The sequence below is a fragment of the Mchenga conophoros genome, linkage group LG23 (genome assembly GCF_057382185.1).
Source record: "Mchenga conophoros isolate Kocher_MC1m ecotype Shallow Benthic linkage group LG23, M_conophoros_male_GT1.1, whole genome shotgun sequence".
Lineage (NCBI taxonomy): Eukaryota > Metazoa > Chordata > Actinopteri > Cichliformes > Cichlidae > Mchenga > Mchenga conophoros.
The window spans coordinates 28,610,638-28,669,404 of NC_140547.1; the positions used below are offsets into that span (position 1 = coordinate 28,610,638).

The following is a 58,767-nucleotide window of genomic DNA, read 5'->3' on the forward strand; positions in this document are numbered from 1 at the left end:
CGGGTAATCCTCAACCAGATTAAATGGATGTGCAGGGTCTATGTGCGTGCGCCTGTGTGGTCTGAATGAACGACACATAGATCTCTCAGAGATTACATGATCCCTGTCATCATCTCCCTGGGTGAAACTGACAAAAATCCAAATCCAATTTACTCTCCACTGACGTCCACTCGTACCAGGAATACGATCTGGCAGCTTGTAAAGCAGCTAAACCGAACCACTTAGGATTTTCTTCATGTCAGAGAGGATGCCATGTGCGTTGCCGTAGCCTAGTTTGATTACACTTTGATCTGTCAGCTGGCCTATTTCTAGCTGACACTGCAGCTGATTTGAATGTTTACTAATTACACAAGCATTTTGTTGTGGTGCAAACAGATTTCAGAAATTCTTTCATCTCTCTTGGCCTGCAAGGAACCAAGCTTCTGGTAAATGGTTGGTTGTAGAAACTGCTGTGGACGCCCTCTGTTTTATGCCTTATCTTCTCCTTTCATACACAATTTGACCTGGTTTTTGAATTTCCTCATTCAGGTGACTGACTTAACCATTGAAGAATATGCATCCATCAGAAGTCACATCATCAACACATCCCATAACATTGCTTCCACCATGTTTGATAGATGATGTGATATGCTTCTTGATCTTGTGTTGTTCTCTGCTTTTCTATATTTTTCTCTTTCCCTCATTCTTTATCTTGGTTTCATCTGTCCAAGCATCTTTTTCCCCCTTCTGGCTCTTTTAGAGGTTTAGGGTTTTCTGTATAAGCCATTCCTAGGCTCAGAAAATCCCCTCATTCATATAATCAACTTGATTCATTTCTTTCCATCTTGTTTTTGTCCTACTGGCTTCTTTGCCAGTCATGTTGATGTTATGTCATTCTTTGATATTGGTGACAAATGTGGTCTGACAAACTTCAACACCATCTTGGACTATATCTGGCAGCAATAATCCTTTTTGTGGTGTTCTTCTGGAGGCACTAGTTCTGCTGAGGGACTCCAACAAGAACCTGTAGGAGGTAGAGAACTGATCCAATGTAATAAATTAACTGAAAATGTCAAGTAGACCAAAGACTACCAGCTGCAGTTAGAGATGAAAGACTTACTAGAAAAAACTCTAGTTATTTATTTACTACTTACCAGGTAAACTATTCACAGAGGAGCACCTTATAAATAGTAGTGTTTAACATATGAATGGGAGCTGTGATGCATGGACAAAAATATTTAAAAAGTAAAATGTTGCCAACTAAAGTGATGGGATTAAAAAAAGATTAAGAAAACTACTTTGACTGTTTATTTGATTTTTAACGTTCTGATAAAGACTAAAAAAATTATTAAGGTGATGGGACCAAGTACAGTCCAGTTTTGAGTACTTATTAGTTTGCTAAAATGGCAGGCTTCTAATTTAAACAAAATCATATTTAGTACAACTAATTTAGGGCAAAGGTTGTTTTTTTTTTATAACAGTAGTCCTCTGTTTGATGACAGAAAACAAATATGCAGCATTTAGCTTCATATCCATATATTTTTTTCTGACCTCATTTGTTTTTTTTTTTCTATATTTGTATGAAGTGGAAACCAAGAGAGACAAAAAGTTGTTTTTTGTTTTTGTCCCTTTCATTCATGGCAGCCTCAACAAGAGTCTGTTTTCTCTTTTGTTGACCTTGGCACAGATATCCCAGCGTGTCCACAGAGTCTCTGACTTCTTCATCTGGAATTACTCTCTGCAAAGAAACATTTATGTCTGAGGCTATATAGCATGTTTCTGTGCTGTACTTAAATTTTTATTTTTTCTGTGAAAATTGGCCATTCTGTGTCTGTTTGATCAAAAGCAACCCAAAATTACTGCTAAAACTGAAACCTAAAAATGCACATGCTGAGCTAAATTCTAAACACCAAGAATAAATTACAGTCCTCCTTTTTTCAAGCTTTAGACAAACACCTAAGATGGAAATTTTGAGTATGTGTGTGAAGTCTCTTTTAGGAGTTATTAAGTCCTACTGGGAGTATGTCAGGCTGACTTAACATTATGAAGTTTTCTCTTAAATGCTGGCAAAGTAAAACTAATATTTTAATTCAACTTACTTTTACTCAATACTTTTCATTTTGACTCGGTGTACCACCCCAGTGGATTTTAATTCAAGCAATCACAATGTTAATAAAGTGCAGACTTTCAGCTTTAATTCAAAATATCTAACTTGCATTAACTGTTTATGAATTACAGACATGGTTTCTTTACTAGTCAACTGGCTAATAAGATGTTTCATGGCCAGGTGAGACTTATTGCCTATTCCAGAACCAGTTATACAGATGGTAAATGGCCTGCATTTGTAAAGCGCTTTACTCAGTCCCTAAGGACCCCAAAGTGCTTTACACTACATTCAGTCATTCACCCATTCACACATAGGCAATGGCAAGCTACCAGATACTGGTGGTGGTCAGAGGGCCCGGTGGCGCCTGTGTCCGGCAGCCTCGCCTCTGTCAGTGCGCCCCAGGGCAGCTGTGGCTACAATGTAGCTTGCTATCGCCAGTGTGTGAATGTGTGTGTGAATGGGTGGATGACTGAATGTAGTGTAAAGCGCTTTGGGGTCCTATGGACTAGAAAAGCGCTATACAAATGCAGGCCATTTACCATTACCATTTACATTGTAGCCACAGCTGCCCTGGGACGCACTGACAGAGGCGAGGCTGCCGGACACTGGCGCCACCGGGCCCTCTGACCAGCACCAGTATGCAAACATGGGGTTAGTATCTTGCCCAAGGATATTTGGCATGCAGCCAGGAGGTAGCCTGGGATCGAACCACCGACCTTCTGATTAGTGGCTACAGATAAAAGAGTTGGAATTGATTCCAAGCGTTGAAATTGCATTTGGTAGCTCTTCACTCCAAAGTGATGTAAGCGGAAGTGAAAGTGGCCAAATTCAACCTGCAACATCAAAAGGCCTTAAAGACCACAGAAGAAGTCTAGGAAGTGGATGATCACAGAAGTATTTCCATGGTGAAGAAAAACAACTTCACAACATCTGACAAAGTATCACTGTCAGGGTCTACAGGTTTGTCAAGGTTTACAACAAGGTGCACAGCGCTGATAAATGATATGACATGCAATCTATACTTTCTGCAAATCGATGATGACCCAAATCATACTGCAAAAGCAACCCAATGTTTTCTGAGGGCAAAGAAAGGGGATATTGTTCAATGGGCAACTCAGTCACCTGATCTGAACTCAACACAGCTGCTTTTCAGTTCCTTTAAACAAAACTAAATGCAGCAAGACCGGCAAACAAGCAGCAACTATGGGTGACTGTACAGCATCTCAAGAGAGGAACCATGATGTTTGTTGACAGCAAGGGAATAAAAACAATTCTTATATTTATGAAAATAGTTTGTGCAATTACTTTTAGGGCTCTGAAATAGTTTGGTTAAAACCCTTGAATTAAAGCTGAAAGCCTGCACTTTAGTCGCATGTTGATTGTGTTATTTGCAGTCCACCTTGATGTCATGTACAGAGACAAAATCATAAAAACTGTGTTATTACAACCTAACCTAAACCTAACAACATTATTCACCTGGCTGTCCCAATACAGTGTTCCCACCCTACCTTCTGGGAACCATTGGTATAATGTACTGAAGTCTGTAATCCAGCTGGGCTTTTTAGTATCTTTACTTGTCTTTGAAGTTCATGTTAAAAGCTCATTACAATTTTATAATATTGTTATAAAGGTACAGCCAGTTCTTATCTCTGGGGTGTCAGTTATTTCTGTTTGGTCAAGGCTCCTTTAGGTGCAACGTGTGCTTTGGTGGCGGTGCTCTGAAGTACTGAGTTATGGCATGAGTGAGACTCGGCTGTTACTTCCAGCTCATTTCTTCAGCAAGAAATATTTTAGCTTTTCTCACATTCAGTGTAAAGTTCTTATTTTTCAATGGTATTGGTAGCAGCTTGATTGGGTCTTGGTGATGTATATTGTGGTTGCTCTGTTTAGGCCTGAATGTTTTTATGATAGTATTTGTGTCATTTCCACAGTGTGTCTTTTTTTCCTGTCTCCCTCAACAGGCCGTGGCAGATGGCTGCCTGTCCCTGACCCAGAGGTTTCTTCCTGTTAAAAGGGAGTTTTTCCTTCCCACTTTTGCGTGCTTGCTCATTGGTGTTGTGTGGTTGTTCATGTTTTCTATCTATTTTCTTTATTATATCTCTTTTATTATTTTACAGTCTTTACCTTACAAAATAAAAGTTGGTGCAATAGCATCAGCAAACTCTTAATTATCTTACCTAAAACAATCTGATGCATTTAATGTCATTTTAAATCGTTTTTCACCTGGTCATCCATGTCACATCCTCTTTGTACTGCCCCACAGCTTGGGAACGACGGTTGGGAAAGACAAAGCATTGCCGATAATACTGATGCTATCACTTTTTTTCCCTTGGGAATTGAAGGCATTACTAGTCAGTGTTTTCATATTTGGGTACACTGCAGGGAGACGCTTCTGCACACATTACATGTTTTAACAGCCTTAAGCTCAGAGAAAATCTGTCATGTCATTATTATTTTTGCCCTGAAAAACATAACCAGGTAAGGAAAGATATTTGCCAATCAAAATTTGCATTATAAAAAAAATCATTAAAAAAATGTAAATATTTTTTAAAAAATTAATAAAAACTATATTTATTTTAAAATAACTGAAAGTAATAATTCTGATTCAAAAAATATTTAAAAGTCTAAATAATCTTTCAAAATAATACTTAATATAAGACCATGATACTCTAAGGACGATCTAAAAAAAATTGACTAACTCAAGCAATCAAAAACTGCATTTTGTTGGGTATCCACATGAGTAACCATATATTCACACGTTAAAATCCCTGACTGTGCAGAAGAAATAAACATTACTACATATAAATAAATAAAATTAATATACAGCTTTTCTTTGGTCTAAAATAAGCATGTCAACATTAGCTTTTAACAGCGTTGTCGGACCTATGATCCAAAATTTTTCAGTTGTCAACTGCGTTTTTCACAAACTTGTGATTGCTCATGTTGGTTATGTCCATATTTTATATACAGTTGGTGGTCTGCCCCCATCTTCATCATCATGAGATAATACAGATTCCCACAGAGTTTAAGTATCTCATGAATTTTGCTATGGCTTTGCTAGGTTTAAGGCCTTAACCTTTGATGCATAGAGAGTTAATTTGACTGCGAGCATGTTGTAGATGAACAAATATACATGATGATATGTGCTGTTACAGCACGAGGATTTACTGTCTCAGTGGGGTGGGAAACATGCTGTTCTTATCCCGTGGCTGTAATTTGGTTCAACTGTGGTTGCATTTTACATGTCTGTGCCTTTTTTCTCATCACTCCTCAAGTGAATGTTTTATATCAAATTAAAAATAAACTGCACAAAGTCACATTTATTTAATGGATATTTTTGATTCCAAGTATCTGTAGGCTTTGTGCTGTCTTGTACAAGACCTTGGGCGGGGGAAGGGGTCCTGAAGAAATCTTGAAGAAGCCTACAATAGGAATAAGATGTAGCAAACAAGTCACACATTTTGGCTGTAATCATATGATAGCTTCTCAAGTAAAGAACAGATGTATGTATATTTGTCAGGCATCTCTGGAGGAGTAGAAATGACAGCAAGGCAAATGTTCTCACATGTCAACATGGGTTTGACTGTTTGACTGTCACCCTCGCTGCAGGAGTGGCTATGAGGAGGACAAAGCACTAAAATCTAAATCTTAAGAATCACTGGTCTGTACGTGTACTGCACTTGAGTGTCCTTTTGCCATGATAAGTTATTCTGAAATTACGTTTTATAGTCCTTGCAGGTGGCAGCACGGTGGCACGGTGGTTAGCACTGTTGCTGCACAGCAAGAAGGTCCTGAGTTCAATTCCAACATCAGGCCGGGGTCTTTCTGTGTGGAGTTTGCATGTTCTCCCCGTGTTTGCGTGGGTTCCCTCCGGTTACTCCGGCTTCCTCCCACCGTCCAAAGACATGCAGCTTGTGGGGATAGGTTAATTGGATAATCCAAATTGTCACTAGGTGTGAATGAATGTGAGTGTGAATGGTTGTCTGGCCCTGCGACAGACTGGCCGCAGGGTGTACCCCACCTCTCGCCCCATGACAGCTGGGATAGGCTCCAGCACCCCCCGCGACCCTGAAAAGGATAAGCGGAAGCGAATGGATGGATAGTCCATGTAGGCAGTCAGTATGTTGGCACTACTATAGACGGCTTAATGTTAGCTTTCTTGCCCCAGTCAGGACTTTATAGCGCACTCACTTACATGTTGCATATCCAGGTTAAGTCTCAGTTTAGGGAACTTTGAGACCCTTTTGCTATATTTTCAAGGGTAGATTTTAGTGTGTATTCAAGCCCAGTGTTGAATCCCTCTGACATAAGAAATTCTTTAAATGCACAGTCCTGAATGCTTGCTTGATGGCAAGCATCTTTTGAAGGAAGTATTCCAACGCCATTTGAGAGATATAATCTCTCCAGTAAGTCCTGGGTCTTCCCTGGTGCTCTCCTGGGTAGACGCTTCACACCTCACTAGGAGAAGTTCAGGATGGATTGCAGTCAGATCACCAAACCACCTCAGTTGGCTCTTTCGAATGTGGGGAAACAGCAGCTCTGCTCTGAACCCCTCCTGGATTACCTCCTCACACTAGCCTAAGCCCAGTCACCCTTTGGAGGAAGCTCATTTCTGCTGATTGTGATGCTTTAAGCCAATACACCCAGGTGATGGTAGGAATCTGGAATGGCCAGTCTAAATTCTTGGCTCTCCTATTCACAAATCCTGAATAGTTACATTAATCGTTACATTGAAATGTTACATTACATAAAAATCTAGGGAAGTATTCCAGAGGCCATTGTCATTCTGAAAAATTATGCCATTGCCAATCAAATCCTTTCCAGATGGTGGTATTGCATGGCGAATGAAAGCCTGATGGTACTTTTCTGTGTTCATAATTCATTAGCTTTATCAAGATCTCCAACATCACTGACTGAAATACAGCCCAAACCATGACAGAGCCTCCACCATTGTTCATAGACTGTAGACACTCACTGTTGAACCTGTCTCCAGTCTGAACTAAAAATGTGAAATTTGGATTCATCACTCCATCAGACATATTCCCACTGATTTTCCAGTTCTTGTGGAATGTGGCATACTTAGGCCTTTTCTCACTGGTTTCAAAATGAGGGAAAAACTCTCCAAAGACAAATTTTGAAAGACCTCCAGCAAGCAAGCCTGGCTGCTTGGAAGTAAAATATAAAGAAATGAATGGTGGCTCAAGACGTTTACACAGTTCTGTACGTTGACCTGTTTCTCTACAACACTTTAAGAGGTTATATTTATGCATTTGCATGTACATTTTTGCACACACTTTTTTAAATTTCTGGACATGTGTCTTTACAGTTATGTGAATCTTCATCATGAATGCTTTATACCCATTGTACTGTATATTTTGCAAAGTTGGCTTCCGTTATAATCACTTTTCTTAAGCGTAAGTACAGCTGTTCACATTGCTGCTTTTTTTTAAATCTAGCACTTCAGTGTCTTTTAAATTGCTTGGACCCCGTGCCTCTGCTGCTGGTGTTTCCCCTAATAATATTCATGTTAACTCTCATGTAGTTGGTAGTACAGTAACGTTCTAAAGGCCATGTTTTACATTTTCAGCTCCCACGTTGTTTGTGTATGACAGAGGATTGTTTAGGGTTATACAAGAGCCTATAATGCCTTAATTGCAGAGCTAAAACCTACATTATCTCCATAAAATCTCTGAGGGAGCCACTTAGGCTCAATCATGGTTCACTGTTTTGGTTTTATTGATGCAAGAATTGCATAATTTCCGTGTGGGGGGTGAACATCCCAAAGACTCAAGCATCCACATGTACAAACTCTGCAAATGAAAGTCTAAACACTAATTTCCAATGTGTGTGCTCGTGTTTTTGGATAGAAGGTGTGATCATATGTCGTTAAGACAAAGTTATCTCTGGGTGTTGACATGACGGGCACATTTTGTTCATTAGCATCCCGATGACTTTCAGATCACTACACCACAAACCAATATCCTATCCTGGGTTTGACTGTACTGCGGTGAGCTACAGCTATTATGAGTTGATATGCAACAGTGTGTGAAAGCAGAAAAAGTCTCAAATGGTTTTTGGCTTTAGTTAATGTAAGGGAGTAGCAGGCAGCAAACCAAGGCATTCAGCATTTTATGTTAAACACGGTGGTTTAGCATAGTAAAAGGCATTGTAGAGCAGCCCTTTCTTAAAGTAATGCAACCTTGAAATGCATTGGACGATCTTTTTTTTTTTCATAAGGGAAGTTCAGAAAGCTTCAGGCTCACTGGATTACTTCCATTGCAATCCAAATTGTATCTGTGCTATGTGCACCAGTTTACTTCTCCTTTCACCTGCACCCTCACAAGATAAAAGTCCATTTTAAGCATCAAGTCCCTACTTTCAGCCATTGTTAATGAAGATTTGAGGAAATAAGTCACCTTCATAGCTGGATTCACTCCAGTGTTTCTCAACCTCAAGCGGGTGGAGACATCATAAACACATAAACGCTTCAGGTAAAATTAATGAGCAAGAAAATGTAAATTGTTTTCATAATGGCAGAATGAGGGGTGAAAGTCAAGTGGAAGACAGGAGGCAGTTTGTGCAACACATAGGGTTTGAGTGATCTTTAGCCCCCACATGGTCCTGCCCTGCCCAGCCACGGCTCCACCAGGTCAGGTATAAAGGTGTGCCAAACTGATGCCACCCATCGTCCCTGCTCTGGAGAGGGTGGAAGACAAGGGAGTGAAAGAGACAGTGCAGGTGTGAGAGAGAGAAGTGGAGGAGGCAAGTTTGACTTGTAAGGCAGGAAGATTGACTGCTGTTAGACTTGAAATACAATCATGGGATTTGGAGTAAGTACTGAAATTTTATCACAGATTTTGGCCTTTAAACTTACCTTAAGATTAGGTTCTGCATTTCTTTTCAGGTTTGAGCTCAGTCTAAATTTTGGTTATTTTGATAAAGAAATAGAATTTCTTTTGAGATAAAACAAAAATACTTCTTGTCTTTTCCAAATCATGAGGTTATTCTTGGGGCTAGGTTTGGAGTCACCATCAGAGATAACCTAGATCTCACAGGGCTCAATTTATCGTTTCGTGTTAATGTCAGTTCTCTTTTTTCTAACTTAAATTTATTTTTACAGCTTTGGCAGCATTATAAACCCAAGATTATCTGGATCAAGATTAAAGAATTTCGCTCTTCTAACAGTTATTAACACCGGTGTCAGAGCATGTTTGAACAGGACGGCTGACCTGACTTTCTGCTCTTATTTTTGCACAACAGAAGAGGAAGCTTCAGGGCAATTTCCCCCACATATGTTCAGTTTTATTAATGCCACATTTTGTGCCACTTTCTTCTCTCCAGAAAGGAAAGGATAACTACAAGCTGGCAGCAACGTCAGAAAATGGAGGACAGAAAAGCAAGAAGGCTAGAAAGAAGAAGGACATGGATGAGCTGAAGAAAGAAGTGGACCTGGTGAGTACTCAGCTCACGTGCAGCTGCTCTGTGATCATCTGTAACTTGACTGCCTTGATGTCATGTAAGAAAAGTGAGAATTTTAAGCATACAAAACTACTGATAAATAGTTTGACTGTGTCACAGAAAGAAAAAGGCATTGAATAAACGTTCGTGAACTTTAATGACAGTCACTCGATTGCTGCCAGTGGCCACAGCAATGATGCAGTCACGGCTGAGGCAAACCTCTGCTTTGGCCTCATTGCTGGCCTCATGAGATGTAGGTGTCTGAGCCATATTTCATGAAGATTGCTGCTTACATTGCTGGATGTACACTCCCATGTTATTAAGATGCTGTCAGCTATAATTACCTTCTAAGTCATGTTTATCTAGATTGGTTTTTAATGCTGAGTGAGTGAGAGGCTCTGTTGTTGTTGTATTGTGTGGTTCCTTAGATCACATCAACTCATCCTTCATGCGCAAACAGCAATTTTCTGCTGCTACATTCACATAATAAAACACATGTAATAAAATGCATGCCTGCCTGTGGGATTTTGGCTTGTTTTACTCAATGTTTCTCAATCTCTTTGTTTTTCCTCTCCTACTCTCAATAGGATGATCACAGGTTAACCTTGGAAGAACTTATCAGGAAATATGGAACTGACCTAACCAGGGTGAGCACTTCAGACGGGCTTGTGGGTGTCTAGTTTTTTAGAAGTGTGTTTTTTTAGAAGATAATCCCACAGGTCAAGGAGGATTTCATAGTCCAACATGAGGTTATAAGTAGAGGTGACACAAAACCACTTTTTAATGTCTGATACCAATACCAATATCATAAATTTGGATATCTGCAGAAACCGATATGAATCCTATACAGTCTATTTTATAATCAATAAAACTGTTTTTTTAAGTTCATGCTAACTTTAAAAACTGTAAAAAACAAAACACTAAAGCTATTCTATTACACCCAAAATATTTTGCAGTTCAGCAATACTAATCTTTTTATTTAAACTTTTAGCAGAACTTTAAATCGAAGTATTTAAAGTAATATTCAAAAATTAATTTAAAATGCAATTTTATGCAGATTTCAAAAATTCTTTGGTTCTGAAAAAAAGAATGGACCCTTTTATTCTTAAAGCTTAACATAAATAGACATCCAGAGTGGAAAGCAGTGCAAATGAATGCAAACACGGCTTCTCACAACACTCATCTTTTATCAAGATGGATGTCAGTGTAAGCTAATGAATTTTGTGTAATTTCCATACAAAACATGAGTATGAAAAAAGTGTTTTTCATATTTTGTTTTCGAACCACGAAACTGTTTAACCATGTGTCGTGCCAAAGTTGATATCCCTGACAAAATTTGTTTCCCCTGCATCAGGAGCACACGCAGGGCTCTCCAAATCACGGGCAAACACTATCCCACATTCTGGATTTGAAGCTCACAAACACTTCTAATAACGACTAAATACTGAAATTTTGGAGATGTTAGCTCCTTATACAGTGAAGTTATAGTGGGATACAAATAATATCAGGCTGATCCTGCCACAATATGTTCCCCCCCTGCCTAAATCATGGACAAAGAGTATCCCACATTCTTCATTTTTAGTTCACAAACGCTTATAATGACTAACTAGTCCTAAAACTTTGAAGGTTTTAGCTCTTTATACAGTAAAGTTACATCTATTTATCAGATAAAATGTCCTTTATTTGTTAAAATAATCCCATCCGATACCACATGAGAACAATAAATATGTAAGTTTCTGTTGTAACCCTCAAACTGAATGGTACTGTTACGACACTCATTTTTCACTTTTTCACAAAACTAAAACATCACTACTTCCACGTCTAATTGTCTGTAATGGAGGCAGAAAAAACTGGATCTGCACTCCGTGCCCAGCGAATGCTCGCAACGCAAGAGGTACGAATTTTGTCAGGGATACCTACCTTGGTACACCTGGTTTGGCAGCACATAGCGAGGCTCCAAATGCTTTTAGTGTGAACTCCAGACCGCCGACAGGTCTCGCACACAACAGTCACTCTATCATGTGACGCATGCTGCTCCGACGTGCTATTTCATTACGTGGGTTACGCCATGTTGCAAGTTTTGTGAGATGTTTTTGTGATATTTAATGGATCGGATTACTTTTTTTTTTCTCCCCGATATCCAGTAATTTAGATCAGGATCAGACTGATACAGATACTGTATATCGGATCAATCCTTCCCTAGTTATAAGCACATGACTCAGGACAGTCAACAGTTTAGTTTACTTTGTCAAATGGACTGGTACTTATATAGCAGTGTTTCCCAACCTTCTGGAGCCACGGCACATATATCACATTAGAAAAATCACACAGCACACCACCAAGCAAAAATGTCACAAAAAGCATATTGATCATTTTTCCCCGCACACCAGGTATAGCGGAATTGGCTCAGTTTGTCCCCAGTATAGTTTGCTTTCTTCTAACCACTACTCATGCTAGGGGCGTCGTCTGGGTTGGAATTTTCTCCAAGACCCAGGTCAGATTGAGTACTTTTCTGTTGCTATTACGCATTGCATTCTTTCACTCAGAGCATGACTATTATGTAATTTCTTCTTCTTCTTCTTCTGTTTTACTGGCAGTTGGCAACCCATTCAATTAGAGCAGGTAGTTGTACTGCCCTCTAGTGGAAGAGAATGTAATTGTTCTGCCCATTACTCACGCCGGACGCTTAGAGTACTAATCAGGTGGAACCAGGTAATATTCCACGACACACCTGATCATTGGTTGGGAAACACTGTTATCGAGCACCTTTCTACTTAATATGGGCATTCAAACTGCTTTCACCCAGTCACACACATATTAATACAGTGCTTCTATCTTTACTAAGCACTTTTATCTAACATGTCAACATGTTCGCACTCTGATAGGTACATCGGGGGTAAACTTGGGATTCTGTAACTTGCCCAACGACGCTTTGACACATGGACAGAAGGAGCCCGAGATTGAGTCATGGGCTATGTGGCACTTAGCTATTTGTTTCTTTAGCCTACTTGTAATTAGCTTCCTGCCTTCATTCATTCCAATAAAAGCTGGTAGAGGAATATTGTCTCTGTAAAGTAACATCCATCCATTCTTTTCTGTTTAACCAGTCGTCAGGAGACTGGAGCCTATCCCAGGCTTTGCTTCTTGACTCTTTTTAATGCCACATGTGGCACAAATAAAATACATTGTCTTTATAGTCCCAGATTACTTGTGGAAATGAAGAAGTTTTTTTTTTAAACAACTCAAGTGAACTTACAGGCAGTTACATTAACAGGTTAGACAGATGGTGAACTGGACCTTTAAAGTATCAATACATACCACACTACAAAAGGCAGACTTGGATACTATTCAATAGTAGCTCCATGTGATCTTCATCAAGCTACAGATAAACACACAGAATGCACTGTCACACACCAATACGGACCCACCTAATGATTGCTTGAGGCTGATTATCTCCTGGAATCTGACCTGTCTGAACAGTTTCACTCATATAGGGAAACGGGCTTTATTGACTCTGCCAACAAAGAAAATAGTAGTAAAAAAAAATTCCCCGTATTTCTTCAGAGGATTTCATAGAAACAGACACAACCTGATCACTTGGTAGTCTTCGCGCCCACTGTTAATTACAAGACTTGATTTCCCATAAACATGGATTTCTCTTGTTGTCTGTTCTTAAGGAGAAGAAGCTGTAATTTTAAGATTACTGAGGTATTTCGGCTTGTGGTTGTTTTTTCTTCTTGGTTTTCCATTAGGCCTTAATTCACCATTTCTTTGGATTTAAATGCTGTACGTATTAAACTGAAATGTTCTTCTTCTTCATTATGTTTGTCCTTAAGTCAGCAAAGATTAAAAACTTTTTAGGAACAAGGGAAAAACTGGAATCACACATTTTCATATCAGGTTTTACACTCATCCAGGCTGGAGAAACTGATCAGGAGGGCTAGCTCTGTGGTCGGCATGAAGCTGGACACTCTGGTGACAGTGGCAGAGAAAAGGACATTAAAGAAACTGCTGGACATTATGAACAATGCTGGGCATCCTCTGCACACGGCCATAAACAATCAGAAGAGTCTGTTCAGTGACAGGTTGCTTCTCCCCAAGACAAGAACTAACAGACTTAAAAACTCCTTTGTCCCACACGCCATCAAACTGTTTAACTCCTCTCTGGAGGGGAGAGGGAGGGGAAACAGGAGGACAAAGGAGGGGGGAACAACTAAGCTGTAGTGCCTCTTCACCTCACTGTACAATACCTTGTGCAATACTTTTTGTAAATAGTCAACAGTGCAATAGACTCAATACTTGAAATGTGCAATTCACTTGTATTTTTATTTTTTATTCCTATTTATTCTATTTATCCCCTTCGTATATTTTATTTATATTTGCCTCTGTATTTATATATGTGTGTGTGTGTGTGTGTGTGTGTGTGTGTGTGTGTGTGTGTGTGTGTGTGTGTGTGTGTATATATATATATATATATAACAATTCTGTAACTGTAACTTCGGTCGTTGCTGTGCTTTTTTTGGAAGTCGAATTTCCCAGAGGAACCCACCCGAGGGATTAATAAAGTTCTATCTTATCTTATCTTATCTTACACAGCTTAACCTTTCCTCTTACCTTTATCGTTCTTTTTAGGGTCTCTCCTCCTCCAGAGCAAAAGAGATCCTGGCCCGAGATGGCCCCAACGCCCTCACACCTCCTCCTACAACACCTGAATGGGTCAAGTTCTGCAAACAGGTAAGAGTCAAACATCCTCCCCTTGCAAACCGGACCTGTGGTGGAATATCCAAATAGTAGAAATGCAAATTAAGTCTGTGTCACTGTAAACCAGTACAACCAGCAAAGCCTGATTGTTATTTCCTCTTGTTTCCAGCTGTTTGGTGGTTTCTCCATGCTGCTGTGGATTGGTGCCATCCTCTGCTTCTTGGCTTATGGTATCCAGGCTGCCTCAGAAGATGAACCTGCAAATGATAACGTAAAAATAACATCTTCAACTAGATTGTTGTATGTTAAACAGTGTTGATAAGGTCACTTTTAAAAATGTATTCCACTACAGATTACAGAATACATGCCCCAAAATGTATTTTGTAACATATTCTGTTACGTTACTCAGTGAGAATAACGTATTCTGAATACTTTGGATTACTTAATATATTATCATGCTTTTTACAACTACATGAATGTAGTATTGCTCTGTGATTTATGACTATTACTTGGTTACCCGCCATACCAATACCAATATCAACTAGATTTTTGAATCTTAACATAAAATGAGTAACAGTAGGGTGGACATTATGTAAGGCTTCACTTTTTGCAGCGGTCTCGTATTGAAAACTATTCCGTGCTTATATAAAACAGGTCCGCGGCTCCAAATCGTAGTAAAGGGACCTCTGGCTAATACATTGGGCTCTGTGACTGGCTCATAGCCAAAAATTAGCTTTACTTTGTTGTTCCGGTCAGCTTTGCTAGCGAGAGACAGAGAGAGGCGTTGAAAGGCTGCTCCAACGGAACTTATTGTTTTGGAGGAAAACACGAACACGGTGTACAGTCGAGTCTTAATAGAAAATTTACAACTGGGCTAGTCAGGTACTCTTTTTTTGCTGCAGTGGTTATTATTATAGTTACATGCTTCCAACTCCCGTTTCTGGTCGGTGACAACTCGTACTTTTCCACTCTTCTTTTTCTCCCTCCTCGCGCTCACAGACACATAACAGGTATGGCAGTCCATTCTCCCTGCAGCACAGACTACACTGCCCATGAGGCTACATTCTTTAGAGCTATGTCTGTAACACTCTGCCTGTTGCCTTCATATTAAATAATTTTTTAAATAATTTAAAAAATATTTCTTTATGCTATTATGCGGGCCGCAAGTAGGGGTGACATGGGCTGCAAGATTGAGACACAGGCATTAGAGCCTCTTAATGCATGTTTTGTTTGGGTTTCCACCGGCGTGGAATTACCAAAAATAAAGAGGGCATAGACTAGCATATGAAACAGAAAAAGACCACCGTGTAATCCATTTATGTTAACAAAGTAACTGTATTCTGAATACCACTTTTTTTAACTGTAACTATAACGGAATACAGTTACTCATATTTTGTATTGTAAATACGTAACGCCGGTTCATGTATTCCGTTACTCCCCAACTCTGATGTTAAATAAATAATGTATAACACAAAAGATGACCTAACTGCGCCTTCTCTGTTAATGTAGTTGTACCTAGGTATTGTGCTTTCTGCTGTCGTCATCATCACCGGTTGCTTCTCCTACTACCAAGAGGCCAAGAGCTCCAAGATCATGGAGTCCTTCAAGAACTTGGTCCCACAGGTGAGACACAAAAAGAAAAGCTAATGTAACAGTTCATTTATACACACTGTTTTTGTATCATTTTGCTTGGTAGCCTCCCGGCGGTAACACCCAACAGTACTAGTTGCACAACTCTAAGGAGTAGCGTTTCTTCATCAGTATTACAACAATGATGATGCATTTTTACCATCACTCATCTGACTTTTTGTTGATGGGAAAAGAAAGAAAATACATATTCATGTGTCTTTTGACATATCTAGGTATGCTTGATGTGTTCCCTAAAAATTCCTAAAATATCTTTGATTTTTATAGCAAGCCCTGGTTATCCGTGATGGCGAGAAGAAGAGCATCAATGCTGAGGATGTAGTGCTCGGAGATTTAGTGGAGGTGAAAGGAGGAGATCGAATTCCTGCTGATCTCAGAGTTGTCTCTGCTCACGGCTGCAAGGTTCTTTAACTCAAATACTTGTGTTAATTACACCATACATTTTTCTAGAGTGGGGGTTTGACAGCTATGGTTTTATTTATATAAATCTTATTTTATGTGTTATAGTTTTTGAGTAATTTTTCATTCTTGAAGTGGCAAAATCAACCTCAGTCCTCCACCCTTGTGCATCACCTGATCATCACCACTGGTCAGCGATCACAGCTTATTGCTGACCCTGTTAACATGTTTGTTTCTTTTTTTTCATTCCTCAGGTGGACAACTCCTCCCTGACTGGTGAATCAGAGCCTCAGACTCGATCTCCAGAATTCTCCCATGAAAACCCACTGGAAACCAGGAACATTACTTTCTTCTCCACCAACTGTGTTGAAGGTACAGACACAAAAATTGATTTACTGTCTAATTAGAGAAAACATAAGCTTAATGATCTCAAGTAAAAGCTGATAGGTTTGTAGCTTGAACCTATTCGCTGGAACGTTGAAGACAATATAATTACACAGCAAGCAAGACACGAAGTAGGCAAAGTTCTTCTTGTTACTCATGCATGAGGGAGACCTGCCTGGAGCCAAGTGTCGTCCCACCACTTGACCTCCATCAGACTCTCAGCCAGGTTCCCCACAGCACTCCTTTTATTGTGGTTACATGACTATGCATAGGGTCATTAACATATAACATCTTACATAGGTATACATGTGAACAAAGAATACTCTGTGTGTGTGTGTGTGTGTGGGGGGGGGGGGGGGGGGGTCAGAGTGTGACCCCATAAATGACTTCCCTAAACCTGCTGGTCTGGAAGTCCAACAGTTCATCTAAACAAAAGGCACTTAGCCTAAAACAGATACAGCCACGTTTATCCTACCATAAAACAATAAAACAAGGTACGACCTCTTCTCATGCTCCCAGGATGTAGGTGTGCATTCCAGTGTGGAATACACACCAAGCCTTTGCAGCCTGTTAAAGATCACACATCCTATCACTACACAATTGATTATACACCTCTAAGCATATATGGTTAAATATTTCTAAGCATAAATGACAATCAACAATACAAAACCTAACAAAAGCCAAATGAAAAGTCAGTGGAATCAGTCTGTCTTCTCTTTTCAGGCACAGCCAGAGGAATCGTCATCAACACTGGTGATAATACCGTCATGGGCCGCATCGCCACCCTGGCTTCCAGTCTAGAGGGCGGAAAAACTCCCATTGCCATTGAGATCGAGCATTTCATCCACATCATCACTGGAGTGGCCGTTTTCCTGGGAGTAACTTTCTTCATCCTTTCTCTCATCCTTGGATATAACTGGCTGGAGGCTGTCATCTTCCTTATTGGTATCATCGTCGCCAACGTGCCAGAAGGTCTTTTGGCTACTGTCACTGTGAGTTTTGGTGTCTAATGGCATTCCTTTTAAATACCTTATATTTATTGATACAAAAAGACTGTGGTTCTTAAAACCTAAATTGTCTGTAGGTGTGTCTGACTCTGACTGCTAAGCGTATGGCCAAGAAGAACTGCCTGGTGAAGAACTTGGAAGCTGTCGAGACTCTGGGGTCCACCTCCACCATCTGTTCTGACAAGACCGGCACCCTGACCCAGAACAGAATGACTGTGGCCCACATGTGGTTTGACAACCAGATCCATGAGGCTGACACCACTGAGAACCAGAGTGGTACCTCTTTTGACAGGAGCTCTGCCACCTGGGCTAATCTGTCCAGAATCGCTGGACTCTGCAACCGTGCCGTTTTCCTGGCTGACCAGAGCAACGTTCCCATTCTGAAGGTGAGAAATTTTCATCTGTAAAACTGCTCTAGTTCATCCATCGTGAACATCAACAAAGACTCCAAATAATTTCCCATCCAAATAATCCATCTGAAGGAACAAATCAGAAACATTTGTTTTCCATGTAACAAGTTCTCATACCCTTGGTTGTACACAAAGACAATGCTTATTACCCCTCTTTCCTGAGTTTGATAGTATACCCAATGAATACTGGGAATCAGTGACTATGTGGGAAGTCCTGGCTTGGAACTTTTGGGATTCAACCAGATACAAATGCAGCCAAAAAGCACTACAAATCTTTATGAAACCACTCAAGATAATTAAAGTCTGTTTTAAATATACAGATGTATAATAGTCTTCGTCTAAGTCATGGTCTCCATAATCATCTATCCAATTTAGTAAATTACATCCACAACCATGTGATTGCCATATTTTTGATGTAATTCAGCAACAGATTACCTAAATACAGTTGTGTACACATCAATTCTCATTTACAAAATGTTGTTATAAAGAAGGCATGGAATGTGATGATAAACCTATTTTACTAACCCTGTTTTTTGCTTAAATCCACAGAGACATGTGGCTGGTGATGCCTCAGAAGCTGCCTTGCTAAAGTGTATTGAGCTGTGCTGTGGATCTGTTAACGAAATGAGAGAAAAATACTCCAAAATTGCTGAGATTCCCTTCAATTCCACAAACAAATACCAGGTATACCATCCACACAGTGTGATAAAGCCCTTAAATGTTTAGATCAAAAAAAGCACATCTATAGACAAAACACATACTATAAAGTTGCAGAAAGCCTTGTTTCAAAGTCTTAACTTTAGAATTAAGGCAATCCCAATCTTGATTTCCTTAAACTTGATTTGATCTGGGGGGATGCTGCACACTAATATAGTGCTAAGCTGTCAGTCTCAGGCTAGTTACCCTTTGCACTTTATTATCTATTTCACTATAAATGAGGGCTTGATTTACAAAAGAAATATCACATTGAATTAAATAACACTTAAACTAGAGATTTGGATGATAAACTATTGAGTATTTACTCGGGCTAGGGCTGTCAGTGTTAATCGCATTAAAATGACGTTAATGCCAAAACCACATTAACGCGGCTTATCTCCGTTAACGGGTTAATGTGGATCACCTTTTGTGTGGGGCTGGACGGCGTCAACGCGTTAGTGTGGGTAGCTCGATTAACGTGTTAGCGCCACGTTAATGCAGTTTTGCCGTTAACGTCATTGCAAAGCGATTAATGCTGACAGCCCTAGTATTTACTGAAGTTATAAATCAGAACAAAATGACTGTAATATCCTTTTACACTTCTGCAATCATACTACTTGTTTCAACCAGGGGAGTCGCCCCTGCTGGTGAGAGTACATTGCATGAACTTACTTTTCAGGGCCCTAAGCCATGTCTATATTTTACATATATTTTATTTCAGTCTAATTTTAACAACAGCATTTTTATCAATAAAACTTGCCTTACCTGAATCTATTAAATGTTTTTGATTAATCTAGTAAAAAGTCTTGTCAAACGGTTTAGAGTAAAGCTCTTTTAATTTTGCTTCACGTAAATCACTTAAACCTGCATTTAAATCCAGTCTCTCTGCTGTCCCACAGCTCTCCATCCATAAGAACAGCACTCCTGGGGAAACCAAGCATCTGCTGGTGATGAAAGGAGCTCCAGAGAGGATTTTGGACCGCTGTTCCTCCATTTTACTTCAGGGCAAAGAGCAGGCTCTGGATGATGAGATGAAAGACTCTTTCAATAACGCCTATGTTGAGTTGGGAGGTCTTGGAGAGAGAGTACTGGGTACAGCTAGCCTCCTTCGCTATCTGTATATTTCAATTTTAGCTAGCAAAGGGGAATCTTTCAAGTATTTTCTTTGTATCTTATTCAGGTTTCTGCCACTGTCACCTGCCTGATGACCAGTTCCCAGAGGGATTTGCTTTTGATACTGATGAAGTGAACTTCCCCACTGAGAACCTGTGCTTCGTCGGACTCATGGCCATGATTGACCCTCCTCGTGCTGCTGTGCCTGATGCTGTTGGTAAATGCAGGAGTGCTGGAATCAAGGTATGATAACTTTTTGGATGACCAGATGTTTGTTTTTTGTTTGCACAAAGTACTCCATTTTTTTCTCTTCTTCCTCAGGTCATCATGGTCACAGGTGACCATCCAATTACAGCCAAGGCTATTGCTAAAGGTGTGGGTATCATCTCAGAAGGCAATGAGACTGTTGAAGACATTGCCGCCCGCTTAAATATTCCAGTTTCAGAGGTCAACCCTAGGTTAGTTCTCTTTCAAAGATTTATTGAAGTAGCTTTGACAGTTTCTTGACCACAAGTGAGAACTGTTCAAAATGTTTCTCTCTTTAATGATACAGCTTTAAAGTTTGCTTGAAATTGCAAAAACTGCTAAATTAAATTAACTCTGTCTTTCAGAGGTCCTGACTGCTACACAGCCAAAGAGGCTTTTACCATTAATTTACATCTATTAAATCTTGGTGTGATGCTTAGCTGGTGGCTTTGCTTTTTATTCATCAACAAGTTATTGTGTGTGTGTGTGTGTGTGTGTGTGTGTGTGTGTGTGTGTGTGTGTGTGTGTGTGTGTGTGTGTGTGTGTGTGTGTGTGTGTGTGTGTGTGTGTGTTTGTGTGTTCACGTTAAAGCACACTAAAATTACTATCCTTCTTAGTGCTTTTGCAGGGTTAGGATTGTTAGGCTCTTTTAAACTCATATAAAACCTCTGTTTACAAAATATGACATAACATTCTGTTGGATTAACTAAATGCTAAAAACAAAAGGTTGGGATTCACTGTCTGCACTGAGGATTGATTATTTTATTAGGTGACAGTGTTATTGAGCACTTTTTTGCTGACAGTACCAAAGTTCACATAATTTACTTTTTGAAATGTCCTGATGTAATCTCCTGATGATACCCTACTGTTATACTAATGTGTTTGTAATTTCTTCAGGGATGCTAAGGCCTGTGTTGTCCATGGTGGTGAACTTAAAGACATGACCCCAGAACACCTTGATGATTTGCTGAAGCACCACACTGAAATTGTATTTGCCAGGACCTCCCCTCAACAGAAACTGATCATTGTGGAAGGATGCCAGAGACAGGTGAGCATCGGGGGGGATTCTCACAGACACAGTTTGACAAATGTTTTGTTTGGAACTTGTAAAAACATGTTCTTCCTTGTCCAGGGAGCCATTGTGGCCGTGACAGGTGATGGTGTGAACGACTCTCCAGCTCTGAAGAAAGCTGACATCGGTGTTGCCATGGGCATCGCTGGATCTGATGTCTCCAAACAGGCTGCTGACATGATCCTGCTGGACGATAACTTTGCCTCCATTGTCACTGGAGTGGAAGAAGGTAAGATCTATATCAAGACCTACACCTGCAGAAATCTGGAAATACAAAATACAAAACATCACTGAATCTACTAAATTACTTTGTTCAGGCCGTCTGATCTTTGACAACTTGAAGAAGTCCATCGCCTACACTCTGACCAGTAACATCCCCGAGATCTCACCCTTCCTCCTCTTCATCATCGCCAACATCCCTCTGCCCCTGGGAACCGTCACCATCCTCTGTATTGATCTGGGAACTGACATGGTGAGCTGTTTGGCTCTTCATCCTGTTCTATAGAGAGATTCAACTGAACTCAAATATGGGTGGAAAGTTCATGTGTATATTTATTCACTTGTGGTTTTGCAGGTCCCTGCCATCTCCCTGGCTTATGAGAAAGCTGAGAGCGACATCATGAAGAGACAGCCCAGAAACCCCAAAACAGACAAGCTAGTGAATGAAAGGCTCATCAGTATATCCTATGGACAGATTGGTAAGGCATCATTTATTTATTCAGCTTTAACTATACTGTATCCATATTTTTGTGGCAGTATTTAAGAATTCTGCACCTTCAATATGACATATAATTTTCCAAAAACCCTCAAAAAGTTAATTCTAACTCTTCTGCCAAGTTGTGCATTATTTATATACATCAGTTGCATTTGAATGGTCTATCTAAAATGTCTGCAATTATGAAGGGCGAGCTATTGATAGATGGGAATTAATAATAATAATGGATTGGATTTATATAGCACTTATCAAGGCACCCAAAGCGCTTTACAATGCCACTATTCATTCACTCTCACATTCACACACTGGTGAAGGCAGCTACGGTTGTAGCCACAGCTGCCCTGGGGCAGACTGACAGAAGCGAGGCTGCCATATCGCGCCATCGGCCCCTCTGGCCAACACCAGTAGGCGGTAGTGTCTTGCCCAAGGACACAACGACCAGGACAGAGAGCCCAGGGATCGAACCGGATGAACTTCCCAACCCCCTGAGCCACGGTCACCCCCTCGAATGGCTGATGGCTGCAGGCCCCTGCCAGGCATCGACGCTCCCACCCTAGGGGTGGGGATGGGTGCAGCCTAGATGGTCACGCCCTGGGGGTCGGCACGGACGCCAGAACAGTCCCTACCTCCTTCACTCTGGCGGCAGTGGCAGCCAGGTCCAGATCCGAGCTGCCATGCCTTAATCACCTCCACATGCTGCTCAGTCTTGTCCTGCAGCTCTTCCCGCCAGAAGCATGACAACACCGCCTGCTCTTGTTGTGTGGCTGTGAGTTTGATCATTATTCCGGCCAGCGCCTTCCCTGGCTGGCCCGGTCCTGGGTCTGCCATGCCACTCCACTCCTTGGTTTCGGCACCACTGTAAAATAACCACAGCAGACCCAACGACATTCTTACACTTTTCAGCATCTTTATTCAACCACTTTTCACACACACAGTTGCTGTACACTCACAATGGGCTGCATTTCTGCAGCTGTCAACCACACACATCCACAACAACAACAACTACAAGATTAAACAGTCACAGACTTTTAAGCTGGCGAAGCGTGATTGCAGTTGCCACGCAGGTTCATCCATCTCACCTGGAGAGGCATTGCAGACCACGCCCCACTACAAATACATATCTCTTGCTGCAGTTATTTGCAAACCTTCAGCAATCCCACTGAGAGTGACATCAGTCAGCCCAAGTAAGACTGAACTACTGGTTTCAGAAAGGTTGCCTCCTATCAGCTAACCTGTGCAGTCACCTTGTGATCAAAAGTAGTCGGGGACTTTCAAGCACCGTACAGAATGTAAAAAGAAAAATCAATACAATCTGCATTTCCTGAAGTTCCCTGTTGTTTTTCTCCTGTTAGGTATGATGCAGGCCACAGCTGGCTTCTTCACATATTTTGTCATCCTGGCTGAAAACGGTTTCCTCCCCATGGACCTGATAGGACTGAGAGTGCTGTGGGATGACAAATATCTAAATGACCTGGAAGACAGTTATGGACAGGAATGGGTCAGTCACAGTAATTCTACTACATGTACTCTGAACTAGGAGAATTATTCAGCTTTATTGTGTTGTTCACTTGAGTTTCAGTGCTTGAAAAGGCTTTCTAAGCTTATCATTTTGTTTTTTGTGCACTAGACATATGAGCGCAGAAAGATTGTAGAGTTCACCTGCCACACAGCTTTCTTCACAAGCATTGTAATCGTCCAGTGGGCTGATCTAATCATCTGTAAGACCAGGAGGAACTCCATTTTGAAGCAAGGAATGACGTACGTATATGTGGAGACACAAGAGATCTCAGGGCGGGACTTACATCAAAACTAAGAGCACCTTTAAAGTTTAATGATGTTGTGATGCTTGATTTTAGAACATCTAAGAATATTCACCAGTGTTTTGGTGATTCTGACTTTTTTTCCCTGCAGGAACCGCATCCTTATCTTTGGGCTCGTTGAGGAGACTGCACTGGCTGCCTTTCTGTCATACTGCCCGGGCATGGATGTTGCCCTAAGAATGTACCCTATGAAGTGAGTCAAGCACACAGACAAGCTTGTGCTCTTCTTTTTCATCTAGTAATACCACAAATTCAGGAAAACACCCTTAGAATTCAATAATTATTCATAAAGCACACTTTTGCTCTTCCAATGTTATTCTTGTGGCCGTCTTCTTTGTCACCTTTATTCATGCAATGACATTCATGAACGCAAGACAATCCCCTGGTAAAGTGTTGATCTTGTTGTGTTTAATTCAGTGGTGTCATCTTGCTTTACCTTCTTGTTGAAAATAAGACGGCTATTATCTAGTGTCACTGGTAATTTCCTCTTCAGAGGCAGAGCGAAGCACAAGAGCTGCTATTACTAAGGAGTTTCTTTGCCCAAAAGAGAACAATAGAAAGCATTGAAGACACTTTAGGCTCATTAGCTGAAAAGTTCGCATGCTACTTCCCTAACTTACCCACTCCCCTGTTTCTTTGGGTGTCTTCTGGTGTTTAAATAATCCCAGTTTCTTATTCTGTGTTGTTGTCCCTATTTCTGATTATTTTACGCTCTTTTATTTTTTTAATTTCTTTGTTTACCTGTGGATATATTCAGATGTAGACAGCTGCACTAGATCTAGGACACTGAAATAAGCACAAAAACATAACAAACAGATCCCAGAGTTTTGTGGGCTGGTTTTCAGGGCTTTGCATTAGTGGTCTTTCAGTAACCTCGTTAGAGTCGCCAGAGAGCAGTCTCAAAGAGATGAACGCATCAGCAGGATATGTCCTCGACCCAGAGTCCTCAGATTTCTCTGCCTCGTTTTGCTTTAACAGCTTCTGAATTCATTCTAATAGCCGGTTCTCTGCAGCCTAATGCTCACTCCAAAAGCTTTTCATGTGCCTTTATTGAACCTGAAAGAAAAAAGACGAGTATGCTTGTGTTTTGTTTTGCTTTTTTTGCCATGTAACTCATCCTGACTGTCCATCCATACCTTTAGGCCATTGTGGTGGTTCTGTGCCTTCCCTTACTCCCTCGTCATCTTCCTTTATGATGAAGTCAGAAGATATATCCTCAGACGAAACCCAGGAGGTAAGAGCTTCACTAACTCTGTTACATTTTTTCACTATTTGAGGCACCCAGGACCCCCGTTTTGTCTCTGCATTTTAATCTGAATGAAGTAGCATGCAACTCCTTTTTACCCAAATGAGAAATCAGAAGCACAAAATGTGCTGTTTTGCGTTAAAATCTATTGTACATCCAAATTTGAAGAGAAATGATCAAGTGCTTTGACAAGCCTGCTACTTAAAGGAATAGTTCACTGCAAAATCTAACTTGCCCAGATTTGGTGATACAGTATAGGCTGTGGAAATGTCTCCATTCTCTTAAATGTCATGAAACTAAATAACATTCTCCTTGTAGTGCCAGTGGCACCGATGTATCCTTCCTGTAATCAGGGCCTGGTTGCTCAAAAACTCTACAAACCTTGTTTTGCAGTTTCATGTGGGAACTATTTTCATAGTACTGAACCACATCCACTGAAACAAAGGAGCCCATCAGCTGGCTGGCATTAAAGCTCAGCTGTTGGTTGGGTGGAAGGGGGTGGGAACCATTTATGTTTACGTCCTCTCAAGTTGCTGCAGTTAAAAGCCCCTCCGTGATCAGTAGATGTACTCTTTCTCCTGCACAGTCATACAGTTGATAGGAATTGTTCCTGCATTAAACTGCCCACATCAAGGATTTTTAAGGATTTTTATTATGATACTCTGACCAGAACAAAGTTGGTGGAATTAATAACAGGTAATAGTTACATTATATTTAAGCAAGGCACACATCTGTGAAGCTGATGTTTCTAAAAGTGGCCGTTCACCCCAATGCACACGGGTGGATAAATGGGACAACAGTGCATTAAAATATGTGTGTTTCATTTTCCAGATTTTTATTTCATTTAATTTACTCTTTTTAATTTATTATTATTTACTATATGCCAAATCCCATACAATCACCACCTAATACACTATGTTGCTGGCCTTTCCACCAGAAATACTTGGATTTTTTTAGGATGTCCGACTAGTTAACCTTTAGACTAACACATGAGACATGTTAGGACAGTTTTACTCAATTACATTTACATGAAACTCCACTCATAGCTTTTGAGCTACAGGGTCATTTCAGTGTCTTGTGATCCTTTTAGTCATTTCATCCCAGGCTGATTATTTATGGCCTCACTGATGATGTCATCTCATCAGCATCTGTGAGACCAAAATGACACAGCCTCTCCCGCCCGTAGGATACATCTTCTAATAGCATTGCCACCAAAGCCATGGTGGCATTCGGCCAAAGTTCAGCAACATATATCTTCAAAGCCCCGCCCCCCCTTCCACAAGTCGAGTCTCTTTTCTTTTGATTGCTGCCAGCAAACTTAAAGGATTGAGTGCAAGCTTGTTGAAACCATGGCTTTTGTTTTTTCAACGCATCAGTTTGTCAACCCTGGTGCATGTGAGGCGAGATGTGCGATGTTCCTAATTACGTCTCCTTTGGTTTCTAGGTTGGGTGGAGCTAGAGACATACTACTGAGCCAGCGCCATGCATGGGACACAGGAGTGTTTCATATGCTACACCTATGTTTGAGATGTTAGACCACTAACACCACAAGTCATAGTCAGATTATATTGATGTATGTGTGGGGCTTTCAATAAAACATAAATACTGTGCACTGACGCTGCTTGCATAGTGGTTAATTTTGTCCAGGCTTTCCTTGTTGGTAAACGTGGGATTATCTCATCATTTAGGGTCATTTTAGCCTGTTTTCTGTTACTTCTAACAGTCTGACAACAAGTCAAGAGATCACTTTGTCTGCTCAAGGGCACAGAGTATTTCTTGGCCACCATGTTGCCTAATCATTCATTACAAGCCCTTATGTTCATTTCTGAGATTTTCCATGTGTCCCCCACCCGCCCCCACGCCCCCTAGTGTTTTGCAAGCTCCCTCCCACTCCGTTGCTAACCCCCCACCCTGCAATAGTTGAGTGACTACAAACAGCCGTAAGTTTACTACAAACACATCCAACAACCCCCACCAGTCAGCCATCAAGGACAGCCCTTAATCCTCACAGCTAAAGTTTCAGTTGCGTTAACGGCACGTGTCGGTTCCATAAGGGACATTGGGGGTCACGGGTGTCCTTCAGTTCCACTGTGGCTCTTTGAGCGCTAGTGCTGAAAACTTTTGGGCAGTCCATTTGCTTCACAGGGACTGTCATTCAGTTAAGAAGTCAGCAGTCAGTGGTCGCTCTGTTCAAGGGCACGGCGTATTGCAGGCACATTATGTTGCTTAATCATTCATTGAAACCTTGTCAGTTAAAACTTTATGGCTTTACTTTAGACTTTGCTAACCTCAGGAATGCTGAGGTGGGGATTCCAGTGGCAGCTGCAAACCTTTTGGATCCTGTTAAGTGTATCGACCGCACCAATTAAAATACACTTTTCCATTCAACTTTGGCCAAGTTTGCAAGAGATAGCTAAAAATTTTAATCTCAAAACACTTTCAAATTAGATTCTTTTTCAGAGGGGGAGGGGGGGCGTTGTTTTGAGCTTCAGGCTCAGTGGTTTACTCCCTATGCATTCCACATGCTATCGTAGTTTTGAGTAGCAGTTTTGTTCTCCCTCTATCTCCCGCGCCCTCGCAAGATAAAAGTCAGTCAGTTTTAGTCAGCTTCTCACTTTTTTTTCTTTTTTTGGTACTTTACTTTCAGTCTTTGTTATTCACGCTTTGGGCAATCAGTCACCTTCAAAGCTGTACTTTGACCTTTGGAGCTGTTGCTTTATCTCTGTGTCTCTCACTATCTTGCCTTTCACTGTGTGAGGTAAGCACACACAACCTGAGACAATGCCCTCGCACGAATAACACTGCAGATGAAATTAATCAAAAACAGAAGCCAAAAAACGGTTTTAGGACAGTTGGAAGGGAGAGGGAAGGAGAAGACCGGCTACAGTGGGAACAAAAATGAGAAGTTGAGTAAGATTTAGCCCACCCTTTCTCAGGCACGCCTCCTCCCAATGCAAGTAAACTTCCCCCAACTAAGCTACCTGTCCAGTTTTAGCTCCCTTCCCCCACCCAGCAAGCCCCTCCTCTTATTCCTCCAGGTATAAAGGTGTATTTCTGCAACCGCCTCTACCTTCTCTGCTCTGGGGAGAGTGGAAGACGACTGAAAAGAGGAAGAGAGTGAGCGTGAGAGAGAGAGGCAGAGGCGGAGTGGGAAGTTTCAGTTTTAAAAAGCAATTGGACTGACCACTCTCTGACTCGTGCTGCAGTCATGGGGCTTGGGGTAAGTGTTGGAACTCTGTCACAAGTTTGCTTAAGGTTGCTTAACTTTGCATGTGAGTGCCAGATTCTCCTGCATTGACTTAGACTACGTCTTTCTTTACAGCTTTAGGAAGTTTATGAACTCCAGAACTCAAAGATCTCACTTGTGTTAATAATAATTTACAGGAGTTTCACAATATGTTTGAACAGGACAGTTGACATAGCTTCCCGCTTCTTAAAATCGGAAGCTCCAGGGCTTTCTTCCCTCAGGCTTTTTCTGTTTTTTTGTCAGAGGCTAACTTTGTTTCCCTTTCCTTCACTGCAGAGAGGGAAAGATGAATACAAACTGGCGGCAACCTCGGAAGATGGGGGCAAGAAAGACAAGAAGGCCAAGGCCAAGAAGGATATGGACGATCTGAAAAAAGAAGTCGACCTTGTGAGTACAGAGTGCTTGAGCAAAGCCAGTCTGTAATTAGTTGCCACTTGAGGCCTCGATTGATGTGATTTAAGCATAAAATGGTGACACTAAAGCCTACAAATGACATCTAAACTAGTTAAAGTCAAGTCATTTTATAAAATTCACTCAGTTCATGTTAACACTCAGTCACTGCCAGCGATACAAACCTCTGCTTTGGCCTCATGGCTGGTCACATGAGACGTAGCTCTGTGCTTACACTGCTGCATGTACAGTCACACATTATTGGGACTGCTTGCATAGTGTAGCTCACAGCTATAATTAAATTGCAAGCCATGTCTATAAAGACTGATCTCAACCAAACACGTCAGTGCTGGGTGGGAGTGCCAGGATGTTTCAAATGCATAAACTTCCACAAACACTCAGCATTTATTTTATTGTTAGGCTTCAAAATTTCAACTCTTCCCACTGGACTCTGATGACGTAGAGACTGGTGGAGTTGTGAAGTTTCACACTTAAAAGTTTAGACAGGTTTTTAAACATCCTGGCGTAGACAGATGAGAGAGAGGGAGGGGGAAAAAAAGCAGAACACTGAGATGTTTTCCACTGGTGTCAGCTTTTTCTCAGTCACAGTCTGCAGCTTGCTTAGGTCATTTCCCAAGGTCAGCAAGGAACTTGGTGTGAGTTCACGACAAAGTCAACTGCAGAGCACCGATGACCAGTTAAAACGGTCGTTTTGGTATTTTAGAAGCCAGGGATGCTTTTATTAAAAGTTTCAAGTGTTTAGGTTTTTATCCGACACATGGAGGCATTCACCTCTCTTCTCACGTCTCCACTGGAGACAACTCAGCGCGACATTTATCTCAGACTCTTAATATTATGCATTTCAATTCCAGGCAAATTTTCCTTCCATTCGGATTAACATAGATTTGTTGGTTATCAGTCAAAAACAGAAGAAGCAGGTAAAACTAGTGCGTTTTTAAAACTAACACGTAAAGTCACTGGTTACTCGTTTATTTCTATATATGTACATATTCACGTATATTTAAGATGTATACTCTAGAAAATATTTTAGCCTTGTCCTTGTCCTTGACAAGGTCAGTTGACACATAGGCAAGTTTACCAACATCTCCAAACACCAGTCAAGTATTAGCGAGCGATCTGTGTTGAAATGTCACTTCTGTCATGAGGAACCATCAATTATTTGGCAGAATGGTGTTTTTTAAATGTTGCTGGTCAATGACTTTCACAAGGTCACAAAGAAAACATGTAGATAGATATTGTTAGGTAATATCAGATATCCAACATGGCTCCAAAGTAACTTGTTAAAAACAACATTTTTGACAGAACATGCTATTAGCGGTCTTTGGCACTTCTACAGTGATTTTGTCTTGACACAAGCGACAGTCCCTTCTTCCCAATGTCATCCTGCAGGTCACAGAATACTGAGGGTTATTAGGTAATAAAAGCCCCATCTTCCACACACATGAATGATTACTGTCCCGTGTACATCTTAACTACATCTCAAAGTCCTGCTGTCACTGAAGGACATCTCAATGCCATGGCAACCCTATCACCAAAGTGCCATGACCTCCCATGGCCTGCAATTAAAAGCAGGCATTGTCTTTCATGTGTCAGGCCACCATTGAATGTGCATTTCAAAATAAGATTTACTGTCAAAGGGCAGCTTGGATTGATAATCCCCAGATTTGAACTTTAGTTAAATATTAATAACGTATTGGATTAATGTATCAGCTCAGTAGTAAAACTGTAGGTGACTCTCTATGAAACCCATGGATTTGGCAATCTGTTAATGATTATTGCATCATCATACAATTAACCGAGGCATCAAAGTCCAGCTAAAGACAAAGGGAACAGGCCCACAATAACACAACGCAGCTAGTGATTTGATAAATTGTGACAAAGTCTAACAGAAAGTCCTAAATATAGATCTTACTGAGTTATAGAGTTTGTTTCTTCAGCAGTTTGTGGATGGCCAAGGTGTAGGTCTTTATAAGCCAGAATATGAAAGCTAGCCTGTAGCATGTAATATAAGCACAGTATCTGTGGCACATTTGGTATGGAACACTTTGCATGCTTATTGTAATGCAAAAAAGTGGCCATGCTGATTGAACCATGCGGTTACCCCCATTTTTTTCCCCATGTGACAGGAAAGCGTGCAGAGAAATGTCATCAAGCACAGTGAAGAAAGAGAAGTGGTTTAATTAACTTTTTTAATTAAAAACTTAACTAGTCAGATCAACTGCAATCTATTAAAGCAGAAAGCTGAGTGACAATCATTTACCTGCAACTACAACTCTGACACGCTTTTCACAGTGCAGGCAGTAAACGACTGGAGCTTTTACACTTTAAACAATCAAAGTGATCCTGTACTTTCGTATCACCAGCACATGCCCATGCCACAGTACACGTGCTATGATTTTTAGTCTGTTGGTAGGCGGTTGCTAGGCAACGTGATGATGTCACAACCCACGTAATACACCATCCAGGTTTTGTGGATACAAATCAGATGGCATTGTTTTAAAATTAAAGTGATAGCGATGCTGGAGCTGGTTTGCTGTAGGTGCATAAACGCCAAAAAAAAGAAAAAAAAGAAATGGGTCATCTTAGCCCATTGATAGGTGGTTGCTAGGCAACGTCACCTCATGATATGTGACACAGCAGTCCCAGAAGATTATCTGCCGCTATCTTTAAAACCATTAACATATAAATTTGTGGCTATAAAACAACATCCTTGCTTTATTTATGTAAATAATAATTTTTGTTTTTGTTCGTTTTTGTCTGGAAATGGAAATGGAAATTGCTTTAGTGCACTCTTGATCGCATGACTGTGTTGTCTCTCAGTTTCCAATCAATGAAAGGTGGGAGTTAGATATCACTGCAGCTCATCCGAATGACATGAGATAATCTCAATGTAGGCATCGATGAACACATGCGTCTCTGGTGGTTCATTTGCAGAGCTACTTTAGTTTCTGCCACTATCGCATTTGGAATTAACTGAATTATTGCTTGATTAAAACGTTTGGTGGCTTACAAACACTCATGGTTAAACACTACAAGAAATCATTATGAAAATCTTGCACCAAATTCACTTTGATGTCACTGATAATGACGTGAGTTAGCCTCTGAGTCAGATAGAGTTCTTGGGGAGCTTTGCTGAAATGTCAAACAAATGAGCACAAACTTTTGAGAGCAAACATCAGTCTATCAGTTGGGTGACATCGATTTACGGAGTGTTTGCTCGCAGCAAACTGATTGCTTGAGCCAATCCGAACGTCACTGAGCTCACGGCAGCCTTCATGTCTCACTTATGCAATGTCTCTCAGTCTCTTTCCTTCTCTCTCCATAGGATGATCACAAGTTAACCTTGGATGAACTTCACAGAAAATATGGAACTGACCTAACCAGGGTGAGCATTCCAGATGTGTGTATGTGTGTCTTTGTTTTTGTGAGTCTTTCAGCTGATAAAGACAGAGGTAAGGGAAGATTTCACAATCCAAGCTGAGGTCAAACAGCGGACTAAAGACGTGGACAAAGTTTCACTTTTTTCTTGTACTTATCCAGCAGTGTAGTGTTTATCCAAGAGCAAAGAAGTGGAGGCACAGATAGTCATGCAGCAAAGAAATTCATTTCTTGGTTTTTAGCCTAGTTTTACAGGTGTTGGCCTCATTCCTTCCTTCCTCCCAATGAAAAGCAGGTGAAAAGGGACTTTTCAAAACACTGGATAGAAATAAAAAGTGTCCCTGTTATTTAAAAGTACTGTAATGGTCTTGGCTATAAGTATGATTTGCAAGCAGGTCAAAGACTACTTTGTTAGAAAGTAGTCATGCTGTTGCATTGTTACAATGATGCTACATGTTCCCACAAACAAGAGAAGACACGAGAAATTTCTAGGAAGAGGAAAGAGAGTAGCTCTTTAAGGTATCAGTGCACGCCACACTGTACAAAGAAAGCAAAGCTAGCTCCTACACAATAGTTGTTCTTCATGTTTTCCTCATCAAGCTAAGGTTACATACACACAGAATCCAGTTGCACTAGCCAATACAATTCCACCACGGCCAAATGCCTGAGTGACGCTGGTTATCTCCTGAAATCTGATCTGTCTGAGTTTGCCCTAAAACAAAGGCTTCATTCACACCAGAACACCAGACTTATTGATCCTGCCAACAAGGAGAGAAAAAAAGCTCCTTGTTAATCTTGGTATTTGTTTAAAGAGACTTTCAGTCACACATGAAGTAATAGAAATACAACTTGATCATCTGGTATATTTCTCTGTCTTGGTTTTATTACTACTGGTATGTTGAGTTTTCATTTACTGCAAGTCACACATAAAACAGAGGAAGCTCTCATTTTAAGATTAGGGAGATAATTTTCTTCACGCGTTCGGGTTTTCTTTTGTTTTGCGTCAACCAGACCTTAATCCACCATGTCTTTGTGGAATAGAGTGAACCTGTTTACCAAATAAAACCGTTCTTGTTCTTGTCCTTTATTATGGTTCTCACCCAGTAAATGAAGATTTAGACAGATTTAGAGAACAGATGAATATTTTTTTATATTATAGTTTGCACAGCTTCTTCTTATCTTTGTTTTTCTTTTTAGGGTCTTTCCTCCTCCAGAGCAAAAGAGATCCTGGCCCGAGATGGCCCCAACGCCCTCACACCTCCCCCCACGACACCTGAATGGGTCAAGTTCTGCAAACAGGTAAGAGTCAAACATCCTCCCCTTGCAAACCATAAACCTGTTTTTGAATATTCAAATAGTAGAAATGCAAATTAAGTCTGTGTCACTGTAAACCAGTACAACCAGCAAAGCCTGATTGTTATTTCCTCTTGTTTCCAGCTGTTTGGTGGTTTCTCCATGCTGCTGTGGATTGGTGCCATCCTCTGCTTCTTGGCTTATGGTATCCAGGCTGCCTCAGAAGATGAACCTACAAATGATAACGTAATGATAGTTTCTTTATATAGATTGTGACATATTAATTAAAGAATTAATAGTTACAAAGGTTATGTCTCTCTTCTCTCTTCATGTAGTTGTACCTAGGTATTGTGCTTTCTGCTGTCGTCATCATCACCGGTTGCTTCTCCTACTACCAAGAGGCCAAGAGCTCCAAGATCATGGAGTCCTTCAAGAACTTGGTCCCACAGGTGAGACACAAAAAGAAAAGCTAATGTAACAGCCCATTTATACACACTGTTTTTGTCTTAAATTGCTTTGTAGCCTCCCAGTGGTAACACCCAACAGTACTAGTTGCACAACTCTAAGGAGTAGTGTTTCGTCATCGGTATTACAACAATGATGATACATTTTACCATCACTCATCTGAATCATCTGGGAATTAAAAACAAGAAATATTCATCATGTCTTTTTGACATGTTTTATAATGTAGTTATTGTTTTATAATGTTTAACTAAAGTCTTTGGCAACAAGCAACAGTACTAGTTGCACAACTCTAAGGAGTAGTGTTTCGTCATCGGTATTACAACAATGATGATACATTTTACCATCATTCATCTGAATCATCTGGGAATTAAAAACAAGAAATATTCATCATGTCTTTTTGACATGTTTTATAATGTAGTTATTGTTTTATAATGTTTAACTTAAGTCTTTGGTTTTATAGCAAGCCCTGGTTATCCGTGATGGAGAGAAGAAGAACATCAATGCTGAGGAGGTGGTGCTTGGAGATTTAGTGGAGGTGAAAGGAGGAGACAGGATCCCTGCTGATCTGAGAATTATCTCTGCTCATGGCTGCAAGGTCTGTATCAACTACTTGTGTTAATCCCAACAAATACTTTTGTAGAGCGTGGGTTTGATAGCTAATATATATTTTTAGACTGTTCAATTTACTTCGTTACACTCAAGCTGCCCTGTGATAATGTTTCTGATTCATGTGTTATGGTTTTTGAGTAACTGGGCGGAATGTTAGTCCACGAAAGCATTAAAGGCAAGCTCACATCATGATCTCAGCATCAGATGATTGCTTATCAGAAACCTTTCTATGTTTCCTAACGAGGAATCTTATCTAGACTGTGTTTGAGTTTCTTTACCCAACATACATTTGTTGCTCACCTGCAAGCTGTTTGGCAACCCACCTCCATCTCAGCTTCTCAATATATCCTTTTTCTGGCTTGATCAGCGTGATGTCTTTTGTCACTGATTCCTGCTTCTGTGCTTTCATTCCTCAGGTGGACAACTCCTCCCTGACTGGTGAATCAGAGCCCCAGACTCGTTCTCCAGACTTCTCCAATGAAAACCCACTGGAAACCAGGAATATTTCTTTCTTCTCCACCAACTGTATTGAAGGTACAGCATGGAGAATTAGTGGTTGACATAGAAATGTATATAGAGATCATGAATCATCACCAAGCTTTCATGGACTCAGTCTGACTTCTCTTTTCAGGCACAGCCAGAGGAATCGTCATCAACACTGGTGATAATACCGTCATGGGCCGCATCGCCACCCTGGCTTCCAGCCTAGAGGGCGGAAAAACTCCCATTGCCATTGAGATCGAGCATTTTATCCACATCATCACTGGAGTGGCCGTGTTCTTGGGTGTTTCTTTCTTCATCCTCTCTCTCATCCTTGGATATAACTGGCTGGAGGCTGTCATCTTCCTTATTGGTATCATTGTCGCCAACGTGCCAGAAGGTCTTTTGGCTACTGTCACTGTGAGTTTTGGTGTCTAATGGCATTCCTTTTAAATACCTTATATTTATTGATACAAAAAGACTGTGGTTCTTAAAACCTAAATTGTCTGTAGGTGTGTCTGACTCTGACTGCTAAGCGTATGGCCAAGAAGAACTGCCTGGTGAAGAACTTGGAAGCTGTCGAGACTCTGGGGTCCACCTCCACCATCTGTTCTGACAAGACCGGCACCCTGACCCAGAACAGAATGACTGTGGCCCACATGTGGTTTGACAACCAGATCCATGAGGCTGACACCACTGAGAACCAGAGTGGTACCTCTTTTGACAGGAGCTCTGCCACCTGGGCTAATCTGTCCAGAATCGCTGGACTCTGCAACCGTGCCGTTTTCCTGGCTGACCAGAGCAACGTTCCCATTCTGAAGGTGAGAAATCTTCATCTGTAAAACTACTCAGCTTCCTAAGCACTACCTGTTGTACTCTAGTTCATCCATCGTGACCATCACGAAAGACTCCAAATAATTCCCCACTGTAAGAACCTTTGTTTCAGTGGAGCAAATCCTCACAGCTCTGGTTGTAAACAAGCACAGAGCTTATTACCTCGTGGTGTATTGACCTAATTCCTTTAAATATTTTAAGGAATTTGATAGTATACCCAGTGAACATGGGATGCAGTGGCTATGTGTGAAGTGCTGCAGTGTTATGACTTGGCTTGGAACTTTTGGGATACAAGCAAATACAAATGCAGCCAATCAGCGCTAGAAGTCTTTAGAAAAGCACTCAAGATAATTAAAGGCTGTTTTAAATATACAGCTGGTTCTTTAGCGATGGCTGGCCAGAAAAAAACCATAAGTTAATATATGTAATGAATCCTGGCAAGTGTGCTACTAATGCTCATTATGGACGGAATCAAATGTAGGCAATGCATAGTCGGCGAATTATATTAGAGTTTATATAAGCTTATATAAGAGTGTAAGAGTAAATCAACATTTGATACAAGTGATATTGTACTGTGGAATTAAATTAAAACTGAATCCTAGTCCTCAAAATCATCTACCCAGTTTAGGGAGTGGTATTCATTAAGACCCAGGTGCTGTATATTTTATGTAATTCAACAACAAATTATCTATATATATAGTTCTGTATTTATCAGTCTACATTTGCAACATATTGTAATAGAGAAGGCATGGGATGTGATTGTTGATCCAATTTTAATGACAGTTTTTTTCTAAAATCCATAGAGAGATGTCGCTGGTGATGCCTCAGAAGCTGCCTTGCTGAAGTGTATTGAGTTGTGCTGTGGATCTGTCAGTGAAATGAGAGAAAAATACCCCAAAATTGCTGAGATCCCTTTCAATTCCACAAACAAATACCAGGTAAACCATTCAGATAGTGTGATAAAAGCTCAAAAATAAAAGAAAACTGATCCACAGATTGTTTAGCCACTCAAGTGTTGTTTTAAAGCATTGATTTGAGCATTAGGCTGTTTCCATCTTATTTCTTTTTTAACCTGAACAAGAAGGCTTGTGGCTCTGACTGTGAAACAAACAGCACAAATCACAGCCTGGCAATCCCCTAAATCCTACCCTGCTTTATCATATATTTTAGTTTAAATTACGCTGTGGTTTGCCAGTTGAGCATCTGCAAATTTAAAAGAGTTAGACAATAAACTAATCAGTAAAGTATTTACTCAGGTTTAATATCATACAGTCATCAATACAAACTGCTTTATCCAAACAGACCTTCTGGACATTAGAAGGCATGCAGGTTTTAGGCCATTCTGGAATGCCCTTTTTAATTAAATCTTTGATTATCTTGGTCTGTTATGTATAGTCTCGGTGTACAACATATTTAGTAGTAAATGCTGATTTGTGCCCCCTAGTGGTTGGATTAATCATAAGCTGTTTTTGGCTAAAGTTCTTATCAAAGCTGTCTAGAGTAAACCAGTTTTTTTTCATTACATAAACCACTGATAGTATAGATAAAACCTGAATTTAAATCCAGCCTTTCTGTTGTCCCAAAGCTCTCCATCCATAAAAACACCACTCCTGGGGAAACCAAGCATCTGTTGGTGATGAAAGGAGCTCCAGAGAGGATTTTGGACCGCTGTTCCTCCATTGTGCTTCAGGGCAAAGAGCAGGCTCTGGATGATGAGATGAAAGATGCTTTCCAGAATGCCTATGTTGAGTTGGGAGGTCTTGGAGAGAGAGTTTTGGGTACAGAGCATTCCTTCTATAGCTACATCCTTTATTAGGTAGTGGAAACAAGGCAAAGTTCTGCAAAGTCCTGACTAGCATTTTCTTTGTGTCTTATTCAGGTTTCTGCCACTGTCACCTGCCTGATGACCAGTTCCCAGAGGGATTTGCTTTTGATACTGATGAAGTGAACTTCCCCACTGAGAACCTGTGCTTCGTCGGACTCATGGCCATGATTGACCCTCCTCGTGCTGCTGTGCCTGATGCTGTTGGTAAATGCAGGAGTGCTGGAATCAAGGTATGATAACTTTTTGGATGACCAGATATTTGTTTTTTTTGTTTGTACAAAGTACTCCAATTTTTTCTCATCTCTTCTCTCTCAGGTCATCATGGTCACAGGTGACCATCCAATTACAGCCAAGGCTATTGCTAAAGGTGTGGGTATCATCTCCGAAGGCAATGAGACTGTTGAAGACATTGCTGCCCGCCTGAATGTTCCAGTTTCAGAGGTCAACCCTAGGTTAGTTCTCTTTCAAAGATTCACTGTGCTAGTATTTCTCAAGCGTAAGGAGCAGCTGGTAAAAATCGTTCTGTGGCCATTAGCTGGTGAATGGGCTGGTTCTTAAATAGTGCTTTTGTACTCTACCTTAGCACTTAAAGCACTTTCTTACTACAAGCTTCATTACCTCTTCAACACACAGTCACACAAGCACCCTTTTCTATGCCAAAAGTGTTTTTAACATTACCTCTACTCCATTTTAACCTTTCCATTTTAACTTTTAACCTTACATTTACTCTGGATTTATGGCAACTCGGGGTTCAGTAACTGGCCCAAAGATACTTGGATGCAAATGGAGGACTCCCAATTAGTAGACAACGTGCTCTACCTCCTCAGCCACAACCCCCTTAGAACAAAGCAGTTGCTGTAGGGTAGGTGTGGCTGAGGAGCTAGAACTCATTGTCTATAATTGGGAGTCCTAGTTCTTCCTAAGGGTGATGCTGTCTTTGTTTTGGTCAAATTGACTTTATTTTTTTGTTTTTTTTTCTTTCTAATCTCCTGATGATACCCTACTGTTGTACTAATGTTGTTGTAATTTCTTCAGGGATGCTAAGGCCTGTGTTGTCCATGGTGGTGAGCTTAAAGACATGACCTCAGAGGAGCTTGATGATTTGCTGAAGCACCACACTGAAATTGTATTTGCCAGGACCTCCCCTCAACAGAAACTGATCATTGTGGAAGGATGCCAGAGACAGGTGAGCATCGGGGGGGATTCTCACAGACACAGTTTGACAAATGTTTTGTTTGGAACTTGTAAAAACATGTTCTTCCTTGTCCAGGGAGCCATTGTGGCCGTGACAGGTGATGGTGTGAACGACTCTCCAGCTCTGAAGAAAGCTGACATCGGTGTTGCCATGGGCATCGCTGGATCTGATGTCTCCAAACAGGCTGCTGACATGATCCTGCTGGACGATAACTTTGCCTCCATTGTCACTGGAGTGGAAGAAGGTAAGATCTATATCAAGACCTACACCTGCAGAAATCTGGAAATACAAAATACAAAACATCACTGAATCTACTAAATTACTTTGTTCAGGCCGTCTGATCTTTGACAACTTGAAGAAGTCCATCGCCTACACTCTGACCAGTAACATCCCCGAGATCTCACCCTTCCTCCTCTTCATCATCGCCAACATCCCTCTGCCCCTGGGAACCGTCACCATCCTCTGTATTGATCTGGGAACTGACATGGTGAGCTGTTTGGCTCTTCATCCTGTTCTATAGAGAGATTCAACTGAACTCAAATATGGGTGGAAAGTTCATGTGTATATTTATTCACTTGTGGTTTTGCAGGTCCCTGCCATCTCCCTGGCTTATGAGAAAGCTGAGAGCGACATCATGAAGAGACAGCCCAGAAACCCCAAAACAGACAAGCTAGTGAATGAAAGGCTCATCAGTATAGCCTACGGACAAATTGGTAAGACATTATTTATATATAAATCTCAGTTTTTATAATCGATACATGACTTGTGACCAATGTTCCCTCTAAGCTGCGCGCGTGCTGGCACGGTCTGTGCACAGAAAATCTGCGTTGTGCACAGAAAAAAAATCTACCTGAATTGAAATTAAAATTAATACTTTAACAATTCTGTTTTGCAGTGTTAGTCAGTAAGTGACTGGCTGTTCCCGTATGGGATTAGAATGATGCCACCTTATCCCATAGTCCAGCCAATAATGCGATTCACATTCGTATATACGCAGCTAATCAGCGTCGCTGACAGGCTATGACAGCGTCCTTATGTGCCGACACCGGTGTTTTAGCTAGCAAAGCGGCGTGGCTGATGTGTAGTGAAGCCACGTTAATCACAACGTGTACGACCATTGGAGATGTGAGCAGGACAGACGGAGCAATTGACGGAAAAAGTGTGGACTTTATACCAGTTTTTAAATTGTGTTGTTGTGGGCCACGTAAAACCAGAGTTATGATAAAAATATATGCAATGTTTGGTTGCCTTCCTGAATACCATTGTTATTTATATTTACTGCGGGAAGAAACGGTAAAACCAGCGTTTTATACGGAACACGCTCGAAAGCACTCTCCGCCTGTGAGCAAAAACAAAATCAAAAAAAACCCCACCTTTTCCTATTGGTGGAAAAAAGTACCATGTCGACCAATCAAAAAATGATATGGCAACATGGCATTTAGTTGCTTAGGAAGGGGGAAGTTTTAGGACTGACAGTGGTGTTTTGAGATGTGAGAGATTTGCGATAGTTTTCAATAGTTTTGTTGTGTGTGTCAGAACAATGAGGCATCTGAATGTTACAGGTGTTACAGGAGTGATACATCTCCTGCTGTCAGGCCTGCAGGTATCAGGCTGTTGTTCTCCATTATCTCATAGTGGACAGAAATTTTTTTTTTGGAGTGGCACAAATAATTTGTGTGGCATCAAATTTGATGCAGAACACCTGATTGTTCTGTATATAGTTTGAAACGTTTATTTTAAAAAAACACCTTGGCTGCATTTTTAGGTAAACAGCTGCAAAAAACGTTTGCAAAACTCAGTTACTTTTTTGAAGAAGTAACTACATAATTAATTGCCCAGCATTGGTCATTATATACAGTACTGTATTTCCCAGACCACAGACTCATACTCATAATACAAGTCAGAGCTTTATAAAAAATAAAAAAAAGAAAAGAAAGAAAGAAAGTTGTGTTTTCAAACTTTGAGTTCAAGTTATTTTTACTTCCAATAGTGTTAACATACTACACAGGTCATGAACAAGTTTTTTTTTTTTTAATTTTCATTGTAAGTGGGCTAAAGCAGTTAATTAAAAGTAGTCTAACATAAATGTAAATGCTGTAATTTTATTATTTTGGTGTTTAATATATTTATTATTTTTCACAATGAAATACAAAAACATAAAGCATCAAATAAAAGTAAAAGAGGGGAGAAAAATTAAAATAAAAACCCACCCTGACAAACAACACCCCTCAAGTAATCAAAAGTTTAAAAGGAAAAACTTTCAATCAGTGCGAAATAACACCAGCCAAGGTATACAGAATAAGAAGGAAGAAAAAATAAGCAAACAAATATAATTAAAAATAAATAAATAAAGGTCACTCCTGAACCTGTGTTGATGGTTGGTCAAAAAATATCAAAAAGGGTTTCCAGACTTTATTAAATTTCTTTACTGATCCTCTCAAAACGAACCTAATTTTCTCTAATTTAAGATGAAATAATACATCCTTAACCCAATACGAAACCATGGGCAGGGCTGCGTCCTTCCACTTCAAAAGTATTAGACATCTTGCCAATAGTGTAGAGAAGGCAATAAGTCTTTGACCCCCTGCCGGTAGTGCCAGACCATCGGAATTGACCCCAAATAAAAATAAAAGTGGATTGAGTGACACTCTCATTCCAAATATGCCTCACAGACATCCGTCCAGAACTTTTGTATTTTGGGACAGGACCAAAACATATGGATCAAGGTGGCCTCTGCCAATTTACATCTTTCGCACGTTGGGTCAATCTGAGGATACATCTTTGCCAATTTTGATTTGCTGAGATGTACCCTATGCACTATTTTAAACTGCAGAAGGCAATGTCTTGCACACATGGAGGATGAGTGAATATTACTTAAAACATTGCCCCAGTCTGCTTCAGCAACACAGATTTTAAGATCCTCTTCCCAGGATCGCTTAATTGCAGACATAGAGGAAGAACCCAGGCGCAAAATCAGAACAAGTATTGATGATATGGCCTTTTTCTTAACCGGGTTGAAACACATAATGTCATCCATTACATCATTAGGGTGTTTATTTGGGAACCCTGGGATAGAGCCTGAAAGAAAGTGTCGTATTTGTAGATACCTAAAAAAATGAGAGGGGGGTAAGTTGTATTTATTAGTCAGCTGTTCAAATGAGGCAAACGTGCCGTCAATTAATAGTTCTTTTAAAGATCTCAGCCCTCACCTCTGCCAGCCCTGAAATGTGGCATCAGACATTGAAGGGGAAAAAACATAGTTGGAAGCTACTGGGCTGCCTAAGCACATCTTCAGAAGATTAAAATGTTTTCTAAACTGAAAGCAAATTTGGATAGTATTATTAACTACAGGATTCTCAATTGTCAGGCTTTTGGGTAACGGGATAGATGCACCTACGATAGACAATAGCAAAAAAGAACCAGAAGAGAGCTTCTCCATTTCTACCCATACGGGTCCGCTGCAATCGTGCTGTAGTGCTGATAGCTCAGTTCCGTATCGCGAAATGCCTTGAATAGCATGATTACTTCTTATAGCTATTGCCAATGGCTCAATAGCTAATACGAAAAGGAGGGGGCTAAGGGGGCAGCCCTGACAGGTTCCACGATGTAAGCGGAACGGTTTAGAATAACGGTTATTAGTGAGTACCATAGCTGAAGGACAGGCATAGAGTAATTTCACCCAGGATAAAAAGGAACTTCCAAACCCAAATCTTTGCAAGGCCTCGAATAGATATTCCCATTCTACTCTATCGAAAGCCTTCTCCGCATCCATGGAGGCATTTAGAAGCAGCTTGACTGGGGGTGTACATTATATTAAGTAGTCGACGAATACTAAAAAAGGAGTGACTGTTTTTAATAAAACCAGTCTGAGCTGAAGAGATTATGTTGGGTAAAACTTTTTCCAATCGGTTGGCCAAAATCTTTGCTAGTATTTTATAGTCTGAATTCAGGAGTGAAATCGGCCTGTAGGATCCACATTCCAAAGGGTTTTTATCTTTTTTGGGAAGTAATGTTATACAAGCTTGATTTAGGCTATCAGGCAAAACACCTTTGGCAAGAGAGTCAGTATATAATGTAGCTAACCAGAGGTGTGGACTCGAGTCACATGACTTGGACTCGAGTCAGACTCGAGTCATTAATTTTATGACTTTAGACTTGACTTGAAAAAATGTTCTAAGACTTGTGACTTGACTTGGACTTTTACACCAATGACTTGGGACTTGAATTGGACTTGAACCGGTTTACTTGAAAAGACTTGATATTTTACCCCAAATATAAAATTTAACATGCATATTATATAGAGATTGAAAATGTGACGTCATTCACGGGTAGAACCGCAAAGGATTCTGGGAACTCGTGGCAAGCGGTACTAGCGCACGCAGGCTTTCAATTAAAATCAGTTATACAGCGATAAAAAGAAACACAAAAATGTCAAGAAGCCGTTGTATTATTAACTGCAATAGCCGGTCGCATGACAGCCACGGGAAGCCGACGGGTAAAGAGATCGGTTGTTATCGGATTACGTCGTTGAAGAGAAATTGTTCTAGCCATGTTTCCGAAGTAACAAAGACGGCCTGGATTGCAGCCATTCAAAGATCAAATATAACGTCCCAGAACCCTCCAGCTCACAGGTTAGTCTGCTCCAAGTATTTACACGAAGGTCAGTGTTTTTTAGTAGTTAATACGTCATTTTCATAACATAATTAGTGATATAGGTTACAAGCAAGTCTGGCGCTGAACAGAAATTGTCGCGCTATGCTCCTTTATTTATTGTGCATAAATAGTGAATTGTCCTGACACAATATTGCGTTTCGCTTCTGTTATTATGGTACATTGACAAAAACATATACTTTTATTCACAGGATAAAACAGGTTTTTTGTATCACTAATTGCCCAGTACGATTACAGCATACAATATTGTTGTCACTGCTACATTTCTGTGATGGGTACCAGAAATTATTTCCACTACTAATTAATTACCCTTGAGCTCAAAGGTCCTATTAATAAACGGTTAAGGAATGTGTATTTATGACGACAATTTGTGAGACTGGTAAACTTATGATACGTACGATGGTCTTTCGTTCTACACGGTGCATTTCAAGGTCCTGCACCCATCCGTCGGTAAACTGTACCTGGGCTTGTTGCAGTGACCTGAAGTTACTAAACTTCATGAGTGTATGCACTCATTCCAAGAACCGTATGATTATAAATATGCATATAAATATGCTACAATGAGATAGCTGACTTCATCTAACTAGCAAATGTTGTCCAGGCTACGTTGGTGATACAGTTTTTTTTAATGTGTATGATATTTTTGTCATGCGATTTTAAAGCCGGCCCTGCAAGCGCATCCAAGAATAACATGCAGCTTATCTCAGAACTGTCGGTGAAAATTATTCTTGGAGCTAGGTTTAATTGAGCTGCATTTTAAAGAGGTGCAATTTCACAATTTGTGTATATTTTCTAAGTTCACTATTTTGTCATGTGTTGAGAAAAACACAGATTTTAAAATTACATGGTCTAATATTTACATTTAGCATATAACTGCAACATTATTTTTTCGTTTTTTTTTTTTAAAGACTCGAAAGGACTTGAAATTCAAAGTTTCAGACTTGTGACTTGACTCGGACTTTTACACCAGTGACTTGAGACTCGACTCTGACTTGCCTGACATTACTTGAGACTTGACTTGAGACTTGAGGATAAAGACTTGAGACTTACTTGAGACTTGCAAAACAATGACTTGGTCCCACCTCTGTAGCTAACACAGGGGCTAGTTTTCCAGCAAAGACGGCATAAAATTCGTTCAGTAAACCATCAGGGCCTGGTGATCGGCAAAACTGTAATGATTTTATTGCCGTTATGATCTCCTGCTGCTGCAGAGGTGCATCTAGGGTGGAAACCTCGTCTGGGGACAATGTTGGAATCTTTAGGTCTCTAAAAAAGTCAGAGAGAAGGTTAGAATCATTGGTATTATCGGAGCTATACAACTTATAATCCTGTTGATCTGTAACAGTTCCACCATCTCGGGTTGCGACCCCATTAATAGTTTGCCTGGCTCTTGCACATTTCAACTGTCTTGCTAGAATCTCTCCCGCCTAATCTCCGTGCTCATAGGTATCACTGCGGTTCTTTAACAATAAATATTCTATAGAGTTTTAAGATGGGTTTCTTGGATAAAGGCTATATCAGTACCCATATTTTTCAAGTGAGTGAGAACCTTCTTTCTTTTAATAGGATGGTTCAGGCCTTTAACATTCCAGGTCACTAAGTCAATAGGGGTAACCATTGAAAATATATCAAAAATTTTAGCTCATTCTTGCTCAGACAAGAAACATAAAACACTTGGAACCCTCCCAGAAACCCCCTGAACCCCCAGGTGACGCTAGATGTCAGAACAAACAGCACACCTATCCAATCTAACTGAAAAACTTCCATAACTATCCTACCTAAAGCTCCTTAATCCCGCATAGTGGAAAGGTTGGAATAAGACTCACCAGGTGTACACCGGTGAAGTCCACCATTCAAAGTATGTGTAAAATAATTGCACTGTCACGCCAAAAAATAATAAAGAAAAAGAAATGAAGTCAAATGTCTGAAAATCAACAAAGGATGCATGACAATGCCGTAACAGTCGTCCGAAGTAGTCCCGTGTTCCACGCGCCTCAAAACAGTTCAGTCTTCCATGGAGTCTTGCACAAACCTTTCGGCCTCAGCCACAGAGCCAAATATGAGGCGTACACCATCTGTTTTAACAATGCGTAGTCGTGCCGGGTATAGCAGTGATGGTTTCAGGCCCATCTTGTACAAGCTTGACATCACTGACCTGTATTCTCTCCGCTGGCTCACCACCTCAGGGCTGTAGTCTTCATAGACTCGGAATGGTTTATCCATATACTTCAGGTTGTTCCTCCTAGCCTGTCGTATTAGCAGCTCCTTGTTTTGGTAGCGGTGAAAACAGACAATGACGGGCCGCGGTCTGCCTCCAGGGGTCGGTTTGGGGGCCGAAATACGGTGTGCACAATCCAGTTCGGGGGGAGAGGGGAAAATGTCTCTCCCAAAAACGTCTTGCAACAACTGTGAGAAAAACTTAGAGGGTTGTGGACCCTCAATCCCTTCCTCCAGGCCGATAAGGCGGGCATTGCAGCGTCTGTTTCTCGACTCAATGTCCGATAGCTTAGCCTTCAGCTTTTCATTAGCGACCCGTAGTGTCTCACAGGTATCCTCCACTTTAGCAAGGCGCTGGTCGAGCGGTTCAGCGCTTTCCCCCAAAGATTCTAGGCACTCACCATGGTTGTCCGATGCCTTCTGTAGTCCATCCAGCTTTTTACTCAAGTCATCAAAAGCTGACTTTTAGTTTCGCCAGTAAAGCTGAATGGTGCTCCGCTAGCAGTGCTGTTATGTCGGCTTTGCTAACATTCGCAGGAACGCTAGCAACCACGCATTCGGTTGTTTTACCATTCGACTTTGCAGGTTTAGGCGACATGACAGGGCATCAAATGTTCCAACGGCTTCACCAAATCACCAAGATATTTGCCTCAAAAGATAAGTTAGGTGGGCTCGCTCAAATAACTAAAAGTTGCGGGAGCTAAGGGAAAGCGTGACTACCCCATGCTTGTCTATAATTTGATTATTTTAATAAACCATGTAACTTGGATGGATTCGATGCTGGCGTGACCACAGTGGACATGTCTGCTGTTGCTCACAGTGGTCCAAAGGACCGCTCAGGGAGTTTGTGTCGCTCAGACACATGCTCCTCCTACCAACTCAAAACAAAACAAAACACAAACTGAAGTGTATGCTCTCTACTGCCCCCTGGTGGACAGTCTGCATACTGTACTTTGAATCCCATATCCAAAATGGCTGCCTTGTTTTGGCGAGTTGCGCTTTGCTGGGGAAATCTTTGCTTTTACAATACATTTCTGGTGTGAATATCATTGCTTTGTTTCAGATGGTTTTGATGTTTTTATACCTGACTTCATGGTAAAGTCTGCATCAAATACAACACAATGGGTTTCCAAAGTCAGTTTTTTTTGTCCCCCATATCTCTCCTTTTTTCACCTTATGAAGCAATCTATATGATGCTTATTACAGTGACAAAGTCAATATTTCCATTAATTAACTACACTTATTAAAGCTTGAAATGTCTCTGTGCGGCGCCAAAATCACATTGGATTTTAAATCAACTGATCAAGATGAGATTGTAGCACAGACTTCCAGCTTTAATTCAGCACATTTTTAGAGACTAAATCCATTTAAAGTCGTGTTTTTAAAAATCCTCAAAAAGAAGAAAATCAAATTAAAGGATATCTTCACAATTTCAAACATATAGTTTTATACTGTTAAAAACTCATCTTTTTAAACTTGCTTTTGGTTGATTTTTGTTTCTATGTTTTCAGTTCTCTGTGAAGCACTTTGTGTTTTTATCTTGGAAGGTGCTATACAAATAAAATGTTACTTGATTTACTTACTTTTATGTCTCTCCAGAGGCTTAGCTTTGCAGGGAATGCCACTTACATGTTATATTTGGTTGTCTTATCTCCATCTTGATTACCAGAGACAAGTATGAAAGTTGTTAATGAAAGCTAGAGAAACTGTAACTCTGCTTCTGATTTGCATTTCCTGAGGTTTCCTGTTGTTTTTCTCCTGTTAGGTATGATGCAGGCCACAGCTGGCTTCTTCACATATTTTGTCATCCTGGCTGAAAATGGTTTCCTCCCCATGGACCTGATAGGACTCAGAGTGCTGTGGGATGATAAATATGTAAATGACCTGGAAGACAGCTATGGGCAGCAGTGGGTCAGTCACACTTATGCTTAAATTTAATTGGCGTTTCAGTCTAGGAAAAGGAAAACATTCTAATCTTTTCCTTTTTATTTTATTCTGTTCCAGACATATGAGCGCAGAAAGATTGTAGAGTACAGCTGCCACACAGCCTTCTTCGCCAGTATTGTGATCGTGCAGTGGGCCGATCTGATCATCTGTAAGACCAGGAGGAACTCCATTGTGCAGCAAGGAATGACGTATGTACACATAGAGATGCTTGAGATCTTCAAATGACAACTGGGTCTTTATATTTGAGTAATTGTAAATAAAATCAAAGACATTACTGATGAGATGGCTTCAAGCCACAATGACAGTTTGGTACTGTGTTGCATGCTTTCCTATGACAAGAACATCAATATGTCAGGTAATTTTAAGAGTAGGAGCTTTTGTTGTATTGACCCATACCTTTTTTTCACCCCCACAGGAACCGCATCCTCATCTTTGGGCTCTTTGAGGAGACGGCTCTGGCTGCCTTCCTTTCATACTGCCCAGGCATGGACGTTGCCCTCAGAATGTACCCTATGAAGTGAGTCAAGTACACAAACAGAACCATCCTGTGACTCATGACTTTAAAATTAGCTTCCAAGATAATTTCGTAGGCTCCAATAATCATGCAGAACGTTTCATTTTCCTTTTTCACTGTTGGCTTTTGTTGATATCCCACTTTGCGTGTCTGTTCAGTTTATTTGAGGACCTCGCTGAGCACAAGGCAACTTTTGTTAAAGTGTGAAAAGCCTTCTTTTGGCAAATTTGCAGACATCCCTGGTTGCTGGATCCTTCCGGAGGTTTCTCGTACATCACTCAGTGCAGACAGCCCTTTGAGAGCTTCATGTTTTCAGTTTGGTGATGCTTTAGCTTTATCATCTCGTTGAAAATAAGATGGCTATTATCTAGTGTCACTGGTAATTTCCACTTCAGAGGCAGAGCGAAGCACAAGAGATGCTATACTAATGAGTTTCTTTGCCCAAAAGAGAAAAATAGAAAGCACTGAGGCTCATTAGCTCAAGAGTTCACACGTTACTTTCCTTTGTCACCTTTATTCATCGGTTTCCCATGGATCTGTCTCTCCTTTCTCACCTTCTTCATTCACCTGTTTTGTGTCCCAGACTCTAGCTTCTGTTTTGTTCTTTCTAAGTTATTTCTCTCTTTACCTCTGTAAATATCTTATGCAGATTAAAGGTGCTGAGCATATGTGTCTGACACTATGCCCTTCTGGGGTATTTTATTGGGTAAAGACAGGGGTGTAGGCCCCTGCTCTAGTTCTAAGACACTTATAGAATCACACAAACCCCCTCTAGAAGTTTTGTGGATTTGTTTTCAGGGCTTTGCATTAGTGGGCTTTTAGCAGCCTCGTTAGCGTTGCCAGAGAGCACTATCAAAGAGATGAACAGGATATGTCCTCAACCCAGCTGTCAGATTTCTCTGCATCATTTTGTTTCAACGGCTTCTGAATTCATTTAATAGCCGGTTCTCCACAGCCTAATGCTCACCCCAAAAGCTTTTCTGTTCAAAAGAGAAGAGTGTGCTTGTGTTGGGGTTTTTTGTCACATTCCCATTAATAATTCAACCTGTCTGTCCATCCTTACCTTTAGGCCATTGTGGTGGTTCTGTGCCTTCCCCTACTCCCTCCTCATCTTTGTTTATGATGAAGCCAGAAGATATATCCTCAGACGCAACCCAGGAGGTAAGAGCTTCACTAACTCTTGACATATATAACTATCTGAGGCCCCTAGGACACATTTTTGCCTGTATTCTCAGTATTGTAATCTGAATGTAGTGGGGCACAGAGGGATTTTTTACTTGACTTGAAGTCAGATGCAGAAAAATGTGCTGCGTTGCTTAAAATATGTGCTCTCTGCACATTTGGAAAGAAGAGGATCATATTTTTGCATATTTGGGAGGTGATTTTCTCAAAAGTTCGCCCCACACATTGCAGTAATCTCAATGCATGAAAAGCGCTGAAGGCAGAGGAAAAATGTGTCCCTTTAACGTAATTAAACCGCATTAAAAAAAACCCCATCTGAATGGGAGACCTTCTTTTTAGCTATTTTTTGACAAACACACGGGATTGAAAACACGACTGCAAAGTAGTGAAATATTGATGGCTTTAAAAGGTGTTGAAACTTCTAAAAAAACCCACAAAAACAAACAAACTCCCTCCAGTGGCTGATGTCAGCCTCATTGATTCATTGAGGCTGACATCACAGAGCAAAGGCAGCCGCAGCTTTGTGAAGGTGCCCACTGTACTGTGTGAAAATGAGACACAGGTGTGTGTGTGTGTGTGTGCGCACACGCGCGCTCAGCAAAAGTGGCGTATGCCTCTTGCGAGTCTATTTTTCGTGGATACTCGTGCCCAGTATTGCTGCCACAACTGCGTCCCTACACTGACCAGTGAGCTGAGGCAGATGGCAGAGCCCGGTGGGATTTGAACCCCCAACCGTGGTGTAGTTAATGCATCATTCCACCCACAAAGCTGAACAGAACCTGTACGAAGGGCTGGCTCTGAAGCAGCTGTGTGAGAGTGCGTGTGCGCTACATCTGAGCCCCACGGCACAGATCAGTGAACATCCCACTGCCCATCCATGGTGAATAATGTGTTACATTCAGACAGGAAAAAACACAAGTTGAGCTGACATGGTTTCTAGCAACTTTGGCCCCCTTTTCTTTCTTTTTTTTTTGAAAGCGCTAGCAAATAAATACTTTTTCCACTCCATAAATAGCCCAAAGTGAACTGCCCTTAGATAATTTTTTAACTTTTTTAAAACTATTTTTTAACTCACAGTTTCTCCCAAAAGTGAAACCCAACATGCTAAATGGTATAATTCAAGCATTTAGAGCAGGGATGTCAAGCTCATTTTACATCGAGGGCCACATACAGCCCACTTTGATCTTAACTGGGCCCTTTCTGTCGTTGTAAGTTTAAGTTTAATCCATCTCTATATTTTTCTATAATATAAGAAAATTAAGTGAAATAATAACCAAAACAGAGGCATTTCTATAATAGATGGTCATCTATGACATGATTTTATTATTTAATATATCACTGTAGGATGATTAGTATGCATGGGGTGGTCTTTATCAGTAGGTAAAACTGAAAGATTTATGAAAATACAGTTAAAAATCCAAGATTTATGCCCTCCTTCACATTGTCCAAAGATGTCCAGCGGGCCAGATTGGAGTCTTTTGCAGTCCTGGCGCCTTATGTTTGACACCAAATACCAAATTGGTGTCAAAATTGGGGAATTTTGGTATTAGGACCACTCTCGCCATTCATTTTTACTGGATTTTATGTCCAGCTAATGATATAAAACCCAAACATCTAGCTTTTGAGCTACAGGGTCATTTTATGTGATTCTTTTAGTCATTTCATCCCAGGGTGATTATTCATGGCCTCACTGATGGTGTAACCTCATAAGCAACCATGAAACAAAAATGACACAGCCTCTCCCGTCCCTTCAGGGTGCATCTCCTAATGGCCGCATTTCCCCTAAATTTAGCATGCAGTCTCTCGCACACGGCCCAAGCCCAGTCAAGTCTTATTTCTTCGAATCACTGTCAGCCAGCATGAGGGGTGAAATCTTTCTGAGCACGAGGTTTGAGGCCAAAGCCGTTTTAGATGTGGCTGTCGTGTTGTATTCCATCTTTTTTTTCTCTGTAAAAGACAATGAGACAAATTTGAGCCCTAAACTGTGAGAAAGATTAAAAAAACAAAAAAAAAACCCCTCCCTAATTGTGTCTCCTTTGCTTTCTAGGTTGGGTGGAGAAAGAAACATACTACTGATCCAACGCCACACAGACACGGAGGGAGCGTGTGCTTCATTACTATTTAATGCCATGTTACATATTTGTTTGAGTTATTAGACCCCCCCATTAATAACACCACAAAGCATGGATAGATTAAGATTATATTGATGTGTGTTTCTTTCCCAATAAAACATTCCCACTGTTCACTGAGGCTGCTTGCATGATTGCTTGTCTCTCTGATGCCTTTGGACTGGAAACCGTGTTTCAGGAACTTGATTCAGGATGTTCCGAGGTTCAGCAGATACATACCTGTGAGTCAGGCGCAATGACCCGTGCAGTGGGATTATCCACCTCAACAGTCTTCACTGCAGGAATTGAATATGAAGAGCTTAATGGGGAACAAGCAAGATGTCTCAGGGAAGGAGAAATATTTTAGGGCATTTTCACAGGAAAGCATGATCATCATTTACCATCAATTAGTAACTTAGAGTTCAGAGTGTATTGAAGTATTGAAGAATAAAGGTGGTCAGAACAAATATTGACTTTCAAATTCAGTAATTGTACAAACTCTGTTTTTGCCTCATATAATAATAATAATAATAAACTTTATTTATAAAGCACACTTAAAAACCAAGGGTATGCCAAGGTGCTTAACAAGTAAGATAGAGAATAGGAGGAGGATAATAGAAATAGGACCAAAGCAAGTACTAAGTATGCAAGCAGATAACTGTCACTGATACATAGGAAAGCAACAGGTACAGAGCAAACAAGAATTTAAATGAGCATAAAAGTGCATGATATAAAATCATAAAAGAAATATTAACTAGAGGGAAAGGCAAGATTGAATAAGTGGGTTTTTAATCGTGATTTGAACAGTGCAATGGAATCAGATGCGCGGAGGTCGAGAGGAAGGGTATTCCACAGTACCGGGGCAGCTAGAGCAAACGCACGGTCACCCCGGGACTTCAGCCGAGATCTGGGTTGGGTCAGAAGTAGTTGAGTGGCAGATCTGAGTGTTCTAGCAGGAGTATGTGATTTGAGAAGTTCACTAAGATAACTTGGCACTAATTTATTAATAGTTTTGAAAGTAAAGAGTAATATTTTAAATGGAATACGGTACTTTGTGGGCAGCCAATGCAAGCTAGCTAGGACAGGAGTAATATGGCAAAATTTCCTGGTGCCGGTCAAGAGGCGGGCTGCTGCATTTTGGACTGTTTGCAGTCTAAGAAAAAGAGAAGAGGGAAGACCGTAGTACAAAGAGTTACAACAATCCAACCTGGAGGTCACAAAAGCGTGAATAAGCTTCTCCAGGTCCTCATGCGGAACATAATGCCTAGCCTTAGAGATAAGGCGCAGTTGGTGGAAGCTAGATCTCACTACAGCAGACACTTGCTTATCGAGTTTGAGCGAGCTATCCAGCAGTACACCCAAGTTACTGACATAGTCACAAGAAAAGCTAGCAAAGGAACCCAGGGCAGCACAGAGTTGGGCACGAGGGATTTTACTGTTGAACACCACAATCTCAGTCTTCTTATCATATACTGTATTTCCATTTTCATGTGCAGTAAACAGCTGTACTTTCCTCGCAAAAATGAGGAACAAGCATACTGAAACGGTGTGTGTGTGTGTGTGTGTGTGTGTGTGTGTGTGTGTGTGTGTGTGTGTGTGTGTGCGTGTGTGTGTGTGTGCACGTGCTTAAAAGTGTCTCTATTATCTCAAGAGCCATGTCTGTCACAGCAGTGTTTGCAATGGATTGGTCTGTTGACCGCTAATGCAAAGAGGGCCTCAGTGAAAATGAACTGAAACCACTCTAGTGCTATCTTTGTGTTTACACTGGTCATTATGATCGCCCCTCAACCTGTCTTGTGTGTGTGCGAGTATCTAATCATCATGCCAACCTGGTCACAGATGGCCAGCTTCACATAGACACACACACACTTGGGGGAAAAGTGCTTGAGCCGAAAGAGTAATCTTTCAGGTGATTTCTTCCACAGCAGAGGGTGCTGCTGCAAGACAGAGTCTAGAGTCAGGAGTCTGCAGACAAAAGGATGGAGGGATGTAGAGGAAAGAGGGACAAAGAATGGGGTCGACAAAAGTGAGTCAGGGTGACGATGAGGAAGCGAAAGAGTTGGGGCATGAGAAACAAAGGCAGGCATTAATTTGTGTTTTTAGGGGCTGACATTATGAAGCTTAGTTTATGGGTTTCTGCTCACTGCTTTGAGAGAAAACGAGGCTGCAGACAGACTAACATTATCATGTCTTCAGCCCCCCCTCACCACACACACACTCCTCCACTCCCCCACCCCCAGTCCTGCCCTCCTTCACAAGCAGGGCCCCTGAACGTGCCTGTTGCTATGGCAACTCATTTGAGAGCCTTCTCTCTCTCGCTCTCTGTCTCTTTCTCTAACATCTAAATAAAATCTTGGCTATTTATAGCACAACACTGGCAACATGCAAGCCACATTTAATCGTGCACCCACAAATGGGAATGCAAAACAAAAATGCAGTAAACAGGCAACTGCACATGTGCAGTAATACACAGGAAGACGTATAGGCTTGTGTGCACACCCGCCTCCTCTATGCCAAGGCTTGCTGCTGTGCGTCCATCTGTGAATTAAGTCCACCTGTGGGTTTTGTTTGTTTACCCCTGCTTTGGGGTATTTTTTTCTCATCATATTTCAGAGCAGAGCTGGTCTGATAAGCAACCATGGAGTTAATGTGTGTGTGTCTGTTGAACTCCTTGCTGAAGCCCGCCATTGAAATCTTCCCGTCGTCTGTTTGATCTATCTCAGCTTTATCTTGACACTTGCCGCAGAGTGCTCTCCAGGCCAGCTGATAAAGTCTGTCAGAATACACAGGGATCCAGACAGCGAGTGACACCGTTTACCTATCGGGACACAATAGCACTCCGTAACTGCAGGCTCATATTGCCCTGCCCCGGTCTACTTCATTCTTGAGAAGGTCGCTCTCAAAGCGTAATCTGTCACAGCCTTCTGATGCGGCTGGTTCGAGCTGCAGACAGGAGACAGGAGAGCAATGAGGGGGGAATTATAAATGTGGGTTTGCCCCGAGATTTACGGAATCTAAAGCCTTGGTGGAGCTTTGGCTCATGAACATAAGGCTGTAACTTTCCTTTTTTTCCCCTCTGGCCATATATATACGACAGCAAGTGGCTGACTGTTTCTGGTTTCAAGCTTACATGCAGGGATGAAAGACTAAATCTCTCATTTGTGTTGTGGGATGAAAGGGTTTAAAAGCTCATGGAACAGATGCAAATGGCCATAAGAGTGCTGCTGCTGCTGCGGCTGCTGCTGCTGGGGTAGTGTACAGCAAAATCTTGCTGCAGTGTGATAGTCAGTGGGCTCTCGGCACAGATCCCTCTCCCTCTATCTTGCAATCTCCGCAGGAGGTGGTCAGAGGTTGGGCAGTGTTCTGGAGCTGGTATATGTTCAAAGTATATGTGGCCTAGTCAGGGCTGGACTGGGACAAAAAAATCGGCCCGGGGAATTTGGACTAGAGACCGGCCCACCAAAAATGTGACGTCATTCAGGGGTAAAACCGCAAAGGGTTCTGGGAACTTGTGGCAAGAGGTACTAGCGCATGCAGGCTTTCAATTGAACTCAGTTACACAGCGATAAAAAGAAACACAAAAAATGGCAAGAAGCTGTTGTATTATTAACTGCAATAGCCGGTGTTGTGCCAAAAAGTGATTGTCTGCCAAAAACCGATTTCCGGTATTTGCCAAAAACTGATTGCTCGTATTTAAATTGCTATAAGTAACTTGTTGGGCTATAATATGTGAAACATATGTCAAATGCATCCCTCATGGATGACATAAAGTCATCTCTCCATCTCCATCTCTCTCTCCTGTTCTTTTATTTCTCTCTCTTGCTCCATCTCTCTCTGCTGCTCTTCTGTCTCCTCTGTCACAGACTTCTCCACTTTTGATAATAAATCAGCCTGGTGCAACATGTAAGGATTGGCACAATTTGTTAAGATTTTGAGGAGTTTGAGAAACTAACCTTAAGCATAAAATAAAATTTACTATCAGTAACTTTATAGCACCCACCCAGCAGTATATAAACTCTGTCATGCTAGCTAGTACGCAGTACCAGTTATTCTAAGCGACTGTAAAAAGTCAGCACAACAAAAACAAACTACAACTAAACTTGGTTTATATCTGACACAGATAGACAGCAGGTCATAACTTACCTGAAGTTCAGTTCCTCTGCCACTATGACCGGCGGCCGCCTCGGGTCTCTCCTCCTCTTGCCTCCCCTTTCCCTTATCCACCTGCTGGCCTCCACCACTTGCTGATGTTGCTAAATCTGTGGAAGCTATGCCATAGCTACCGCCAAACAATTCAGTTATTTTTACACATTTGGCAGCGTCTGCCTGAAGGGTTTGTTTCTTTTTGGCCCTAATTTTTTCTGCACCTCCTTTCCTTTTTTTGTTCTCCATTTTCTTTAGTTCGTCTATCCGGTTGTTCAGTGATGACGCGACGAATCCTACTTCCGGGTCCAAAGTAGTCTGCGTTTAATATGGCTTTTGTGTTGTTAACATGTTTAATGTTATGTATTTTCTTCTATTTGATCTCAAGAAGCTCCTAAAAACAGTCAGTGATCCCTGTTGACCTCCCTCGGCTTTTATTACCACTAATCATTTATTTAAGCTCAGTTTTTTTTAAAACCTTAGGATGTAACTACAGCCCAGCCCATGCAGCAGTATATGAATGACTAACCTCGTATTGTGGATGGATTATCTCAGTTGTTCTCCTGGCTGAAGTTTGGTCCTTTTACAGCATCCTGCCATGCGATTACATTTGTTCCTGACCACCGAGAACACTCACATTAACTTTTATCGAGTGGAAAAAAAGGTTAGCTTGTTTATATTATGCTAACATGCTGTGTCGCTAGCGGTCACGTAGCACATCATTATATACCAGCTAGCCTAACTTCAGTAACCCTACAAACGTCACTGCTGTCTAGTTTTCTGTCTTCATTTATGCTGGAAGTGATAGCAGAGCTGTACGTTTTAATTTGTTTCCAAAACCCCGCAGTCAGAACATGCTATATTGTATTTAGATAGAAGCTAGCGAGCTAACTCCCTGCTAACTTCTAACTCCTTTAAATGTCATAAATTCCGTTTTCATGGATGCCTGGATGTTAAACTCAATTGTTACACCTGGTAGAGCAGAACGCTGATCATTTTATTAAAGATGAAAGACTTTAGACAGTTTTTCAACTCTCAGTAATGCCATAGTGATCGTTTGATATATGGACCTGCAGCGGGGTTTAGACCCAGACACGGCCAGTGACGTCAGACTGAACAATCGGATTGGCCAATCCAACACCTTTCATTATTTATACCCTTCCAAAAAAAAAATCGATCGGCCCATAAAAACAAAAAGTCGCCAGCGGCCCACCGGGCAAATGCCCGGTATGCCCGATGGCCAGTCCAGCTAGGGGCCTAGTACCAGGGGAGAAAAAGGAAACAATAGGCTGGCTGGTCAGAGGGAAAGAAGGGAAAAGTGTCAAGGCGCCCCAGGGCAGAATGGAGGCCTGGGATGCTAATGAATTTTGACATGATAAACCAACAAAACAGATAAGCTTTTATAAGCTTTTGTCTGCTTATACCCTCAAAACCCATGACAAGCCTGGTCAGACTATACTGCGAGCATGAGTGTGCCTTTTTTTCTGCAGCTAGAGATTCAGAAGCAGGGGCTTCAAAAGTTGGCTGCCCGCTATCAGCAGCAACAACCTTGTCAAAGCAGCAGGGGAAGGGAGGTGTCTGCGAACCCAGCTGTTAAGCTGGGAGAGGTGTAGATGAATCAGGAGTGTGTGTGCATGTGTGTGTGTAGTAGTTTGCTAACAGCAGGGTGTTAGTGGTGGGCCTCTTTTGTGCAGAGCTGAAGTTTAAAGCAATAGTTCAACATTTCTGCTGAACAGTCTTTCTTGGTTGGTACTTTGATTCTAAACTCACATTAAGCTGTCCTTTAATGAGGATTTATAGTATAGTATAGTATAGTTCATCTAGATGGTTGCCTTCATATTTAAGTGTTTCTTCTATAAAAGGGTTTGAAGGTGCCAATATTGCTGGTCACAGAGGCTAACCACATTTCGATTTAATTTACAAATAGATAGGACCTTGAAAACATATTTGTCCTCATTTATTAACGGAAAATAAGTATCCACCTATCTGGCCCTGTGCCAGTGTTAGTATTTCACACAAGAACTGGTAATGAAATAGGCTACAGTTTCTCAAAAATTAATGCATCAAAGTCAATGACACCTATCAAAACCATTTCTAAGGCTTTGGGACTCCAGTGAACCATGGTGAGTGCCATTATCCACAAGTGGAAAAACATGGAACAGCGACAAACCTTCAGGAGTGGCCGACGTACCAAAGGTACTCTAAGAGTGCATCGTCGACTCATCCAGGACATCACAAAAGAACCCAGAAAAACACCCAACGAACTGCAGGCCTCACTTGCCTCAGTTAAGGTCTAAGTTCATGATCCAACAATAAAAAAGAGACTGGACAAAAATGGCATCCATTTCCAAGGAGAAAACCACTGCTGACCAGAAAACACATCTTGATGATACCTGAGACTTTTAGGAAAATATTCGCTGGACTCACATGACAAATGCGGAACTTTTTGGAAAGTTTGAGTCTCGTTACGTTAGACATCAAACAGAAAATCATAACAAGATCATAATACTAACATTTAAACATGGTGGTGGTAGTGTTATGGTCTGGGGCTGCCCTGCTGCTTTAGTACAACTTGCTGTGATTGATGGAACCATGAATTGTGCTCTCTAGCAGAAAAAACATTAGTTAATGCCATGGAGCTCAAGAGCACTTGCGCTATGCAGCAGGACGATGATGCGAAACACGCCAGTAAGTCCACCTCAGACTGGTTAAAAAAAAATAAAATGAATATTTTGCAGTGCCCCAGTCAAAGTTTGGACTTACATCAGATTGAGATGCTCTGACGCAACTTTAAATGTTGCGTCAGAGCACATAAATAAAGCACCACAAATAAAATTCTGGGACAAAATTCTTCCACAGTGATGTGAAAGACTCATTTGCTGTTATCACAAACACTTGATTGCAGTTATTGCTGCCTAGAGTGGCACAACCAGTTATTAGGTTTAGGCTTTGCACACAGTGGAAGTGAATTCTCATCATGCATCGCACCAGCTGGTTGCTTGATGACATTACAGGCTTGGGCTCCCAAGATGACCCGCAAATGTATTTATCAGTTGGTCATATGTCAATCAACATTATTCTTCACTCTCATCATCACACTTTCCATCCAAAGTTAACTTCCGTAGTTGCTTGATGTCACCAAAAATCATGCACTTTCTATGTTCTCTGGTTGCCGCGTTGCTGCAAATCAGTTTCATTGGGTACGCAGCTTTAAGGGGCAATTGCTTTTTCACACAGGATAGTTTGGA

General features: G+C 41.0%; 2 protein-coding genes across 2 annotated transcripts; both read left to right on the plus strand.

Annotated features, from left to right (window-relative positions):
* The first annotated feature begins 8,783 nt into the window (after positions 1-8,783).
* Positions 8,784-26,599, plus strand: LOC146547426 (sodium/potassium-transporting ATPase subunit alpha-1-like). The gene is made up of 23 exons (XM_085263692.1): positions 8,784-8,916; positions 9,428-9,538; positions 10,132-10,191; positions 14,177-14,278; positions 14,415-14,516; positions 15,755-15,868; positions 16,160-16,294; positions 16,546-16,663; positions 17,399-17,667; positions 17,760-18,068; positions 18,642-18,776; positions 19,688-19,880; positions 19,969-20,144; positions 20,223-20,359; positions 21,045-21,195; positions 21,280-21,448; positions 21,537-21,691; positions 21,794-21,917; positions 23,287-23,432; positions 23,562-23,692; positions 23,846-23,947; positions 24,897-24,988; positions 26,445-26,599. Exons 1-23 carry the CDS (start codon positions 8,905-8,907, stop codon positions 26,471-26,473), a joined length of 3,072 nt encoding a protein of 1,023 aa, XP_085119818.1. The 5' UTR covers positions 8,784-8,904; the 3' UTR covers positions 26,474-26,599.
* A 1,461-nt stretch (positions 26,600-28,060) lies between these two features.
* Positions 28,061-51,518, plus strand: LOC146547427 (sodium/potassium-transporting ATPase subunit alpha-1). The gene is made up of 23 exons (XM_085263691.1): positions 28,061-28,220; positions 28,524-28,634; positions 31,984-32,043; positions 33,234-33,335; positions 33,474-33,575; positions 33,665-33,778; positions 34,255-34,389; positions 34,820-34,937; positions 35,035-35,303; positions 35,396-35,704; positions 36,521-36,655; positions 37,303-37,495; positions 37,597-37,772; positions 37,858-37,994; positions 38,578-38,728; positions 38,813-38,981; positions 39,070-39,224; positions 39,327-39,450; positions 47,391-47,536; positions 47,630-47,760; positions 47,988-48,089; positions 49,156-49,247; positions 51,316-51,518. The coding sequence occupies exons 1-23, from the start codon at positions 28,209-28,211 to the stop codon at positions 51,342-51,344; spliced, it is 3,072 nt and encodes a 1,023-aa protein (XP_085119817.1). The 5' UTR covers positions 28,061-28,208; the 3' UTR covers positions 51,345-51,518.
* The last annotated feature ends 7,249 nt before the right edge of the window (positions 51,519-58,767 follow it).

Bases quoted from the DNA above. Each gene is read 5' to 3' on its own strand.
- LOC146547426 (XM_085263692.1), top strand. The intron at 16,295-16,545 runs GTTCTTTAACTC...TTCATTCCTCAG, and splicing joins TCTCTGCTCACGGCTGCAAG to GTGGACAACTCCTCCCTGAC. The intron at 24,989-26,444 runs GTAAGAGCTTCA...TTTGGTTTCTAG, and splicing joins CCTCAGACGAAACCCAGGAG to GTTGGGTGGAGCTAGAGACA.
- LOC146547427 (XM_085263691.1), top strand. The intron at 37,995-38,577 runs GTTAGTTCTCTT...TAATTTCTTCAG, and splicing joins GTTTCAGAGGTCAACCCTAG to GGATGCTAAGGCCTGTGTTG. The intron at 39,451-47,390 runs GTAAGACATTAT...TTCTCCTGTTAG, and splicing joins TATAGCCTACGGACAAATTG to GTATGATGCAGGCCACAGCT.